The sequence below is a fragment of the Aegilops tauschii genome, chromosome 7, assembly GCF_002575655.3.
Source record: "Aegilops tauschii subsp. strangulata cultivar AL8/78 chromosome 7, Aet v6.0, whole genome shotgun sequence".
NCBI lineage: Eukaryota > Viridiplantae > Streptophyta > Magnoliopsida > Poales > Poaceae > Aegilops > Aegilops tauschii.
Window position 1 is genome coordinate 400676620 of NC_053041.3, and position 72089 is coordinate 400748708.

A 72089-nucleotide genomic window follows, 5' to 3' on the forward strand; every position below is an offset into this window, starting at 1 on the left:
TTCCAGTGACCAGTCTGCTTGCAGTAGAAGCACTCAGTCTCAGGCTTAGGTCCAGACTTGGGTTTCTTCTCCTGAGCAGCAACTTGTCTGCTGTTCTTCTTGAAGTTCCCCTTCTTATTCCCTTTACCCTTTTTCTTGAAACTAGTGGTCTTATTGACCATCAACACTTGATGCTCCTTTTTGATTTCTACCTCCGCAGCCTTTAGCATTGTGAAGAGCTCGGGAATCGTCTTATTCATCCCTTGAATATTATAGTTCATCACGAAGCTCTTGTAGCTTGGTGGCAGTGATTGAAGAATTCTGTCAATGACGCTATCATCCGGAAGATTAACTCCCAGTTGAATCAAGTGATTGTTATACCCAGACATTTTGAGTATATGCTCACTGACAGAACTATTCTCTTCCATCTTGCAGCTGTAGAATTTATTGGAGACTTCATATCTCTCGATCCGGGCATTTGCTTGAAATATTAACTTCAACTCCTGGAACATCTCATATGCTCCATGACGTTCAAAACGTCGTTGAAGACCCGGTTCTAAGCCGTAAAGCATGGCACACTGAACTATCGAGTAGTCATCAGCTTTGCTCTGCCAGACGTTCATAACATCTGGTGTTGCTCCTGCAGCAGGCCTGGCACCCAGCGGTGCTTCCAGGACGTAATTCTTCTGTGCAGCAATGAGGATAATCCTCAAGTTACGGACCCAGTCCGTGTAACTGCTACCATGGTCTTTCAACTTTGCTTTCTCAAGGAACGCATTAAAATTCAACGGAACAACAACACGGGCCATCTATCTACAATTAACATAGACAAGCAAAATACTATCAGGTACTAAGTTCATGATAAATTCAAGTTCAATTAATCATATTACTTAAGAACTCCCACTTAGATCGACATCCCTCTAATCCTCTAAGTGATCACGTGATCCATATCAACTAAACCATGTCCGATCATCACGTGAGATGGAGTAGTTTCAACGGTGAACATCACTATGTTGATCATATCTACTATATGATTCACGCTCGACCTTTCGGTCTCCGTGTTCCGAGGCCATATCTGTTATATGCTAGGCTCGTCAAGTTTAACCTGAGTATTCCGCGTGTGCAACTGTTTTGCACCCGTTGTATTTGAACGTAGAGCCTATCACACCCGATCATCACGTGGCGTCTAAGCACGAAGAACTTTCGCAACGGTGCATACTCAGGGAGAACACTTATACTTTGATAATTTAGTGAAGGATCATCTTATAATGCTACCGTCAATCAAAGCAAGATAAGATGCATAAAAGATAAACATCACATGCAATCAATATAAGTGATATGATATGGCCATCATCATCTTGTGCTTGTGATCTCCATCTCCGAAGCACCGTCATGATCACCATCGTCATCGGCGTGACACCTTGATCTCCATCGAAGCATCGTTGTCGTCTCACCAATCTTATGCTTCTACGACTATCGCTACCGCTTAGTGATAAAGTAAAGCATTACAGGGCGATTGCATTGCATACAATAAAGCGACAACCATATGGCTCCTGCCAGTTGCCGATAACTCGGTTACAAAACATGATCATCTCATACAATAAAATTCAGTATCATGTCTTGACCATATCACATCACAACATGCCCTGTAAAAACAAGTTAGACGTCCTCTACTTTGTTGTTGCAAGTTTTACGTGGCTGCTATGGGCTTAGCAAGAACCGTACTTACCTACGCATCAAAACCACAACGATAGTTTGTCAAGTTGGTGCTGTTTTAACCTTCGCAAGGACCGGGCGTAGCCACAATCGGTTCAACTAAAGTGAGAGAGACAGACACCCGCCGGTCACCTTTAAGCAACGAATGCTCGCAACGGTGAAACCAGTCTTGCGTAAGCGTACGCGTAATGTCGGTCCGGGCCGCTTCATCTCACAATACCGCCGAACCAAAGTATGACATGCTGGTAAGCAGTATGACTTATATCGCCCACAACTCACTTGTGTTCTACTCGTGCATAACATCAACGCATAAAACCTGGCTCTGATACCACTGTTGGGGAACGTAGTAATTTCAAAAAATATCCTACGCACACGCAAGATCATGGTGATGCATAGCAACGAGAGGGGAGAGTGTTGTCCACGTACCCTCGTAGACCGAAAGCGGAAGCATTAACACAACGCGATTGATGTAGTCGTACGTCTTCACGATCCGACCGATCAAGTACCGAACGTACGACACCTCCGAGTTCAGCACACGTTCAGCTCGATGACGTCCCTCGAACTCCGATCCAGCCGAGTGTTGAGGGAGAGTTTCGTCAGCACGACGGCGTGGTGACGATGATGATGTTCTACCGACGCAGGGCTTCGCCTAAGCACCGCTACGATATTATCGAGGTGTAATATGGTGGAGGGGGGCACCGCACACGGCTAAGAGATCAATAGATCAATTGTTGTGTCTATGGGGTGCCCCCTGCCCCCGTATATAAAGGAGCAAGGGGGAGGCCGGCCGGCCCTTGTTTGGCGCGCCAGGAGGAGGAGTCCTCCTCCTAGTAGGAGTAGGACTCCCCTCTTTCCCACTCCTACCAGGAGGGGGAAAGGAAGGGGGAGAGGGAGAAGGAAAGGGGGGCGCCGCCCCCCTCTCCTAGTACAATTCGGACCAGAGGGGGAGGGGGCGCACGGCCCCTCCTAGCTGCCCCTCTCTCTCTCCACTAAGGCCCATAAGGCCCATTACTTCTCCGAATATAGGGGGGTTCCGGTAACCCTCCGGCACTCCGGTTTTCTCCGAAATCACCCGGAACATTTCCGGTGTCCGAATATAGTTGTCCAATATATCAATCTTTATGTCTCGACCATTTCGAGACTCCTCGTCATGTCCGTGATCACATCTGGGACTCCGAACAACCTTCGGTACATCAAAACATATAAACTCATAATATAACTGTCATCGTAACGTTAAGCGTGCGGACCCTACGGGTTCGAGAACTATGTAGACATGACCGAGACACGTCTCCGGTCAACAACCAATAGCGGGACCTGGATGCCCATATTGGCTCCCACATATTCTACGAAGATCTTTATCGGTCAGACCGCATAACAACATACGTTGTTCCCTTTGTCATCGGTATGTTACTTGCCCGAGATTCGATCGTCGGTATCTCAATACCTAGTTCAATCTCGTTACCGGCAAGTCTCTTTACTCGTTCCGTAATACATCATCTTGCAACAAACTCTTTAGTTGCAATGCTTGCAAGGCTTTAAGTGATGTGCATTACCGAGAGGGCCCAGAGATACCTCTCCGACAATCGGAGTGACAAATCCTAATCTCGAAATACGCCAACCCAACAAGTACCTTCGGAGACACCTGTAGAGCACCTTTATAATCACCCAGTTACATTGTGACGTTTGGTAGCACACAAAGTGTTCCTCCGGTAAACGGGAGTTGCATAATCTCATAGTCATAGGAACATGTATAAGTCATGAAGAAAGCAATAGCAACATACTAAACGATCGAGTGCTAAGCTAACGGAATGCGTCAAGTCAATCACATCATTATCCTAATGATGTGATCCCGTTAATCAAATGACAACTCATGTCTATGGCTAGGAAACATAACCATCTTTGATTAACGAGCTAGTCAAGTAGAGGCATACTAGTGACACTCTGTTTGTCTATGTATTCACACATGTATCATGTTTCCTGTTAATACAATTCTAGCATGAATAACAAACATTTATCATGATATAAGGAAATAAATAATAACTTTATTATTGCCTCTAGGGCATATTTCCTTCAATTCATTAAGTTTAGTACTTAGAAAATTTCCTCAACATCTAGTAAAACAATTTTTTGGTTGCATTGCTAAGCATACTAAACTTAATGGCTATAAAGTTGTCATGATGAAGGGGCAGCTACACTACTAGGAATAAGCATAGCATAAAGACTTAGAAAAATATCCCTATCATGCATACTACTCAAAATATATCTAATGCACTTAGAAAAATAGTGGGAGATTCATGGACGTCACTTGCCTTGGTAGCACGACGAACAAGCACAACAGCAATCACAGGAGTATTCTTGTTCTTCTACACAATCTATTCAAACAAAACAAGCCATATATAAGCATACTTCACAAATAAAAGCATTACATAGACATGTATGCATGATATGCAAGATGAAGACTTAATGAACATGCACAAGTTAAAATTTTAAGTTGATATTGCTCTCTGGTGTATAGACATGAACATGATGCATGGAGAGCAAAAATATGCATAACACACAAATTAAAATATTAATATTGATTTAACCAAGGCCATAAGCTAAACATATATGGTTCGGCCACTAAAGTGCTATGCAAAATTAATCCATTACTTCTACTGTATAGAGGATGTCAAAACCAAGTCGGGGCAATTGGATTCACTCAAAAATACTTTGTAGAACTAAATATATTGACAAAAAAAGATTTGCAAATAACAAGTTTGTGCACGTATTAAAAGTTGAATTTTATTGTTCCACTGTATTATACTAGTTCTAAGGATTTCAGAAAGTACAAAAAAGTTGAAATTGTATTTACAGAACTAAAGTTATTGAATTTACAAGTTTTAAACAATTTCTGTTTTTAAATTTAACAGGTCAATTCGGGTGATATTAAACGGAGCAATCTGATTGGTTGGTACCGCTTCACGGCGGATCGCGAGCGATAGCCATCGGATCTAACTAAACGCGGACGGCTACGATCTAAAGATAACTCTTCGCGGCGATCTTCTGTCTGGGCCACCGGATGAAGATCTGACGGCTGAGATTGCTTCGTCCATCGGGGGGCGGCGCCGGTCTTCAGATTGTCGCCGGAGATGCTGTCGATGTCCCGGAACAAGGGGCCCTCGGAGAAGAGGTAATCGAAGGGGGCTGAAACACACGCCGCCGGTACCCTCGGGGACAAAGGCGGAGAGAGCAACGAACAGGATGTAGAGACACACGAGTTACACAGGTTCAGGCTACCGTGAGGTGTAACACCCTACTCCTGCTTGTCTGTGGTTGTATTGCTTGTGGAGGTTACACGTACAATGGTGATGGAGCTCTAGCTCTATGCTTGTTGCTCGATGAAGATGATGCCTTAACCGATGGAGCGCCTCTCCTTTTATAGTGGCCGTGGTCCTCTACCCACCATCATGGTGGCGGCTAGGGTTTCCACAATGCGCCAAAGAGAAGGACGCTCCCAGAACCCCACGGTGTCCTTGCTTGTCTCCTTGTGTGGCCGACCGTCCACCATCCACTGCAGCGCCGCAGCGACCGTGGATGACGCTTGCCGTGGAGCGTAGCGACGCTTTAGTCTTCTTTCACCAAAATGGCAAGTCTTGAGACTTGCTTTGTTAGCCGCAGGGAGGCAACCACTCTTTAATCGCTAAAGAGGAAACCCCGCGTCACGCCTGACGTGAGGCGCTGCTACGCGCGCTGTCCCGAGGAACGCACAGGTGCACATGGCGGGCCGTGGTGGTCACGGGTGCCACAGTGCGCTGTCTCCCTCGCGAAGGCCTTTGCGTGGCTCCAAGAGATCGTCCTTCAGGAGGTTACCTTCTCTCTTCTCCTTGCGTAGAAAAGCTTCCAGTCCATCTTGGCGAGGTCCTTGTCGTGGACTGGCTTCTGGGCCCTCGAGGCAGCAGGCCCGAGGTACCCTGGTTATTGATCGGCCGACAGTAGCCCCAGGCCCGCGTCGCGAACGCCAACCCAGGAGGCGGAAAGGCGTGGGCCTTAAACGCTGCCAGCCCAGGAGCCGACACGTCACGAGCGGTTTCACTGCGGTGATTCCACGTGCCCCGAGGCTCGCTGGTGTGGAAAATTCTCGAATAAGAGGGGGAGAGGAGTTACTGCCGAGGCAACTTCTCCTCTTTTTTCCCCTTCTCCGCCGTTCCAAATTTCTTCTCCTTCCCCTTCTTTTCACAACAAGCGTGATGGTTTCGGTAGGGAATGTGCCATCTTTGGGGATGAAACAATATCTGTTGCCTCTTATTGCTTTCAAAATTTTTCCAGTGTCAACGTAGAACAACAGGAGTGTTGTGTTTAATTTTGGAATTTTTTGGGGTTCATTTGGACATTTTTATACATTAACTGGGTTTTCCAGGCATTTTATGTGCATAATTCAAATTTGAACTACATGCACATGCTCTGGTGCATATAAACCGGTTGAAAACTCAAATCTGTGTCCTTGGTTGCATGCATAGGTCCCATGCAAGAAATGGGAATGAATTTCAAACAGCATGCCACCCTCACTCGGCCGCAAACATTGAGATACCTGGTTTTTAAATCCTAGTAAATCCAAAACTCGTCTGAAATTCATGAAACTTGACATGCTATCATGGAGCAGCATCAACATGCTGTGGTAAAACAATTGTCCCCTTTGGGGCAGGTTTGGGTATAAGCTTCTCACAAACCAGAGCTTCTCACAACAAGCGTGATGGTTTCGGTAGGGAACGTGCCACCTTTGGGGACGAAACGATATCCGTTGCCTCTTATTGCTTTCAAAATTTTTCCAGTGTCAACATACAAAAACAGGAGTGCTGTGTTTAATTTTGGAATTTTTCGGGGTTCGTTTGGACATTTTTATACATTAACTGGGTTTTCCAAGCATTTTATGTGCATAATTCAAATTTGAACTACATGCACATGCTCCAGTGCATATAAATTGGTTGAAAATCAAATCTGTGTCCTTGGTTGCATGCTTAGGTCCCATGCAAGAAATGGGAATGAATTTCAAACACCCTGCCACCGTCACTCGGCCGCAAACATTGAGATACCTCGTTTTTAAATTCTAGTAAATCCAAAACTCGTCTGAAATTCATGAAACTTGGCATGCTATCATGGAGCGGCATCAACATGCCGTGGTAAATTTTTTGTCCCATTTGGGGCAGGTTTGGGTATAAGCTTCTCACAAACTAGAGCTTCTCACAACAAGAGTGATTGTTTCGGTAGGGAACGTGCCACCTTTGGGGACGAAACGATATCCGTTGCCTCTTATTGGTTTCAAAAAATTTCTAGTGGCAACATAGAACAACAGGAGTGTTGTGTTTTATTTTGGAATTTTTTGGGGTTCGTTTGGACATTTTTATACATTAACTGGGTTTTCTAGGCATTTTATGTGCATAATTCAAATCTGAACTACATGCACATGCTCCAGCGCATATAAATCAGTTGAAAAATCAAATCTGTGTACTTTGGTGCATGCTTAGGTCCCATGCAAGAAATGAGAATGAATTTCAAACTCCAGGGCACTGTTGATTGCCGGCAAAACGTTGAGATACTTTGTTTTTAAATTCTAGTAAATCCAAAACTCGTCTGAAATTCATGAAACTTGGCATGCTATAATCGAATGGCACCCGACATGCTGTGGTATTTTTCGTGTCCATTTTGAGAGAAGGCGCACTCGAATAACAGCCAACAAAGGCATTTTGAAACAAATAGCTGCCACTGTAACATCTCAAACGTTTCATATAATTTAAATTGTGTGCGTTCTGTTAACCATTCATGTGACACCACGCCTCACTCTTTTAATGGCTAGGAGGTGCCGTGCGGACAGGTGCTTGAGTGCTTGACTAAACGGGAGGCGTGTGAGCTATACTCCAATGCGGAGGCTCACCGGGAAGCGTGCAAGTTGTACGCCGTGTAGGCTCACCGGGAAGCGAGCCCTTTGACTTCCATGGCCGCCCGCCTTGCTCGCATCCTCTACATTAATGGCGCCCCAGCCGCAGTTTTATATGGTTTTTAAATATAAAACACTCATTGCAAATGTTTTAGTTAGAACACCCGTATGGAAAACCGACAACTTCCCTAGGAAGCCAAGGGAAAATGTGCCTAGCAGGATTTGTGCAGCTCTTGATCGCAAACATTTTAGTTAGAACACTCGTATGCAAACCGACAGCTTCCCCAGGAAGCCAAGAGAAAATGTACCGAGCAGGATTTCTGCAGCTCTTGATCGCAAACGTTTTAGATAGAACACATGTATGCAAAGTGAGAGCTATGGTCTTCCCCCTTAAGTCGAGGGAAAATTCGCAGCGCAGGATTTGTGCATCCCTTCAACGCAAACGGTTGTTTTGGATGACCCGTGTGCAACCACGTACAAACAATTTGGTAAGATTTGCATCTGTCATATTGGGTATGTTGCCATTTGTCAAACTGGAAAGATTGACATTTGTTGATCTAGTAACATTGCCATTTGTCAATCCTTGTAACACTGCGATTTGTCAAAATATGCAGCTAAAAATCACTAGCACTATCTAATTTTTGCAACTAAAATTCAGTAATTAAGCATAGATTTCATTCATAGATTAAGCAGTCATTCTTAATTTATACAAACAGTTCAACTCGACAGCTGAACCGACCAAACTTTTCCCCAATTGTTGCCAACCACATACTGAAATAGCTAGTTCAACTATATATACTAGCTAATTTTATGTACGTTGTACAGTTCCACCACACATCTATAGTCAGATGAACTGAACAAAATAGCCCCTAAATACTACTACTACTATGGAGGGGCTTTGTGCTACTTCTGGCAGCCTCTCCTCTGCCGAGCGCGCTCAGTAAGAGGCAGAGGAGGAGGAGCCTACCGACGAGCTGGACAAATTCAATACGGTGCCTGCCGCTGTTGCATGTTCAGCGACGCTCGCCAGGTCGAATGCCCACTGCCGCTCCAGATGATCCCTGTCGAAGCGGCCGGACTGCTCATAGATCTCCTGATTCCTCGCCTCTGCGTCGGCGTGTGCTGCGGCCACGATTGCGATAAGGCTCTTTGTGTGCTCGATGAGGCGCTCCTCCTCCTCCCACAGGAACTCGATGTAGCGTGCAAGGTCATTGACGCACGTGCCGGCCTCCACCTCCGCCTCCCTCCTTCGGGCGGTGGTGGCGGAGCAGGTGATGATCCCGGCGGTCAACGATGGGCCAACGGCCACGGCGGCCAATGATGGGGTGGCGGCCACGACCACCACCTTCCTCCTTCGGGCCGCGGTGGCGGAGCGGGTGATGGCCGCGGTGGCCGGCAGTGATTGGCGGCCACGACGGCCACCTCCCGCCTTTGGGCCGCAGCGGCGTAGCGGGAGATGGCCCTGGCTTTCGATGTTGGTGTGGCAGCAACGACGGCCGGAAACAGCTGCCGATGGGCAGCGACGGCGGAGTGTGTGGTGGGTGTTCCGTGCACATCCAACAGGGACGCCACGCACACTACACTACGCCGGGGACTGCGCCACCACCGCGGTGTAGCCTCCCAGCTGGAGCTGTCCTCTAATGATGGCGGAGTGGCTGAGCGACGACGATGAACCGGTGCCATTGGCGATTGTGGGAGAAGCAGACGAGATAAGCTATAGGGAGGGAGGGGAAAATGCGATGCAGGACTCGCCGGCCATGAGGGTTTATATAGGAGGCCGGCAAGCATTGGGATTTTGGGGGATTTCACCGAGTCAGGCGGGAAGCTTGCGCGGGAACCTGCGAGGTTGCACGGGAACGAGCTCACCGACGATTCATTGGCGCCACTTCGAGCCACCGTTTGGCCAAAAGAACGCCCCCGCGCGCTGCGCAAGCTTGCACTGTAAGCCATCTATGGCAGCGGGGTGACAAGACGTGCGAGAGGAGGACGAAAGGACACGTACACATATGGTTAATACAAAAAAATGTTTGCGATTTAATTACCTTCTATACCCCCGTCCTGTTTTATAAGTAGGATTTAACTAATAAAATACGAATGCATGTTGCCAAAGATTATATCGTTGGAGTCGTATTTGAACATAGTTTCCAGCTATACAATTTTTGTAACATGCATTAACACTTTTTGGGTTAAATTTAAGGTTATATACCAGCAAGTGTTTGCCTGCAACACACACGGCTTATTCCATCACAAACAACTCGGATGGATCAACTGTATGCCACGTATCGCACACGCAACTCTAATCTGATTCGTGCTTGATGTCTCCGACATCGCTCGCATAGTTCATCTTATTTGCCACCTATCACTGTGCCGGCCTCTGCTCGTGTCCCTCAGCAAGCTCTGCTCGCCGTTAGGTGCCGCAGCGCGCTGCGCTTGCCGTTAGGCGCCGCGACGCGCTCTGCTCGCGTTCGTCGGCGTGCTGGGCTTGTGGACACCTTTTCCTTGCGTGTTCAACTGCTATATGCATATATATAGTTGCTCGCCGTTGAGGCGACCGCAGAGCGCTCTGCTCACGTCCCTCCGCGCACGCTCTGCCAGCGGTTGGGCGTGCGGACGATCACGTCGGGGGCCCATATGCATGCGGTTGCGCCGCGCGCGTTGCCACGCGATGCAGTTACGTGTGGCATGATGGAGTTACGCGCTGCAAATTAGAACTACCATCAGGGCCTGCCGATATTCCTGGCCATCCGGCTTCCCCTTTAATTCCCGCGGCCATTATAACCTTAGTCTCTTCAACCTTTCGATCGCGCCCCACAACACAACAAGCACACCCACGACGACACATAGAGAGGGGATGTCTAGCGGCGCTCCAATGGAGTTCGGCGAGCATAGAGTGGAGACCCACGCGAGGGAGATGGATCTCTCGGTGGTGTACACCATCGGCCCGGCCGTGGTGGATGACTACGTCAACAGTGTTGAGCAGTTGCTTGCTCGAGACAAGTACAAGGTGGTCGGCATCGACCTCCAGTACACCGTCGGTCGTCCCGGCATAGATCAGAAGGTTGCCGTCGCCCAGTTGTGTGTGCGCCATCATGTCCTCATCTACCACTACTGCATGGCCACAGAGCCTTATGACCGTTTCAATAGGTTTGTCAACAGCACCGACTACAAGTTTGCCACGGTGGAAACCAAAGATGATGTAAAAGCGCTTAGTGTTATGGACTTGGCCTGCAAGAACCTAGCTTGTCGAAATCCATGCCCACTACAGGGTCTACGGCAGCATGAAGAAGGACTCCCTGATCGAACTCGCCTCGGCCATCATCGACCCCTACTATGAAAAGATGAAGCAGGATGACCAGAGAACAAGTCCCGTATCCTGGCACAGGGTCTGGATGCGGCAACTGGATGAACCTCACCTTAGGTTCGCGGCCAAGGGCGTTCACACATGCTACAAGATGCACAGGCGAATCGTTGACATGAGGAAGTGCCTCGTTACCCAAATCGACGAGCCCGGATCGAGCCACAAGCAGAGCAAGCGTCACAAGAAGTACATGATGATCAGATGATCGTTTATGCTAGTTAATCATGCATGTAATATATATTTTACTTTATTGGTGTGTGGAAATGCCATGTGTGTAGTAGCCACCTATGTAATTATGCATGTAATAGTTTACTTTGGTGTGTGCAAGTGCCATGGTTGTAGTAGCCACCTATGTAAGTGGATGTTTAATTTGGTTATGCAACCATCTCCTTATAAGTGTGTATATAATGTTGTTGTTCTGTATGCAATCCCATCCCACAACACACATGGCTTGTTAGCAGCAATCGTCTGTGTTGTTATCGGTCTTTGCACATGTTTCCGATTACAGACCTGTTTGCCATATCACACACATCTTGTTAAGTTGAACCGTTTCTGTTCTCATGTCTGAACGCAAACAGTTCATCCGAGTGAACTGCATGCCGTATATCGCACACACCTTGATCTGGCTGACCGTTTCTTTTGTGTTGCCTAATCACAAACAATTCATCCGAGTGAACCGTATGCTGTATATCACACACACCTTCATCTGGTTGCCCGTTTCTTTTGTTCCTCCTCATCGCAAACAGTTAATTGAGCTGAACCGTATGCCCTGCATCGCACATGCAACTAAAATCTGAACCGTGTTTGATGCATCCTCCATCGCAAAAGTTTTGCACCTTTTTGACGGTTTTTACACCACCGTTTGCGATTATGACATCGCACATAGTTTCGTCGATGGGTCTCTGATCATAGTTTCGCGTTATCAGCATCCTGCAGTAGTGAATACTCCTCTGATTATGAATATGAATATGCTTTGTGAGTAGTTACGTTTGTTCCTGAGGACATGGGAGAAGTCTTGTTATAAGTAATCATGTGAATTTGGTATTCGTTCGATATTTTGATGAGATGTATGTTGTTTTTCCTCTAGTGGTGTTATGTGAATGTCGAGTACATGACACTTCACCATGATTTGGGACTAGGGGAAGGCATTGGGAAGTAATAAGTAGATCATGGGTTGCTAGAGTGACAGAAGTTTAAACCCTAGTTTATGCGTTGCTTCGTAAGGGGCTGATTTGGATCCATATGTTTCATGCTATGGTTAGATTTATCTTAATTCTTCTTTCGTAGTTGCGGATGCTTGTGAGAGGGGTTAATCATAAGTGGGAGGCTTGTCCAAGGAAGGGAAGCACATATCAAATTATCAAAGTAACGAATGCGAATCATATGAGCATGATGAAAACTAACTTGACAACAATGCCCATGTGTCCTCAGGAGCGCATTGCTTTATATAAGAGTTTGTCCAGGCCTGTCCTTTGCTACAAAAAGGATCGGTCCACCTTCCTGCACCTTAGTTACTTTTTTTACTTGTTACTCATTACGAATTATCTTATCACACAACTATCTGTTACCGATAATTTCAGTGCTTGCACAGAATACCTTGCTGAAAACCGCTTGTCATTTCCTTCTGCTCCTCGTTTGGTTCGGCACTCTTACTTATTGAAAGGACTACGATAGATCCCCTATACTTATGGGTCATCACCATCCCTCAACGTGCGATGAAGAATCACTCCAAAGTTCTTATCTAGCAGAGAACATAAGAAGAAATTGTTTGTAAGGTACGAAACCACCTCAACACTATCCTTTCCGATCGATCTATCCAAAAGTTCGTACTAAAATAACACCAACTTATCCTTTTCGATCGATGTATCGAAGATTTCATACTAAAATAACACCATATGATACGCATCAACCAACTCTAATGTCACCTAGATACTCCAATGTTACCACAAGTATCCATGAGTTAATTATACGATATGCATAAAAAAATTCAGATTCATAATACTCAATCCAACACAAAGAACCTCAAAGAGTGCCTCAAGATTTCTACCAGAGAAACAAGGATGGAAACATGCATCAACCCCCTGTGCATAGATTACCCCAATGTCACCTCGGGAATCCGCGAGTTGAGTGCCAAAACATATATCAAGTGAATCAATAAGATACCCCATTTTCACCATGGGTATTCATAGCAAGACATACATCAAGTGCTCTCAAATCCATAAAAGTATTCAATCCGATAAAAACGAAATCTCAAAGGGAAAAATCAATTCATCACAACAAGATAGAGAGGGGAAAACACCATATGATCCAACTATATTAACAAAGCTCGCGATACATCAAGATCGTGCCAAATCAAGAACACGAGAGAGAGAGAGATTAAACACATAGGTACTGGTACAAACTCTCAGCCCCAAGGGGAGACTACTGATACGTCCATTTTGCATCATGCTTTTATATTGATATTTATTGCATTATGGGCTGTTATTACACATTATATCACAATACTTATGCCTTTTCTCTCCTATTTTATAAGGTTTACATGAAGAGGGAGAATGTCGGCAGCTGGAATTCTAGACTAGAAAAGGAGCAAATATTAGAGACCTATTCTGCACAACTCCAAAAGTCCTGAAACTTCACGGAGAATATTTTTGGAATATAAAAAAAATATTGGGCGAAGAAAGTACCAGAGGGGGGCCACCTACCATCCACAAGGGTGGAGGGCGCGTCCCCCCGTCCTTGTGGGCCCCCTGGCAGGCCCGCCCAACGCCCATCTTCTGCTATATGGTGTGTTTTGACCTAGAAAAAATTAGAGAGAAGCTCTCGGGACGAAGCGCCGCTGTCTAGAGGCGGAACCTGGCCAGAATCAATCTAGGGCTCCGGCGGAGCTGTTCTGCCGGGGAAACAACCCTCCGGGAGGGGGAAATCGAAGCCATCGTCATCACCAACTATCCTCTCATTGAGAGGGGGTCAATCTCCATCAACATATTCACCAGCACCATCTCTTCTCAAACCCTAGTTCATCACTTGTATCCGATCTTTGTCTCAAAACCTTAGATTGGTGCCTGTGGGTTGCTAGTAGTGTTGATTACTCCTTGTAGTTGATGCTAGTTGGTTTATTCGGTGGAAGATCATATGTTCAGATCCTTAATGATAATTAATACTCCTCTGATAAAGAACAACAATATGCTTTGTGAGTAGTTATACATTTGTTCCAGAGGACATGGGAGAAGTCTTGTTATAAGTAATCATGTGAATTTGGTATTCGTTCGATATTTTGATGAGATGTATGTTGTCTTTCCTCTAGTGGTGTTATGTGAACGTCGACTACATGACACTTCACCATTATTTGGGCCTACGGGAAGGCATTGGGAAGTAATAAGTAGATGATGGGTTGCTAGAGTGACAAAAGCTTAAACCCTAGTTTATGAGTTGCTTTGTAATGGGCTGATTTGGATCCATGTGTTTCATGCAATGGTTAGATTTATCTCAATTCTTCTTTCGTAGTTGCGGATGCTTGCGAGAGGGGTTAATCATAAGTGGGAGGCTTGTCCAAGGAAGGACAACACCCAAGCACCGGTCCACCCACATATCAAATTATCGGAGTAACGAACGTGAATCATGTGAGCATGATGAAAACTAACTTGACAACAATTCCCATGTGTCCTCGGGAGCGCTTTGCTTTATATAAGCGTTCGTCTAGGCTTGTCCTTTGCTACAAAAAGGATTGGGCCACCTTGCTGCACCTTAGTTACTTTTGTTACTTGTTACCTGTTATGAATTATATTATCACACAACTATCTGTTACCGATAATTTCAGTGCTTGCAGAGAAAACCTTGCTGAAAACCGCTTGTCATTTCCTTCAGCTCCTCATTGGGTTCGAGACTCTTACTTATCGAAAGGACTACGATAGATCCCCTATAATTTTGGGTCATCAAGACTCTTTTTCGGCGCCGTTGCCGGGAGTGAAGTGCCTTTGGTAAGTGGAATTTGGTAAGGAAACTGCTAGCTAATCCTTAAGCAGGAGATGGAACATTACATTCCTGATATGCACCTAATCTATGTGGATGAAGTTTGTGGATTATTTAAGCTTGCAGGTATGCCCGAGGATGTTGTCAAGAAGAAGGTCTTCCCTTTATCTTTGAAGGGAAAGGCATTGACATGGTATAGGCTATGTGATGATATTGGATCTTGGAACTACAACCGATTGAAATTGGAATTTCATCAGAAGTTTTATCCTATGCATCTGGTTCATCGTGATCAGAATTATATATATATAATTTTTGGCCTCGTAAAGGAGAAAGTATCGCTCAGGCTTGGGGGAGGCTTAAGTCAATGTTATATTCATGCCCCAATCATGAGCTCTCAAGAGAAATTATTATTCAAATTTTTTATGGTCGGCTTTCTCATAATGATCGATCCATGCTTGATACTTCTTGTAGTGGTTCTTTTATGAAGAAGGATATTGAATTCAAATGGGATTTATTGGAAAGAATTAAACACAACTCTGAAGATTAGGAACTCGACGAAGGTAAGGAGTCAGGTATAAACCTCTAGTTTGATCGTGTTAAATCTTTTATGGATACCGATACTTTTCGTGATTTTAGCACTAAATATGGACTTGACTCAGAGATAGTAGCTTCTTTCTGTGAATATTTTGCAACTCATGTTGATCTCCCTAAGGATAAGTGGTATAAATGTCATTCTCCCATTGAAGTGAAAGTAGTAGAACCTATTAAAGTTGAAGAAGAAACTATTAATTATAATGTTGATCCTATTGTTCCTACTGCTTATATTGAGAAACCACTTTTTCTTGTTGGAATAAAGGATCATGCTAAAGCTTCAACTGTGGTTCGTAAGAGTTATACAAGAACACCTACACCCTCTGAGCAAATTAAAGTTGAACCTAGTATTGCTATGGTTAAAGATCTCTTGGTTGATAATATTGAAGGGCATGTTATTTATTTCTGCGATGAAGCTACTAGAATTGCTAAACCCGATACTCAAGATAAACATAGACCTGTTGTTGGCATGCCTGTTGTTTTTGTTAAAACTGAGATCATTGTTATCATGGCTTATTTGATGTGGGTGCTAGTGTGAGTGCAATTCATTATACTCTATATGAAGAAATTATGAATGATATTGCACCTGCTGATATAGAAGATATTGTTGTTACTATTAAGCTTGCCAATAGAGATAATATATCACCAGTTGGGATTGTTAGAGATGTTGAAGTCTTGTGTGGGAAAACTAAATACCCTACAAATTTTCTTGTTCTTTGTTCCCCCACAAGATGATTTTTGTCCCATTATATTTGGTAGACCTTTCTTGAATACTGTTAATGCTAAGATAGACTGTGAGAAAGATATTGTTACTGTTGGTTTAGGGGATATGTCTCATGATTTTAATTTTTCTAAATTTCGTAGACAACCCCATGATAAAGAATTGCCTAGTAAGGATGAAATTATTGGTCTTGCTTCTATTGCCGTGCCTCCTACTGATCCTTTAGAACAATATTTGCTAGACCATGAAAATGATATGTTTATGAATAAAAGAAGGCAAATAGATGAAATATTCTTTAATCAGGGGCCTATTTTGAAACACAATTTGCCTGTTGAAATCCTTGGGGATCCTCCTCCACCCAAGGGTGATCCCATGTTTGAGCTTAAATAATTACCTGATACTTTGAAATATGCTTATCTCGATGAAAAGAAGATATATCCTGTTATTATTAGTGCTAACCTTTCAGAGCATGAAGAAAAGAAATTACTGAAAACTCTGAAGAAGCACCGTGCTGCTATTGGATATACTCTTGATGATCTTAAGGGCATTAGGTTCACTCCATGTCATCACAAAATTAATTTGGAGCATGATGCTAAACCAGTTGTTGATCACCAACGACGGTTAAATCCTAAGATGAAAGAAGTGGTAAGAAATAAAATACTAAACACTATAGGAATCAGGCACTTTGTCGTCTGCTATGGCTGACGACAAAGGCATGCCTGGCGGACGACAAAGGCCTTTGCCGTCAACCAGCAGACGACAACAGGTCCAGCTGAACAAGGTAGGACAAAGGGCATTTTGCTGTCTGCTGGTGGACGACAAAGATGTAATGGTCTTTCTCGTCCGCCAGCAGACGGCAAAGGACCTAGACGACACACGTGGGAGCTTAGGGCCGTTAAGGGGTTAACAGCGTGGTTTGCCGTCTGCTGGCGGATGACATTGACCTTTGCATCTTTGCCGTCTACCAGCAGACGGCAAAGTACCCAAATATGCCAGCCCAGATGCCCCCTAGGTAGCTGCCACGTGGCACGCTATGCCGTCTGCTGGCAGACGAGAAAGATGCAAAGGTCTTTGCCGTCTGCCAGCAAACGGCAAAGCTGCCAAATAGGCCAGTCCAGTGCACCCCAGGTTGCACAGGTAGCTGCCATGTGGCAGCTTTGCCGTACGTTGGCTGATGGCAAAGCTCTTTGTCGTCTGCCAGCAGACGACAAAGAGCCTGTACAACCCCTGTTTTTCTTAAATTCATTCAATTTCACAGATATATATATATATATATTTATATACACACATTTGAAAATACTTTCAACAACCATAACAACACATATACATACCAAATCATATCCCTGCCATATGGATATGATCATCCAACACATATACATACCAAATCAAAAGTCCATATGCAACATATATAGCTAGCGAACATATCCAACAACAAGCATACAATGGTTTCATCCATACATACATATATAGGTAGCAAGTTTCACATTGTTCATCCTACAAAATCAAAACAAAAAGGAAGCACAAGGAGAAGAGTAGACTCCCACTACTGCAGGATACTGCTAAGACGACACTACGATCAGAGACCCTTTGCCAAAACTGTGTGCGATGCAATAATCACAAACGGTGGTGTAAAAAACCCGTCAAAAAAGGTGCAAAACATTTGCGATGGCGGAACCATCAAACACGGTTCAGATTTTAGTTGCGTGTTCAATGCATGGCACACGGTTAATCCATTCAAACTGTCTGCGATGAGGCAGAACAACAGAAACGGGCAGCCATAACAATGTGTGTGCAATGCAGGACACACGGTTAATCCATTCGAACTGTTTGCGATGAGTAGAACAACAGAAACGAGCAGCCATATCAATGTGTGTGCGATATACGGCATACGGTTCACTCAGACGAACTGTTTTCGATTAGGGAACACAACAGAAATGGTTCAACTTAACCAGATGTGTGTGATATGCGGCATACAGTTCACATGGATGAACTGTTTGCGATGAGCCAAAAGAACACAAACGAGTCGTGTAAACAAGATGTGTGTGACACGTGGCAAACAGCTGACTCAGATGAACTGTTTGCGATGAGAATTACAACACAGACGGTCAATACAGTTACTTCGTGTGTGATTCTGTGTGTACAAAAAACTTTGAAAAATGCAAACTAGTTGCTTGTGGTGGCTAGGAGTATCGCACATGATGCGTCTGCGAGTGATGATTAGTATGTTACACATACGTTTCCTTATGTTAACATGTGTGTGAATTTGCAGTATGGGCAGTTAATATGCAAATGCCTTCTGGACATCGGGCACACGCTTAAACTCAATGAACTGTGTACGATAGTAATACTTTCCATGAAAATTTCTGAACTTGGGTAACAACATTTGAGTAACATATATATAGTGGTTACACTATCCGACAAAAGGAGGATCTTCGTAACACGGTTTTCACAACCATATGGTCCATATCTACATACTTAACATAGTAACAACTATCACATTTTAAGAGGCTAAGGGCCAACAACCATATGGTCCATATCTACATACTTAACATATATAGTAACAGCTAGCACATTTTAAGAAGCTGAGGCCAACAACCACAACTATCCACCGGAAGTAGCTTGATCACGGTGACTCGACATCTCAACAATGAAAAGGAAGAGCCCTCCTGTGCCTTGGTAGAGCATGATTAGAGCAGTGTCTCCAATTTTCCAATATGGATGCATTGCCACGAGAAGCGAGAACTTATTAATTTGAATGGTTCCATTTCTGCAGGAAATCAGTACCTTGCAATTACTTTGGCATTATTAGCAGGCACAAGTGTAATTTGACCACGCCGGGAAATCGATCGAGGAACTCCTACAAGGGGCAATTTCTGTTGACATGTAGAATAAAAAGCAATTGTAACATATCATTGAAGATATATATAGTTTATGTGCATCAACATTAAAATAAGACTTTTTACCAGCGTTTTGTGCACACAATTGGTCTTGTTCAGTGTGTGCACCATAGGTCTAATTAATCCCATCCAAAATCCAACGTTCATACGCTGTGCTATCTTTGTCAGATTATCAACAAAGTTTATGACATGCTTCAAGTCCTTCCAGTGAAATTTGGTACGCTTAGTAACATAGAGATCGTTCACTATGCACTACTGCAGGATGGTCCAAATGCAACACTACGATCAGAGACCCTTCGACGAAACTGTGTGCGATGCCATAATCGCAAACGGTGGTGTAAAAAATGTCATAAAAGGTGCGAAACGTTTGCGATGACAGATGCATGAAACACGGTTCAGAATTTAGTTGCGTGTGCGATGCAGGGCATACGGTTCAGCTCAGTTAACTGTTTGGGATGAGGAGGCACAAAAGAAACGGGCAGCCAGATGAAGGCGTGTGGGATATACAGCATACGGTTCACTGGGATGAACTGTGTGTGATTAGGCAACACAATGGAAACGGTTCAACTGAACAAGATGTGTGTGATATGCGGCAAACAGGTCCGTAATCTGAAATGTGTGCGAAGACCAATAATAATACATACGATTGCTGCTAATAAGCCGTGTGAATTGCTCTGTCTACATTAGAATAACATGTATATATATAACTGAAATAAACATCCAATTACATAAGTGACTATACAGATCATTCGCACACACCTCAATAAACAATTGCATGCATTCTAAAGTAGGAGAAACGATCGTCTAGTCATCTACTTCTTGTGACGCTCCCGCCACTGCTATGTGGCTCGATCCCTCGTCTTTGTCAGGAAGAAGACAGTTCCTCATGTCAACGATCCGCCTGTACATCTCATAGCTTGTGTACGCGTACATGGCCACGTAATTGACATGTTGTTCATCCAGTCTCTTATGCCACACACTGTGACAGGCGTTCTTGTCCTTATTGCTCTCTTCCTTCATCTTCGCATAGTAGGGGTCGATGATGGCCGAGGCAAGGTTAACCAGGGAGTTCAGTTTGTTTTTGTCCCTGCCCCAGACCTTGTAGTGGTGCTGGATATTGACAAGATTCGGGCATTTCAAGTCTGAAACCTTGAGCGCTTTTGGATCGTTGGTGGTGTCCACCGTAGCAAAATTGTAGTCCGAGCTCTTGATAAACCTGGAGAAACGCTCGCAAGGCCTTGTGGCAAGGTGGAAGTGGTAGATGAGGACGTCATGTCGCACGCACAACTAGGCGAGGGCAACCTTCTGATCGTGCCCGACATGACCGATGGTGTACTCGAGGTCGAAGCCGACCACTCGGTACTTGTCCTCGGCAAGGAACTGCTCCATCATTTGGATGGAGCTCTCCACCTAGACCGGATCATTCGTGTACACCACCGAGAGGGCCTCCCCCCTCACGTGGGTGTCCACTACGTGATGCGTGGTGAACTGCCCGCCGTTGTCGTCGTCGGCTGCTGGGAGCGCCATTGGAGCTACGGGGAGCGCCATTGGAACCGCTGGATGTCCTCTCTGTATGTGTCCTCGTGGGTGTGCTTATTGTGTCATGTGAGATGAAGGTAAATGGCCGCAGGAATAAAAGGGGGCTGGGCGGCGGGGATTGTCAGCGCGTCCGCATGGCAGTTTTTGCAACGGGTAACTGCATCGTCGCGCCGCGCTCGGCGCAACCGCTTGCACACGAACGTGCATGATCATGCGCCGACCACAAACACTGGCAGCGCGCGTGGAGGGACGAGGGCAGAGTACCCGGAGGGACGCTAGAGCAGAGCGTGCCGCGGCCGCCTGAACCGCAAGCAACAACACGCATAGAGCAGTTGAACACGCAGGAAATGGACGCCTACAAGCTGGCCGACAGTTGCGTCGCTGCGTAGAGAGCGGCCGTGTGGTACCACCTCCGTCTAGTCTATAGTCTCCTTTATATTCCATGCCATACTTTGCCCTCAAATTTAACCAACAAAATGTTAATGCATGTTTTAAAAATTATATAATTGGAAACTATGTTCAAATACAAATCCAACTATATAATCTTTGGCGACATGCATTCGTATTTTATTAGTTAAATTATACTTATAAACTAGGACGGTGGTATAGTAGGTAATTAAATCGCAAATGTTTTTTTATTAACCGTATGTGTACGTGGCCTTTCGTCCTCCTCTCGCACGTCTTGTCACTCCCCTGCCGCAGACGGCTTACAGCGCAAGCTTGCGCAGCGCGCGGGGGCGTTCTTTTTGCCAAACGGTGGCGCCAATGAATCGTCGGTGAGCCCATTCCCGAGCAACCTCGCAGGTTCCCAAGCAAGCTTCCCGCCCGACTAGGTGAAATCCCCCAAAATCCCAATGCTTACCGGCCTGCTATAAAAACCCTCACTGCCGGCGAGTCGTGCGTCGCATTTTCCCCTCCATCCCTGTCGGTTTGCATATGGGTGTTCTAACTAAAATGTTTGCGATGAGTGTTTTATATTTAAAAGCGAATTAAACTGTGGCTTGGGCGCCATTAATGGAGAGGATGCGAGCAAGGCGGGCAGCCATGGAAGTCAAAGGGCTCGCTTCCCAGTGAGCCTGCGCAGCGTACAACCCGCACGCTTCCTGGTGAGCCTACGCACTCGAGGACAGCTTGCACGCCTCTCGGTCAGCCTGCACACCGGACGGCGCTCGCACGCCTACCGTTCAGTCAAGGTCAAGCAGCTGTCCGCACGGCACCTCCTACAACCACTAAAACCAAGACACGTGGCGTCACGTGAATGGTTAACAAAATTTTGGATTTACTAGAATTTAAAAACCAGGCATCTCAATGTTTTGCCGGCAATCAACGGTGCCCTGGTGTTTGAAATTCATTCCCATTTCTTGCATGGGACCTAAGCATGCACCCAACGACACAGATTTGATTTTTCAACCAATTTGTATGCACTGGAGCATGTGCATGTAGTTCAAATTTGAATTATGCACATAAATGCATTGAAAACTGAGTTAATGCATAAAAATGTCCAAACGAACCCCAAAAAATCACAAAAATTCACACAACACTCCTGTTGTTCTATGTTGACACGAGAAAAAAAATTGAAAGCAATAAGAGGCAATGGATATCGTTTCGTCCCCAAAGGTGGGACGTTCCCTACCGAAAACCATCATGCTTGTTGTGAGAAGCTCCGGTTTGTGAAAAGCATATACCCAAACCTGCCCCAAATGGGACAAAATTTGTACCACGGCATGTTGATGCTGCTCCATGATAGCATGCCAAGTTTCATGAATTTCAGACGAGTTTTGGATTTACTAGAATTTAAAAACCAGGCATCTCAATGTTTTGCCGGCAATCAACGGTGCCCTGGTGTTTGAAATTCATTCCCACTTCTTGCATGGGACCTAAGCATGCACCCAAAGACACATGTTTGATTTTTCTACCAATTTATATGGAATGGAGCATGTGCATGTAGTTCAAAATTGAATTATGCACATAAATGCATTGAAAACTCAGTTAATGCATAAAAATGTCCAAACGAACCCCAATAAATCACAAAAATTCACACAACACTCCTGTTGTTCTATGTTGACACGAGAAAAAAATTGAAAGCAATAAGAGGCAATGGATATCGTTTCGTCCCCAAAGGTGGGACGTTCCCTACCGAAAACCATCATGCTTGTTGTGAGAAGCTCCGATTTGTGAGAAGCATATACCCAAACCTGCCCCAAATGGGACAAAATTTGTACCACGGCATATTGATGCCGCTCCATGATAGCATGCCAAGATTCATGAATTTCAGACGAGTTTTTGATTTACTAGAATTTAAAAACCAGACATCTCAATGTTTTGCAGGCAATCAACGGTGCCCTGGTGTTTGAAATTCATTCCCATTTCTTGCATGGGACCTAAGCATGCACCCAAGGCCACAGATTTGATTTTTCAACCAATTTATATGCACTGGAGCATGTGCATGTAGTCCAAATTTGAGTTATGCACATAAATGCATTGAAAACTCAGTTAATGCATAAAAATGTCCAAACGAACCCCGAAAAATCACAAAAATTCGCACAACAGTCCTGTTGTTCTATGATGACACGAGAAAAAATTTGACAGCGATAAGAGGCAATGGATATCGTTTCGTCCCCAAAGGTGGGACGTTCCCTACCGAAAACCATCATGCTTGTTGTGAGAAGCTGCGGTTTGTGAGAAGCATATACCCAGACCTGCCCCAAATGGGACAAAATTTGTACCACGGCATGTTGATGCTGCTCCATGATAGCATGCCAAGTTTCATGAATTTCCAGCGAGTTTTTGATTTACTAGAATTTAAAAACCAGGCATCTCAATGTTTTGCCGGCAATCAACGGTGCCCCGATGTTTGAAATTCATTCCCATTTATTGCATGGGACCTAAGCATGTACCCAAGGACACAGATTTGATTTTTCAACCAATTTATATGCACTGGATCATGTGCATGTAGTTCAAATTTGAATTATGCACATAAATGTATTGAAAACACAGTTAATGCATAAAAATGTCCAAACGAACCCCGCAAAATCACAAAAATTCGCACAACACTCCTGTTGTTCTGTATTGACACGAGGAAAAAATTTGAAAGCAATAAGAGGCAATGGATATCGTTTCGTCCCCAAAGGTGGGACGTTCCCTACCGAAAACCATCATGCTTGTTGTGAGAAGCTCTGGTTTGTGAGAAGCATATACCCAAATCTGCCCCAAATGGGACAAAATTTGTACCACGGCATGTTGATGCCGCTCCATGATAGCACGCCAAGTTTCATGAATTTCAGACGAGTTTTTGATTCACTAGAATTTAAAAACCAGGCATCTCAATTTTTTGTCGGCAATCAACGGTGCCCTGGTGTTTGAAATTCATTCCCATTTCTTGCATGGGACCTAAGCATGCACCAAGGACACAGATTTGATTTTTCAACCAATTTATAGGCACTGGAGCATGTGCATGTAGTTCAAAATTGAATTATGCACATAAATGCATTGAAAACTCAGTTAATGCATAAAAATGTCCAAACGAACCCCGAAAAATCACAAAAATTCACACAACACTCCTGTTGTTCTATGTTGACACGAGAAAAAATTTGAAAGCAATAAGAGGCAATGGATATCGTTTCGTCCCCAAAGGTGGGACGTTCCCTACCGAAAACCATCATGCTTGCTGTGAGAAGCTCCGGTTTGTGTGAAGCATATACCCAAACCTGCCCCAAATGGGACAAATTTTTTACCATGGCATGGTGATGCCGCTCCATGATAGCATGCCAAGGTTCATGAATTTCAGACGAGTTTTTGATTTACTAGAATATAAAAACCAGGCATCTCAATGTTTTGCCGGCAATCAACGGTGCCCTGGTGTTTGAAATTCATTCCCATTTCTTGCATGGGACCTAAGCATACACCCAAGGACACAAATTTGAATTTTTTGACCAATTTATATGCACTGGAGCATGTGCATGTAGTTCAAATTTGAATTGTTCACCTGAAATGGCTAGAAATCCAATTTAATATATTAAATGTTCAAACGAACCATGAATAATTCCAATTCTTTTACGACACACATATAGTTGCATGTTCATTCCAGATAAAAGGTCTAGCAATTCAAACACCGTCCATTTCCGCTGTGACCCCATTATGTAATTCAAATCAAGATGAAAAATCAAGTAGATCGCACATAGTTTATTATCAGCAACCGTGTGAGATGCAACACAAAATATCCTGGAGCACCGTCGGTGTATAGTATGCCTATGGTTTACGCGAGAAGGTGCATCGGCTACAGTCCACAGCCGGCGTCTCAAGCACACTAGCTCGCTCCCCAAATATCATTTCACTGTTCAATCGTCGCCGGTGAAAGATGGGCACGTGGACCCGCGTCGTGAGGGCAACTTCGGTGGCCCACTCCGGCGAGAGCGCGGCCGCAGCCGCCATGCGCGTGCTAACAAGGTGCATGAGCGCGGCCGCAATCTGCGACCGGGCGGCAAAGGCAGCCCAAACGTCCGTTGTTGGTTCTCAGGTGGCGGCAGCAACATCTGCCTCGGGGATAGCAACTAGCGAGAGCGGCACAGCAGCTGTCCGTTCCGCAGCGGCGGCCTTAGCCCTGATGGAGGCCGCCCACGACCATGTCGAGGCCGCCCACGCCCAGCTCTTGGCGGTCACCGCACAAATCGAACGAAGGTTCTCCGACAACGGTCGGCAAGCCATGGCCGAAGAGCTGGCAATCGCCGAGAGCGTTCGAGCAGCCGCCCGTTCCTCCGTCGCATACCTTGCGATGATGGAGCCCGTCCAAGCCCAGATCACGTCCGCCCACGCCCAGCTCATGACGGCCTTTTCCAAAGAGATGGCGGATGCGGATGGCGAGATGCTTGCCGAGTATGGTGCGATGGATGCCATGGAGCCCCTTCCCCAGGAGACCGTCGGGCGCGAGCTGGACATGGAGGCGGCGGCGGATCGACGAGCACCAGCCGTAGTAGTACTCTTTGTTTTGTTTAATTAAGAGCGCCGGTCTTTAATTTGTTAGAGTAATGTTTATGTCAGCGAGCTCTGTTTAATTGCTGAACTTGCTCGATTAAGAAGTGTGGGTGTGCTGTAGTCTATTTTGTGTACCCAAATTATGCAATGACGTGGATGACCACTGTAACCATGGAAATCCGAACCAAAACTTTTGACGTTCAAACTCATCACACACGGGTTAAGCTATCTGAATCGTTTGTGATGTCCACATATCGTACACAGTTCCGAATAAGGGACCGTGTCTGATGACACTTTGCGCGCCAGTTTTTTCGCTGAGTGCGATTCCAAATTTTCAGCTTCCGCGGAAACATCTAACTCCCCGCCCCCTCCCCCTACCAAAAGCCACATTTCCCCTCTTTCTGCCTTCCTTCCCAAGTTGAAACTTTCACTCCTTGCTTGCAGCGCCGCCTCCTCGTCGGCGACCCTCCTTCACGTTGCTTAGCCTCCTCTATCAAGGCAGGTAATCCACACCCGACCCCCATCCTCCTCCTCCTTCCACATCCCACATGCCCCGACCGCCGGCGTGAGCGCGACACCTTCCACCCAAATCACCGACTCCTCCACCAAATAAGCGCCGGCCTAAGCCATGGTGCACGCAGTATAACCAGGACCTCAAGGAGCATTTGGCAGCGGAGAAGAAAATCGCGGCCGCACGCGCGGATGAGGTCGTGATGGCTGCCATTCGTGCCGACCTCCAGATCTTGAAGGAGCACCTTGCCATTTGCTAGCTACGCCGGTTAAGCATGCTCGGTTTACCCGTTGCGTGTGCTGCTCCTGCCTTTCCTTCACAAATTCTAGTGAAGTGTGCTATCTAATTTTACCATGCAATCTGTTGCTCTAGTGTATATGTTCTATATGTCGTGCAGTGTGGTGCTCACTTATTAATTGTTTTGTTAATTAGTTTTCGTCTTTAGTTAACTGTTTGGGTCAATTCTGCAAATGTGATGTTCAATTCTTCAGGCTGCAATTTTGTATTGTCTTTCGTGTGAGAAATAAATCGAATTTATCTTTACAAAATTGTGGGTGGATTCTGTTATTGTATACCATGTGAGGAATAAATTGAATTTGGCTGTAGTAAATACATGAGAAACAAATACAATTGCTGCAATTGGATGTAGTTAACTATTTGGTTAACTGTCTGATCTTCTATTAGGAGGATGTTATATTGTGCAATGTGGTGCTCAGTTAATGTTTGGTTCATTTGTTGTGGTGTTTAGTTAACTGCTTGGTTCAATTCTGCAATGCAATGTCCAATTGTCGTGGGTAGAATTTTGTATTGTTGTGCATGTGAGGAATAAATTGAATTTGGCTGCACTTAGTACATGAGAAACATATAGAAGTGCTATATTTCCTAGTTCTTAATCATGCTTGGTTTGGGTAAATGGGTTTTCCGTGTGGCTTGAATTAATCTGATGAATCTGCAATGTGCTTATTTTTCATCAACATATTTTACTGATAGCATGCGAACCCTTACTTAACCCGATGACTAACTACCTTATATGTGTTGCAGGGAAACAATGGGAAGCACTGAGGTTTACAATCGTGGTTAGCATGTGCATGGTCCGTTGTCTAATAGCACATTATTGTGCAATTGCAGGAACCATTCTAATATTTAGGTTTTTAACAATTTGGTCTTGCACATGTAGGTCCTGCTGTCAGAGGTTTTGACCCACTGTTCAACCCTTTTTGCATATGGGGAAATGAGTTGTCCATGAATATCAATCAATCCAAGAAACTCAGAAAGATGTTAGGATAAAGAAATTAGCAACAAAAAACAACAAGATCTTTGTCTGCACAATGAAGAAGACATCGGTTCACTACAAGATGGTACTAACTATTATACCTTGCCTTTTTTTATTCTTTTGTCCCATTTTCAATATAGAGAAGATATTTATGCACATCCTTGTTTTCAGGCCTTTCCAAAGCAGTCCACTAATGATTACCTCTCAAACCACCTCTATGGTTAGGAGGCAAGGAAGGTTTTCATACAACACCCACGGTTCAATATTGAAGTGTTCCTGAAGAGGACGAAGGACGGACGGTCAATCATCCACAGGCACTGGCCTAAAGTTGCAAAGACCTTCAACATGAATGAAGGCTCAATATTCGCCTTCCGCTTCAGCAGTTTTCCAGATGAGATGCATCTGTCTATATACCGTCTATGATGCTAATTTCGAAAGGTTCTACATGTTGCATGTGGAACTTGCTGCTGGTGCAGTTGCGTAATGGGGTAGCTGAGTGCTGAAGCTATATCATGTTGTACTCTGATGTATTTCAATTATGAAATTCTTCTTCCTTAATATGGAAATGAAATATATTGTGTGCTTAATATGAAATGTCAATTAGATTAATACATGGATTATGAATAATCGGATAATTAGCCTGCTAATGGCGAATTTGCCTGCTAATTGGGTTTTGCTATTGCAAACGGTTGTTGAAATAATACCGTGGGCGATGACCTCAGACAAGGCACACAGTTTCTAGGAATAAACCGTGTTGGATCAATGAACAATCACACACGACTTTCTCTTGAAAACTGTTTGCGTTAGGCCACCTTGCGCAAATGTTTACCACATAAAAACTGTGTGTGATGGACAACCTTTGACACACAGTTTCTTCTACAGACCGTGTGTGATACATTCAATAACACAAACGATTTAACGAGAAAAATTGTGTGTGATGTACCTGTGAACGGAAACGTTTTCCTTGGAGCGACTGTGTGGGATGTGCATATGAACGGAAACGTTTAGCGGGGACTGACTGTGTGGGATGTACTTGCGACCGAAAACAATTTCGCCGTATAATTGTATTTTTAGCTCTATTGTATGTATTTCCGTATTTGAGAGCTCGCCGGTCGCAAACGACCTGATTTTGCCAAACGTGTGTGCCAGGAGGGCATATCCCCGACGGTTTCTGGGTCATGTGGGAAGGACCCCCCTATCACCTACACTCACTTGGAGACGGTTCCAAATGCCGTCGCGGAAAGGGGTTATAAACCGTTTGTTTAGGACCGACGTGCACCAGTGATGCATCCAACATATCCTGCTTAAAAGGTGGAAAGGTATTATTTATTCAGAACATGGCAGAAGAATATATAGTGCGCATAAATTGGTAAATAGAATTTGTTACTGCCTAGGAATGGAGTCAAAATATGATATCACAATTGGTTGCTTAAATAGTGATCAATGGTTGCTTAAATAGTAATATGATAGCATGGAGAAAGTTAAAAGGACACTATCCTCGATCAGACTTTGATCGGCCAATGACGTTGGGGAAGTAAACATCCATGTTAATTCGACCAGGCTGTGGTGCACGTATGTAACACCCACGATGCGGCTATATCTTCCACGTGTCGAGGCACGACTTAGAGGCATAACCGCATTGTGGTTTTGTCGCAAGAAGGGTCATCTTCACACAATCCCATGTAATGAACAAGAATGGGATAAAGAGTTGGCTTACAATCGCCACTTCACACAATACATAAATAAATCATACATCAATCAGAGTACACACATAGGTCCGACTACGGAACCAAAATAAAAGAAGACAACCCCAAATGCTAGATCCCTGATCGTCCCAACTGGGCTCCACTACTGATCATCAGGAAACGAAACATAGTAACGACCAAGTTCTTCATCGAGCTCCCCACTTGAGCTCGGTTGCATCACCTGCATTGGTATCGTCGGCACCTGCAACCGTTTGGAAGTATCTGGTGAGTCACGAGGACTCAGCAATCTCACACCCGCGAGATCAAGACTATTTAAGCTTATGGGTAGGAAAGAGTAAGGTGGTGAGGTTGCAGCAGCGACTAAGCATATATGGTGGCTAACATACGCAAATAAGAGCGAGAAGAGAAGCAACGGAACGGTCGTGAAGCTAGCAATGATCAAGAAGTGATCCTGAACTCCTACTTACGTCAAACATAACCCAAAAACTGTGTTCACTTCCTGGACTCCGCCGAAAAGAGACCATCACGGCTACACACGCGGTTGATGCGTTTTATTTAAGTCAAGTGTCAAGTTCTCTACAACCGGATATTAACAAATTCCCATCTACCACATAACCGCGGGCATGGCTCTCGAAAGTTTATACCCTGCAGGGGTGTCCCAACTTAGCCCATTATAAGTTCTCACGGTCAACGAAGGATATTCCTTCTCCCGGGAAGACCCGATCAGTCTCAGAATCCCGGTTACAAGACATTTCGACAATGGTAAAACAAGACCAGCAAAGCCGCCCGATGTGTCGACAATCCCGATAGGAGTCGCACATACCTCGTTCTCAGGACACACCGGATGAACACTACGTAGAACTAAAACCAGCCCTCAAGTTTCCCCGAGGTGGCGCTGCAAGTGGCTCTAGTTTGGACCAACACTCCGAGGAGCACTGGCCCGGGGGGGTAAAATAAGATGACCCTCGGGAGCGCGACTCCCAAGGGAAAAAGGCTAGGTGAGGCAAATGTAAAACCAAGGTTGGGCCTTGCTGGAGGAGTTTTATTCAAAGCGAACTGTCAAGGGGGTCCCATAAATCACCCAACCGCGTAAGGGACGCAAAATCAAGGAACATAACACCGGTATGACGGAAACTAGGGCGGCAAGAGTGGAACAAAACACCAGGCATAAGGCCGAGCCTTCCACCCTTTACCAGGTATATAGATGCATTAATTAAATAAGAGATATTGTGATATCCCAACATATCCATGATCCAACATGGAACAAACTTCATCTTCACCTGCAACTAGCAACGCTATAAGAGGGGCTGAGCAATAGCGGTAACATAGCCAAACAATGGTTTGCTAGGAAGGTGGGTTAGAGGCTTGACATGGCAATATGGGAGGCATGATATAGCAAGCGGTAGGTAGCGCGGCAAAGCAATAGAGCGAACAACTAGCAAGCAAAGATAGAAGTGATTTCGAGGGTATGATCATCTTGCCTGAGATCCCGCTAGGAAGAAGATCGAATCCATGAAGAAGACAAACGGATGTAGTCGAACGAATCCTCACAACTCCGAAACGAAACCGAAGCTAACGAGAGAAGCAAACCGGAAAGAAGCAAACAACATGGTAAAACAACCATCACAGAAACATGGCATGATGCACAATCAAGTATGATGCATGTCCGGTTTAATGAGGCACGGCATGGCAAGGTGCACAAACAATACTACAAATTAAGTGGAGCTCAATATGCAACGACTTGCGTATTGACGAAACACCACATTCAATTATTTAGTTCTCTCTCATTTATGTACCCAACAATATTAAATGTTATTAAACATGGCAAGGGGTGAAGCATAACAAAACTACCTATCTAGGCAATTTAAATGAGGCCGGAAACAACAAACAACAATTCCGGAAAATCCCCACATGCATATTTTGAATTTACTACTGTTCTGCCCTAAACACAATTTTAATGTTGTTAAACATCAAAATAAAGTACACCATGTTAATCTATGCATTTTTCCACCCCATTTACATATTAAGTTTATTAAATTCGGAGCTACGGTTATTTAGTTATGAAATAAATCATTTTAACATGGCATTCGAGCAAATTTAAACAAACAACATTTTAAACATTTCAAACATGGATGGGAGTGGCATATTATGAAACTAGATGAAATTCTAAGCATTTTACATATATAAATCATTTTAATCCGATGCACGGTTGATGAGTTATTATATGCATGAAGACTGGGGACTTTTGTGCAAATCAGTAAATCCTGGATAATTACTAAATTCGCGGAGACAAGAAAAAAAACATCCACGGGCCGAATCTGCTGGGCTGAACAGAGAGGAGGGGCTGGAGGGCTGCTAACCCATGGGCTCGGCCCAGCTAGAGAGGAGGAGGAGGCAGGCCGCGGGGCGCAGGCTGGGCCTTGGCGCACAACAGGGACTTGGCGGTCCAGTGTGCGAAGCAGAGGGGCGAGCAGATCGAGTTGCTGCTGCTCGTTTCTGAAGAACAGAAACAACAGCAGGGGAACAGCGGCGCGATGCAGGGGCTTGGCGAGGCGGGACTTGGCAGCAGGGCGGCGGCGCTCCTCGAGGAAGGGTCTTGCGGCGAAGAACTCCGGTGAAGAAGGGGAGCAGGGCGGCTGCGCCGTTGCGGGCGACGAACTGAGCAGGGCGGCGACGATGGCTGCTGTTACAGACAGAGATCGAGAGTGAGCGGGGGCAGGAGGAAGAAAATAAGGAGAAGGGAGGAGCAGGGGAACGGCGGCCTGGACCTGGATGGAGACGCGAGGACTTGCCGGGGGAAGCCGGTCTGACGAGGAGGCCGGGGACGGCTCGTTCTGGCCGGAGCCGAGGCAATGAGAGGAGGCAGCAGGCGACATGGCGCGATGCAGGAGGCAGCAGGCGACAGGGCGCGATGCACGAGGCAGGGGAACAAGCGGGTGACGCGGTGCTCCGGCGAGGTAGAGGCCTCGGACGTGACAAAGCAGGGGAACGTCACCACGGCGCGACGGCGGAAACTCCTGTAGGCACAGAGACAGGGAGGCTCGGGGTGAGGGAAGAGAGATGAGAGAGGGAGAAAGAAACAGGAGGAAGAGGTGAGACCTTGGTGCTCATCCGGTGATAGCGGGCGAGGAACTCGGGCGCCTCGAGCACAAGATCGAGCAGGGAGGTGCTGCGGCTGGCTGATGCGGCTTGGGCTGCTCGTGGATGGGCGCGCAGGACGAGGGAGGTGGTCGGAGGCTACATGGTGGAGGCCAAGAGGAATTTGGATTGGGGGCTCGGGCATCTGGAACGAGGAGGAGGGAGAGCGCTGGTTGGGTGAATCGGGCAGGGGAGATCCCGAGGGGGATTCGGTGGAGTGGCGGCGGCGGCGTGGGGATGGATGGGACATTGCTCCTAAAATTTAGGGTTAGGGGTCTATTTATAGGAAGGGTTAGCTTGGCTACCTAGTCCCTCCGATTGAAATCGGACGGTCAAGAAAAAGAAGCTAGGAGAGTCCAACAAAGAAAACGGTGATGTTTTATAGATGTTGGGGGATGATCCGGACCCATCGGTAACGACTGCCCGGTTCGGATTCGGAGCAGTTTTCGGACGCGCGCGAGGGGTCTGAGGAATGACGAGAGAGGATAGTTGGTTTGACAAGAGGGAACCGAAAACACGGTTGGTCTCGGAACGGTCACCAAAGACAAGGGGGGAACGCGACAACTACGAACGAATGCAAGTTTTAAAAACAAAGACGGTAACGAATGCCGATGCAATGCGGATGATGCCATGATGAAATGCAACAAACAAAAATAAAACACACGACAACAACAAGGTAGCTGGAAGACTTCTGGAGCATCGGTCTTGGGGCGTTACAACGTACTAGAATTTTATTGCCAGCTTTCAGTTCATAACACTTAGACATTTTTCTCCAAAGGTCCGCATCAAAATAGGAGTGACCATCTTTATCAAGTTTTACGCTAACCATCATTGTAAATCCATGCTGCGTTGTCAATATGACATCCTGGGAGTCATCAGCAAAGTAAAGCCCAAGATGTCCTTCTACTCATGTTCTTGCAAATCAAGGGATGTACTGCTTGAAATGAAAATTAAGATCGTAAATTAGATATATTGAAATAATAGAGCAATATGCAAATATGGGAGTAGCTGATAGAATAGATCAATATATAGATGAAAGCAAAGTACAAAAATATAGAATTAAAAATAGATAATGTAACAAACATTTGATGCACATATATAGATAATGTAGCAATAGACGGTGTATGTTCACAAATTTAGGCCATGCCGACCGTGGTAGGTTGAGATTGAACATACCGAGCGCTCCCTGAAGTCATCCGGAATGGTGAGATAGAACTTCATTTTCGACTAGCGACGACCACAGTTGCCCGATTTGTGCTCGCACTGTGGACACATGAATGAACACCCACGAATCAGCTAGAACAAAAATGATTCCACAGAAATTTCCGCCGGTTGATTAACAGCAACGGACGGACTACGATAAGAGATGAGTGAATATTTTGCTAATTAAGTTGATTAACTTCTCCATGAGAAAAATCCCCGGCCCAATCCCCCAGAGAACCCCAGTCGACCAGAGTCTAGAATGTAGGTGCAGATAGGCGGCGGAAAGCGGTAGGGGCGAAATCCCGTGCCATTTGGAGCGCGACCTACGCCCGCCGCCAACATCCGTCGAGCTTAGGGTGGAGAGTTGCGGAGGAGTCCGCGGCGAGTGAGTGGGGACAAAGTGGGCGAGGGTTTTCTTTTTTCCTTTTGCATGTGTGAGTGAACACACACGGTTCGCAGAGGCGACGGAGATGAATCGTGTGCGATAGTAAATCACCGAGATTGAATGAGAATTCAAATTTCCTTTGTCCTTCATCCATGAGTTTTTTTCAACGATGAACATAAACCCTGCTAATCACCGTGTTCAAATTTGACACTTTTCCGGGTTCATTTACAATATTTAGGGGATTATGTGCATTTTGTAGGCATTAATGCACATAATTCAAATTCAAACAATTGGTTCTTGAAAAGGTGCACAAGAACGGTCTGGAAAAACGATACTCGTGGTATTTAGTAATTTCTCAAGCCTTTTACAATGAATGGGCAGAGATTTCAATGGAATGCGTGGCAATAGTCAACCACAAATGCATCATTTACTGGGTTATCAACTATAGAACAATGAAATATGTGCTTGAAAAACATGACGCTTGGCATGGTGCCATGGTATGGCCTCTCTGTGCCCTGGTTAAAAGCTGAGAAGGTTTGATTTATGTCTTCATGCACGCCCTTCATAAATCGAACCATCACCGAGGAAGTTCAATGCCTTCGAGAGGGAAATCACCAAGATTGAAGGGGAATCCAAATTCGCGTCCTAGTTTGTCATTCAGTTTTTTCCAACGATCAACATACCGCCTCAAATGCAACGTGTTCAAATTTGACATTTTTTCGAACTAATTTACCATATTTAGGGGATTATGTGCATTTTAGGCATTAATTATGCACATAATTCAAATTCGAACAATCGGTGCATTAAAAGGTGCACAAGAACGGTCTGGAAAACCATGCTCGTGCTATTTAGTACATTCTCATGCCTTTTACAAGGAATGGGCAGATATTTCAAGGAAATGTGTGGCAATAGTCAACCATAAACTCGTCGTTTACTGGGTTAACAACTATACAAAAATGAAACACATGCTTGGAAAACATGATGCCTGGTATGACCTCACCGTGCCCTAGTAAAAATGTCGTCATGCACGCCTTTCATAAAACGAACCATCACTGAGGAAGTTTCATGGTTTCGAGGGGGAAATCACCAAGATTGAAGGGGGGGGGGGTCCAAATTTCCTTTGTCCTTTGTCCACGAGTTTTTTTTCTATGATGAACATACAACCTGCAAATCACCGTGTTCAAATTTGGCACTTTTCCGGGTTCATTTGCCATATTTAGGGGATTATGTGCATTTCCTAGGCATTAATGCACATAATTCAAGTTCAAACAATCGGTGCATGAAAGGGTCCACAAGAACAGCCTGGAAAACCATGCTCGTGCCATTTAGTAAATTCTCATGCCTTCTACAAGGAATGGACAGATATTTCGATGAAATGTGTGGCAATAGTCAACCACAAATGTTTGTTTGTTGGGTTTTCAACTATAGAAAAAAATGAAATAAATGCTTAAAAAACATGTGGTGCCATGGTATGAACTCACCATGGCCTGGCAAAATTTGAGAAGGTTTGCCTTATGTCGTCATGCACGCCTTTCATAAATCGAACCATCACCGAGGAAGTTCCATGCTTTTGAGAGGGAAATCCCCAAGATTGATGGGGAATCCAAATTTTCGTCCTAGTTTGTCATTCAGTTTTTTTTCCAATGCCTCACATGCAACGTGTTCAAATTTGACATTTTTTCGGGCTCATTTACCATATTTAGGGGATTATGTGCATTTTCTAGGCATTAATGGACATAATTCAAATTCGAACAATCGGTGCATGAAAAGGTGCACACAAACGGTCTGGAAAACCACGCTCGTGTTATTTAGTACATTCTCATGCCTTTTACAAGGAATGGGCAGATATTTCAAGGAAATGTGTGGCAATAGTCAACCATAAACGCGTCATTTACTGGGTTAACAACTATACAAAAAATGAAACACATAGTTGGAAAACATGACGCCTGGCGTGGTGCCATGGTATGGCCTCACCATGACCTGGTAAACATTGGAGAACATTTTCCTTATGTTGTGATACACGCCTTTCATAAATCAAACCATCATCGAGGAAGTTTCATGGTTTCGAGGGGGAAATCACCAAGATTGTAGGGGGATCCAAATTTCCTTTGTCCTTTATCCACGAGTTTTTTTTCTACGATGAACATACAACCCGCAAATCACCGTGTTCAAATTTGGCACTTTTCCGGGTTCATTTGCCATATTTAGGGGATTATGTGCATTTCCTAGGCATTAATGCATATAATTAAAGTTCAAACAATCGGTGCATGAAAGGGTGCACAAGAATGGCCTGGAAAACCATGCTCGTGCCATTTAGTAAATTCTCATGCCTTTTACAAGGAAGGGACAGATATTTCGATGAAATGTGTGGCAATAGTCAACCACAAACGTTTGTTTATTGGGTTTTCAACTATAGAAAAAATGAAATAAATGCTTGAAAAATGTGACACCTCCCATGGTGTGCCATGGTACGACCTCACCATGCACTGGTAAAAATTAGAGAAGGTTTGGCTTATCTCGTCATGCACAGCCTTCATAAATCGAACCATCACCAAAGAAGGTCCACGCTTTTGAGAGGGAAATCACCAAGATTGAAGGGGAATCCAAATTTTTTCGTTCATTTCCCTGGAGTTTTTTCTACGATGAACATACACCCTGCAAATCACCGTGTTCAAATTTGGCATTTTTCCAGGCTCATTTACCATATTTAAGGGATTATGTGCATTTTCTATGCATTTAGCGCATATAAATCCAATCCAGCAATAGGTGCACGGGTGTGATGTGAGGGACATGGATTGCCGTTTGATCGCGGTGCATCCTACGGTGCACACGCATGATCCGCGTGGCTGGGGTTCCGGCCAATCATAACGCAACACACAATAGGCTCAGCGCACACTGTTTCCGGAAGCGATGGAGATGAACCGTGTGCGATAATGAACGAGCAAAATTGTATGGGAAGCCAGATTTCTGTTGTCGTTTGTCGTTGAGCTCTTGAATACCACCGCACTGTACGGCTGCTCAGCCTCTCTGTCCCAGAGCTCTCTCCAAGCGTCGTCCATGGCACCCCGGCGCACAGTAACTACTAAGGAAGCGATGGCATCCCGCCGCGCCGCGTTCCTTGCCGCCCGCGACCGCACACATGGTAAGGAAGCGATGGCATCTCGCCGTGCCGAGTTCATCGCCGCCGGCGGCCAGACAGTTACATGGGCGGACTTTGAGGCTGCCATGGTCGAATGGGTGGTGGATCTAGAGGCAGCCAAAGCCGCACAGAAGGAGCGGAAAAGGCAGAAAGCAGTCAAGAAAAGAGAGTCCCGCCGTCGCAAGAATAAAGAGGCTGCACGCCGTGGTGAGGAGAGCTTGGCAGAGATCGAAGCACGGTGGGCTGCCGCCTACAAGGCCGGCAAGGAGAATGCCGGCATCTGGCTAGCATGCTCCGATGGCAGCATGTGAGAAGTAGTTTAAGTTTGTAGTATTAGAGCAAATTACGAGTAGTACTTTAAGTTTGTAGTATTAACGTACAATGTCGGTAAGAGCATCCTTTGAGGGCTTTGAGTGTTGATTAGCATGTGTGCCCGTGTGCGTTTTTTTGCGTTAATCATTAGAAGATCACAAAACACACGGTTTCTATGCCGTACCTGTCTGCATTTTTTTGCGTTAATGACGCATAAGTTAGTTACCTGTGCGATGTTTCCTAATAAACCAGGCGTACCATTGACCAAAAAAAATCAAGTACACGTGTACATTTTTTTTGGAGACGGGATCTGCCAACTTTGTTTTTTCTCGCACACGAGTATTTTACGCACTTCATCTGTGTTTACCCCGCCCAAGTTTCAAGTTTCGCATCGAATTTTTCATTAGGCGCACGATTTCAGAATTTATTCCTCCAACCACACCCCCACCCTCAGTATCCCCCCTCGCGCCTCCCCCTACCAGCATCTCAAATCGCCGCCGTCACAACCACAACTTCAACCACATCTACGTTCTGCTCGGATCCAGTCAGGTAACCCACTGATCTCTATCATGCCCCCGACCTGATTGCTTAAATGGCGCCTGCGAAACATCCTCATGCCTCCAAATCCCCACCGCCAGGAGCTGATGGCGATCAATGGCGCGATTGCCGCTGTGCGTCTTGACCCGGAGGAACACCTCGCCTCCGTCGCCGCCGCTGACATGGTGCAGGCTCTGGCCCAGATGAAGTCCCCAGCGACTACCCCCCCAGGACTTAAGAGGTAAGATCTGACCAACTAAATCTTACCAATACCACTTGCAGCGGCTATGATTTGTACGTTTGATGTATTAAGCATGTTCGTGCCTTGTTTATTTCAGTACTGCACACTGTGTGATGTTGAAATATTACCGTGTCCAGCTCAATTTTACCAATACCAGTAACAAACTTACAATACATTACTCAGGATATCACTAGAGATGCTGTCCATTTGCTATTTTTAGTGGATGCTAACCCTATTGTACTTAACATGCCTATCCATGTACTTACGTAGGGTCATAACGACCGATGCTGTTGTTTGCCGTCGAGGTTAGTTGCATCCCATGTCTTACAGTATTTCACATAATTTGTGCAATTGTAGTTTAACTTCTACCATTTACTGGTTGCCTGTAGGTACACATGTCAGTGGCACTGATCCATGCTTCGACCCGGAGGAACAGCTCGCCTCCGCCGTCGCTGACTTTGGGCGGGCTCTGGCCAAGATGAAGTGCCCCAGCAACTACCTCTCAAGACTTACCAAGTATGTACTCACCAATTCAATCTTACCAATACCAGTTGCAATTAATGGCTATGTTCTATACGGTCAACGTATTAAGCATGTTCTAGTAAACATGCCTAAGACGTTTTTGCTACTTTCCTTACCTTTTTATAGACATCTGGGCCATTCTCTGCTCTGGCAGCACCTGCCTTGTGATGTTTAACTATGCCAATTGCATTTTTATCAGTACCAGTTTCAATGTTTATTAAGCCTGTTGCAATTAACAGTTGAATCCATTTTTAAATAGTTGTATTTCAATGGCTACAAACTTACAAAACATGACTTAGGATGCTGTTAAGCCTGTTGCAATTAACAGTTGTATCCATTTTCTAATTTGTCCATTTGCTACCATGCTGCTCTCCGCAATGAAGATATACTAGAGATGCTGCCCATTTGCTATTTTTGGTGGATGCTAACCCTGTTCTACTTAACATGTCTATCCATGTACTTACGCGGGGTCATAACGGCCGATGCTGTTGTTTGCCGTCGAGGTTAGCTGCATCCCATGTCTTATAGTATTTCACATCATTTGTGCAATTGCAGTTTAACTTCTACCAGTTACTGGTTGCCTGTAGGTACACATGTCAGTGGCACTGATCCATGCTTCGACCCGGAGGAATAGCTCGCCTCCGCCGCCGCTGACTTTGGGCGGGCTCTGGCCAAGATGAAGTGCCCCAGCAACTACCTCTCAGGACTTACCAAATATGTACTCACTAGTTCAATCTTACTAATGCCAGTTGCAATTAATGGCTATGTTTTGTACGGTTGATGTATTAAGCATGTTGTAGTAAACATGCCTAACATGTTTTAGCCATTTTCCCTACCTTTTTATAGACAACTGGGCCATTATCTGCTCTGGCAGCACCTGCCCTGTGATGTTTAACTCTGCCAATTTCATTTTTATCAGTACTGGTTTCAATGGCCATTAAGCCTGTTGCAATTAACAGTTGTATCCATTTTTAAAGAGTTGTATTTCAATGGCTACAAACTTACAAAACATGAATTAGGATGTTGTTAAGCCTGTTGCAATTAACAGTTGTATCCATTTTTTAATCCGTCCCCTTTGATACCGTGCTACTCTTTCGAAATGAAGATATCACTACAGATGCTGCCGTTTTATTACCATTTGCTATTTTTGGTGGATGTTAACCCTGTTGTAGTTAACATTGTCTTTCCATGTACTTACACAGGGCTACAATGAGCGATGCTGTTGTTTGCCGTCGAGGTTAGCCGCATCCCATGTCTTGTACCCCATCTATTCCTAAATATAAGTATTTTTAGAGATTCCAATATAGACTACATAAGGAGCAAAATGAGTGAATCTAGATTCTAATCTAAACTATATCTATAATTCTATATAAATCCGTATGTAGTTCATATTGAAATCTCAAAAAAAACTTGTACCTAGGAATAGGTAGTTGTATTTTACATCATTTGTGCAATCTCAGTTTAGCTTCTAACATTTACTGGTTGCTTGTAGGTACATATATGAGCGGTACTGATCCACGCTTCTATCCCTTTTGTGTATGGGGCAATGAGATATTCATGAACAAGCGTCAAGTGAGGAAACTAAGAAAGATTGTTAGGCGAAAGAAAACGGGAGATTGGAATTAAGCTCTTTATTTACACTTTGTCGAAGACAACAGTGAACTTTAGGATGGTAAGTAATGTGTTGACTTTTCCCCTGCCCACAACAAGTTACGCTATTAGACCTCAGTATCTGATATTTTTCTCTTTTCAGTGGTTTCCGAAGCTATTTACTGATGATTACCTTGCAAACTACAAGACCGGAGTGGAGGCAACTAAGGTTAAAGTATATAATTCATGCTACCATGATAATGCTCTAGAAGTCTTCCTGAAGGTGGTGAAGGATGGGCACGCGATCGTCACAAGGGTTGGACAAAAGTTGTTCGTGCCTATGGCATGCAAGAAGGCACATTATGGGCATTCCGCTTCTTCAACACCGTCGGCAGTCAAAATGATTTACACTTGTCTCTTCACCTTTACCGCCTTTAAATATTGTGGTTCATCATAGTTAATTGCTGCCTAATCCTGTAATTATTGAACATATTGTACTGGCAATTTTATTTATGGATTCGTTGTTGAACCATTGTGCTGAGAATTTGAATTGCATGTTTCATATTTCAAAATTTCCAATTCAAATAATAAATTATAGGCAAAAATAAAAAGAGAACAGACGGTCATGGAACTTTGCAAACGGTTCTGGCAGTAAAAGCGCTTGTGATGGATAGCCCAATGCCACATAGTTTTCTACATCAAATCGTGTGTGATGTAGTTCATGAAAGCAAACAGTTAACCAAGGCAGAATGTGTGTGATAGTTACACCTTTCACACACAAGCGTATACATAAAACTGTGTGGGATGTACATACGAACGGAAACGTTTTCCCTAGATTGACCATGTGGGATGTACATAAGAACGGAAACATATTGCTTGGATTGACTGTGTGTGATATACATATGAACAGAAATGTTTTTCTGGGATTCACCGTGAGGGATGTACATACCTACGGAAATGTTTTTCTGGGATTCACCGTGTGGGATGTACATACCTACGGAAATGATTGGGTTTCGATGCCTCGCCGAATCGCACACGACCCCAGCCTGTGTCCCAGGAGGGCCTATCCCCGATGATTTCTGGGTCGTGTGGGAAGGACCCCTTATCGCCCACACTCACTTGGCGACGGTTCCAAATGCCCTCGCGGAAAGGGGTTAAAAACCGTTTGTATAGCACCGACGCGTACCAGTGTCCATCAACGCAAGCTTCCTCATCGAAAGTGTAGCGATCCGACCTCAAACGGTCGAATCTCTGTGCATAAGTGTCATCCCTGGATCGGTAATGCTGACACACACAGTACTTGAAGGATTATAGCAGAGTGCAATCACACACTTATTACATCGAATGTCTCAAAAGAGAACTTATTACAATAATATGGCTTAAGGCCCTCTAAATAAGATAACTGCGGAAGCATCGAAGGTAAATGAGTCCATCAACTCTAACGGCATAGCTCAGTGCACGACAACGACCTAGCGCACCTTACACTTCATCTGAAAAGTCTGCAACATAACATGTTGCAGCCCGGAACGGGTCAGCACATGGAATATGCTAGCAAAATAACACAATAGAGCAATGAACTGGTAAATGCTATCACTACATGCATATATGGCTGGTGGAGGCTCTACGGTTAACATATTTTTGCGAAAAGCCAATTTTTCCCTACAACAAAAGAATACATTTTTGTTTAACTATCATGGTAGTTGATAAACATTGAGAAGGTTCCTCCCACTCAATCCCAATTAAGCAGTATTAATAACCCAACAAATTAATTTAGGGTGATGAGATCAACATGATAATTCAAGAACCAGATACTCAAGATGTCCATACCGGAGACACGGCTAACCATGATTAGTTTGTACACTCTGCAGAGGTTTGCGCACTTTTCCCCACAAGACTCGATCTCCTCCGTTGAATTTCTCGCACTACATGGTGTTTGAGAACGGATGACCGAGACACAGTCTTTCAGAAGCATTAACTCTTTACTCTAGGTAGACAGTTACACCTACTTTCATCTACATCTGCTAGCCTACCACTGAAAGAGGTCACACAACATACTCAACTATGCTAGAGTCCATAATGGCTTGTGGCTGCACACGGAAGTTTCTAGCATGAATAATCTTATGATCCCTTTGAGCCTGGGTGGCGAACCGTAGGATGATCACACGGGTACTCCGGGATATCCTAGGACAACACTGGATTCTCCAGGTTCCCGCAACCAATCCACCCAGATGTGTATTTAAGTAGCCACCTTAAATTAACCATTAATTAACAATCTCACATCTGTCATGGATACAGTCAACCAATCCACGTCTACTAGCATAGCATAGCAGTATAAGCATAACGTAGAAGTAACTCCCAAGGGTTTGATAATAAAAGGGCAATAGGTTCTACCTCATCATCTACTTCGCAAACCCACATGTTAAGAGATCCTACTCATGCAATGTTTGAGGGTTGAAACTATGCATAAAAACTAGGTAGGAAAGAAGTATGATCAATGTGTCTTGCCTTGCTGATGATCCGCAAACCCTAGAGACTCGTAGTAGCACGCTTCGCACTCCGAGAATTCTATCACAAACAAACAATAGCATACATAAGCACTCAAGATAGATGGAAGGGTAAAACTCAGATGAGAAAGATCAAATCTGAAAGTTCAACTGAAGAGCTTCGATTTGCAAAAAGAATCAATCAAATCGGAGCTACGAAACTCAAACTACGATCAAAAGAAATTCGAATTCAAATCTGCTTGAAACCAAATTTTAAATTGTCAAAATCATGTTTAGGTCGACTAACTGGATAGAGGAGGTCGAGATGAAGATCTTGGCGTTGGTTTCACTGGATTTGGACGAACGGTTAAAAAGTTACGAAGGTTTGAAGATCAAGGGCTAATCTGCGATAAAAATAATCACGGATAGGTCCCTGGAAAAAATAATACAGAAAAAAGAAAAATCTATCGGACGAAAGTCCGCTAACAGAGACAAATGAACGAATTCGTTCGTTAAAACGAACTAACGAGTGAACATTCGCAGAATAGATCTAACCGAAGAAAACCGAACTAAATAAAAAAACGAACTAGATCTAAACCGGAAAAAACCGGCGGCGGTTTTCTTTACCGAATCGCGGCGGCGGTCGACGGCGGCGAGCGGCGGCTCCGGCGAGGCTGCGGCGGGGCGGGGTGAGACGAGGCGAGGCGGCGCGGGCGGCGGCGGCTGCTGCTGCGCTGCTGCGGCGGGCGGCGGCGGTGGTGGTGAGAGGCGGGCGGCGGCGGCGGCGCGCCGTACTCCTCGAAGTCCGTGCTAACCACGGCGACGGAGGCGGTTGGCGGCGCTGGGCTTCGGCCCAGTCGGGCGAAACGTTTTTTAAGTAAATTCCGCCAAAAAGGAAAAATCCTAAATAAATATGAAAAATTTCTAAAAATGCCAAAAACAATTTTCACCATCTAAATAAAATATTTAGAACAAGGTGAACATTTTTCTGGCCAAAAAATGCAATTTTGAAAAAATGCATATTTTTCTAATTCAAATAAAATCTCGAATAAAATCCAAACAGAATATTTATTTGATTTTAATATTTTTCCTCCAATATTTCTTTTATTTTGGAGAAGTCATTTTATCTCCTCTCTTTTATTTTTATTTTGGAAATATTTTAGAGAGAAAAATATTAAAACCATAATGATCCTCTTTTCAAATTTGAGAAAAATTCAAATATGAAAATAATGAAATCCCCAACTCTCTCCGTGGGTCCTTGAGTTGCTTAGGATTTCTAGGATCGCAAACAAGATGCAAATAAAATATGATAGCCATATGATTACCTATGTATAACATTCCAAATTGAAAATTTGGGATGTTACAGAAAGCAAATCTGCAAATTGGGAAAGAAGAAAGTTAGAAGAAGAAGAATTTTTCTTCTCTTTCTTTTTCTCCTCCCCTCTTCTTTATCTTCTTCTTCTTCTAACTAAGGTAGGTAAAAGGCCATTTTTTAGCTAAGCTAGGTAAAAATGCTAAGTGCAGGTCATTTTAGAGCTAAGCCAGGTAAATAGGTCATTTTGGAGCTTAGTAATGTTATTATGTCATTTTCGAGGAAAATAAGCTAAGTCTATGTCATTTTGGTGGTAACAAAGATAATCATGCCATTTTTACCTAAGTATGCTAAGTATGTCATAAATGAACTGAAAAAGCTAAGTATATGTCATTTTTAGCTAACCTAGGTAGTTATGCCATTTTTGACCTAGGTAAACTAATTATGTCATAAATGAACTAGGTAAGCTAAGTATAGATCATTATTGAGCTATCCTAGGTAGTTATTCCATTTTTTAGCTAACTAAGCATATTAAGTCATTTAGGAGGAAAATATGCTAAGTATAGGTCACTTTATAGCTATCCTAGGTAAAGCATATGTCAACTAAGCTTATTATGTCAATTTGGAGAAAAAGAAGGTAAGTATATGTCAATTTTGTGCTAACCTAGGTGATGATGCCATTTTTGAGCCAACTTACGTAAGTATAGCTCATTTTTTATCTAACTTAGGTAATTATGCCATTTAGGAGGAAAATAAGCTAAGTATGCATTTCTGAAGCAAAACACTAGAGAAAACTTACCCTCATCACAACAAATGCGATGAAGATCGCAACTAAGGTAACAATTGATCCAACGGCATAATGATACCAAGCCTCATTATCAATGGCATATTTTCTAATCTTCTTAAGCTTCAGGCGCATTGCGTCCATCTTCAAGCGTATTGCATTCATCTTCATCTTGTGATCATCGACGACATCGACAACATACAACTCCAATATCATCTTCTTCTTCAATTCTTTTAAGTTTTTCTTTCAAATACTCATTTTCTTTTTCAACTAAATTTAACTTCTCGACAAGAGGGTCAGTTTCAAATTCCGGTTCACATACCTCCTAGATTAAAATATCTCTATTTCAACTTGATGGCCATAATTGTCATAAATGCGAAATGCAACAAATAGTTATAAAAGAGAATTTACCACATCAGAATCATAAAGCGGGCGAGGGCCGACGGGGACGGACATCAAGACCATGGCACTATGTACAAGAAACAATCATACAAAGTAAGAAAATTATACAGCTAACTATATAAATCATACAATCATACAAGTAACTATATAAATCAAGTACAACATAAAAAAATTGAATACCTAATAATAATTTGGATCATCGGGTTCAATAAATGCTCCAGGATCAATAAATGCACCATCATCATCACTATCAGTAATGACGTGCTCATCATCATCATTAATAAATGCATCATCATGTGGAGGGCCACCTTTACGTAATCAATCAAGCATTGACAGGTCATCCGCAATAGTAACCTCTTCTAGTTCAGGCTCTTCTTGTTTCGGCCCAGGGGTGAAGTTGGGTTCACTGTCGCTGTCTAATTCAATGTTCTGGGGGTGAAGTAGAGTGGTTCTTGAAATGTTTTTCTGGAAAGATGTGTTTCTTGGAAGAATTCTCCTGCATATGTGTCTGGATTAATGTGAGGTTCATAATCCTCTTCATTGGGGGGAGGTGGTCTAACACGTGGCGGCACTTCATAAACGACATTCCAACCATTGAAATTTGGATCACTTTGACAGGCCCACGGTAGATAGAAAACTTGGGTTGCCTATTGAGCCATAATATAGACATCGGGAACATCCAAATGGGTGCTTTGTTTGATTTCCACTAGCCCTATATGTTCACGAGTCCTTCTAGTCTCCTTCGGTTGGAACCAATAACATTTGAAGACTATGATGTTTGGTGGGTTTGCACCATAGAATTGAAGTTCATAAATTGCTTCAACTCTTCCATAATACTTGGTATCTCCTTTGCCGATAGCAGAGACACAACAATTTGTAGACTTTCCGTCGGCCATAGGTAGCTCTTGGCCATAGGTACGAAAGCGATACCCTTTGATGTCGTATTTGTCAAATGAACGGACCTTAAAGTCAAAACCATTAGCGACTTGTCTCTATTCGGTGTCCATAAACTCTGAATTAGCCTACAAGTTTAATACAAAAGGGATTGTTGCATTAGCCACAAATTAGACGAAGAAATGAAATGGTCTAATGGAAATTACCGTTTGTTTGAACCAAGAGATGAAACCGGGATAGCGACCTCCATGCTTTGCCAGAAGCTCATACTCTTCGACAGAATCCTTTTGGATCACCGCTCCATACGAGAATTTAGTGACGTATCGACTGTATCAAATTTATCCGGGAATAAGAGCAGTTCAAAGGAATTAGAAGTTGCGAAACAATGTACCGAGAACTTACTCGATGTACGGCCGCACTTCTGTTAGGTTCGTGAAGATATACAACGAAATGATCTGCCATTCTTTGAAATCCAACGTTAAGGAATTATAATCACCGGCTGGTGCGGGATCCCTTTGAATAGGCTGAGGTTGGATCCACCTTTTTTAGGGTCGTCAACATTGTACCGAGGCTTCGGATTACACAAATGACGATTTTTGGCTTTGTAGTGTGTTGTCACGAAGTTTGCCGCCTCCTTAGTAATGAATGCCTCATCCATCGATGCTTCAATTCTACGTTTATTTTTACATTTTGCTCATAGCGTCTTCTGCATCCTCTTAGTTGCGTAGCACCAACGATTTTGCACGCCCCCCAATCTTGCCTCGGTTGGGAGATGCGAAATCAAGTGGTGCATTGGATTAAAGAAGCCCGGCAGAAAGATCTTCTCTAGCTTGCAGATCAACTCCGACGCCAACTCTTCCATTTCTTCTAGCAGGTCAGGCGATAGTTCTTTCGCATAAAGAACACAGAAGAAATATCTCAGCTCTGCCAGCACTAGCCATTCATCCTTAGGGATGAAGCCACGCAAAATCACCAGCATTACCCGCTCAATCCATATGTGCCAATCATGACTCTTGAGACCAAATATCTTCAATTTATCAAGACTCACCCCCCTCTTTAGATTCGCTGCATACCCATCGGGGAACATCAACTGCTTTTACACCCACAAGATAATTTCCCTCATAGCTGGCCTCCCAAGATTTAACCATGCCTTTGGCTTCGTCTAGTTCTGCTTTCGTTTCGGTTCTTTCATGTTTTGTAACGGTCTATCACATAGCACCTCCAGAGCGACTCTAGCCTTAGTATTATCCTTTTACTTCCCCTCTATGACAAACAATGTACCAAAACATGCCTCGGCGATATTCTTTTCATTGTGCATCATGTCAATGTTGTGTGGGCAAAGGAGGTCTTTGAAGTAAGGCAGATCCCACAAGCATGTCTTGTGAGTCCAGATGTGTTTCGAATTATACCCCTTGAAATATCCTGGACGCTCTGGATCTGGCTCGAGAGCGTTTAACTGATCCAGGGTCTCTTGGCCTGTCAACACAGGTGGTGCAGAGTTTTTGACAACTCTACCTTTGATGAAGTTCTTCTTGTCTTTCCTGAACTTATGGCCAGGATACAGGAACTGTCTATGCATGTCGAAGCAAGAAAACTTGCGACCGGCCTAAAGCCAACGAAACTCAAGAGCTCCCTTGCATGTGGGGCACGGGAACCTTCCATGCACACACCAGCCAACGAATAGCGCATACGCCGGCAAGTCATGCGTCAAGTACATGTACCAGACACGTATTATGAAGTTCTGTTTGCTAAAGGCATTGTATGTCTTGAACCCATTATCCCAGGTGTCTTGCAATTCGTCCTTCAGCGGCTGCATGTACACATTCATATTCTTCCCCGAATAGTTGGGCCCTGGAATTATCAACGTCAGGAAAATGTTCTTTCTTTGCATAATCTATCCGGGGGGGGGGGAGATTGAGTGGAATGACAAATATGGGCCAACAACTATATTGGGCTGCCGTCAGACCAAACACACTGAACCTATCCGTGCTGATGGCGACTCGAGGATGCCTCAGATCTGTCGCTTTGTCATCATGTAATGCATCTAAGCGCTTCCATGCTTCACCGTCCGATGTGTGCACCATCATCAGCTTCCCATCTGCATCTAGTTGGGTTCTTTTTCCCGTTTTGTGACATGTCATCTGCCTGGCCGTCTGTTCGACCATGAAAAGAGGTTGAAGTCTTGGTACGATTGGCATATACCGAAGAACATTAACGGGGATTTTGGTCTGCATCTTCTCACCCATACCGTTGTCTACCACAACATACCTGGATGACTTGCAAATGGGACAATAGTTCAAGTCCGCATACTGGAGCCTAAATAAGGCACATCCTTTCTGACAGGCATGTATTTCTCATGGGGCATCTTAAGAGCACGGAGGATTTTGTCTGACTGGTACAGGTTTGCAGGTAGTACACGGCCTTTGGGTAGAAAACGTCCAAATACTGTCATCATCGTGTTGTAGTATTCTCTGCCCAAGTCGAATTGAGCCTTCAGAGCCATTATTTGTGAGATGGCATCCAGCTGACAAAGCTCAGTGTACTCGTGGAGAGGACATTTTGAAGACTCCAACATTTCATTGAAGGCCTTTGCAGATTCCTCCATCTCATCGTCCGTGTCCTGAGCATCATCAAAGTCTTGCACCATGTCTTCCATCCCGGTACCATGCTCGTCGGTGCGTTGACGAAGCACCTGAGCTCTGGCACGTTGGGCAGACTCGGCATGAAATGTCCACACCGTATAACCTGGCGTAAACGCCCTCTTCTGTAGGTGTTTGCCCATTTCATCCTCTGTCCTCTTGTGCCAATTGTTGCACTTGGTACATGGGCACCAGGTTGTCCTCTGGCCATTTGCAAATGCGGCTCTCAGAAACCACTTGGGTTTTGTTAACCATTCAATGGTCATGTCTTTCTAACTAGTGTGACCGATGTACATCCACGCACGATCACTCATCTTGCCTAGCTACTGGACACTACAAAAGAAATATATATAAAAAACAACATGTATATATTCATCAGTTAATGGAGTTTGTCACTTTGATTACGTCCATGCAACCTAGACGCTAATAGGTAAAGATAGGTCCTAATCCCACCCAAGTATGTGTAGATTAGGTTCGTTTTCCCATGCTCTACCCCGGATCCAACGCAAAATTTCGGCAGCACCTCCCCGTTGTTCTCCTGATACACATCTCGGCAATAAGCAGAGATGATGTGTACGCGGAGAACAATAGAACCCAATCTACACATACTCGGGCTGTCCATGGATAACCTTGGACAATTCAAAAGAATTACGGTTATAAATATGCAATTGCATGCATATTTATAGATGTTACCCTTTCGAACGGGAGACGCATAGTGGTCACGCATACTGATGATTGAAGACACCTATAGCTAGCAAGTTTCAACGGCACGAAGACCAGAACAAAGCAAATAAAGGGGGGAGGAGGAGATGTCATTTGTGCTCACCCACGAACGCAGGGGCGGAGCTCATCGAACACTAGACCCTCGCAGTGACGAAAAAACTGCACATTTAAATTGAAAGATGAGTAACATAGCAATTTTGTTTTTTCCTCAACCTAACTAAATATTCACAACAAGACGAGCGGGTTAGGGGGTTCCTCATCGTTGATGGAACCCTAAATAGCAAGTATCATCGGTGCGAGATACATGTGGCGCTCGGCGTTGAACACTAGATCCACATCCCACAAGTGACGCTGGTGCCCGGTGTCCCGCGCGCAACAATAGTTTTGGGGGCCGTTGACGGTCGAACACCTTGGTGAATTTATCTGGCAGCCTCTGCAATGAGAATTAAAGCCAAGTTTTGAAACTCCAAACAACCAAACCGACTTGAGTCAGTTTGGGTGTTTCAAGTTTCAACACTTGGCTTGTAATCATCATCGTAGAGGCTGCAAGACAAATTTGCAAAGGTGTTTGACCGCCATCGACCCCGAGAACTGTTGCTGCGGGACGCCGGACGCCGGGTCACTTGTGGGACGTGGATGTAGTGTTCGACACCGACGACCACATGTATCTCGCACCAACGATACTTGCTATTTAGGGTTCCATCGACGTCGAGGAACCCTCTAACCCGCTCGTCCCCGGGAGCCCTCTGTTATGGCGACGCACGCGGTCGACGGGTCAACACTCGGACTGGGGAATTCTCGGCATGGGCGACGGCATCGGGACCAGCGGGACCCACTGGCTCCACCATCTATCCCCTCGGCGACCGGCGATCCACGACCCTCTTCCTTTTTTCCTTTTTCCTCTTCTTCTTCTACTTCTTCTTCTTTTTTTAACTTTCTTCTTCTTCTAATTATCTAAACCTAAACCTAGCACTAATCTAACCCTACCACTAACCTAAACCTATTAATAACACCTAAACCTAAATAGCAAATAACAGTAGAAGAAACAAAAAAATCACCTTGGCTCCGGCGGTGGTGGAGGAGGCGGCGGGGCGCGGGGCGGCGGGGGCGGGGCGCCTCCAGGGCGGTGGGGCGGCGAGCCTCGGCGAGGCGGGGCGCCGGGGCGGTGGGGCAGGGTGGCGGGGGCGGTCGGGGGCGGGGGCGGCTCGGGCCCAGGGGCGGTGGCGCGGGTGAGATGAGGGCTGGGAGAGAGAGAGAGAGGGGTGGGGCGCGGGCGCGGCCCCTTTTCTGTTAGGTCACAGCTCTTTGCCGTCTGCTAGCAGGCGGCAAAGAGCCTACCTAGTGGGGTGGGGCCGGGGGGAAACGACCGTTAAAATGGCCACTTTCTTTGCCGTCTACTGGCGGACGGCAAAGAAGCTTTCCATTCCGCTAGCAGACGGCAAAGAAAGTGACCGTTAGGTCATTCTTTTTAGTCCGCCACCCACTGTCAGTGGAAACAACACCTATGGGATCACGGGGAATCCCTTCTATGGTTGGCGGGCACGGGCCTGTGGAAAGAGCGGGTTTAGGAGATCAACTTGGGGAATTTTTCCAGGTTCGGGCCGCAAGTGATGCGTAATACCCTACTCCTTCTGGCTTGTGCTTATCTGGTGTTCTTGGACTAGCTACAGAGCACGCGGGGTCCAAAAAGTCTGAATCCTCCTCTAGTATGCCTCGGGCCTCCTTTTATAGCCAAAGGGGTCGCCACAGTGGCACACAGGAGGTGGAAAGTTGGCACTGTATACAAGTTTATCACTGGCACCATAGGACAAATGCATTTAATGCGCTGTCAACGTGCCCTCTCCCTTTACCAGGGACGGTAAGGAAGCTCGTCCCGTCCGTCGCCACCTCGTCTCACTCTGACGCGCGTCCAAGTTGACTAGGCGTCCAGCGCCACGCTGGCTGGCTAGCTATTGAGTTGGTGCTGTGGCAGAGTCTTCACGAAGATCTGCATTCCACCACGAAGGTCCTTGCTGAGTTGGCCTGGAAGCTGCACGTCGCCACACAGGTGTCTGCCTTGTTGGCGGCCTGACTACTGTGTTGGAACGGCGATGGAGCCTTGGTAGGTGGGGGCCTGGCTACGACCCCGCAGATGTCCCCGGCAAGGGTCTTGTCGGGGCCCCGGGAAGGGCCTTGCCGGGGTCTCGCAGGTGTCCCCGGCAAGAGTCTTGCCGGGGGTCTTGTGAGCGTCCCCGGCAAGGATCTTGTCGGGGTTTCCGTCTTCTGGTTTTCATCTAGTATTGTGTGTCCTTGGTCTTCACAAAGATCTGCATGCCACCATGCAGGCGCCTCCCGAGCCTTGGTTCCAATGTTGTCGATGGTGTCGGAACTCTTAGGCTCAAGGGTGGCGGCTCTGCTGGTGTTGGGCAAGTTGCCCCGGCAAGGCTCTTGCCGAGGCTAAGTAGGCTGCCCTGGCAAGGCTCTTGCCGGGGGGGGGGGGGAAGCCCACCTTGTCCCTTCGCTCCTTGCGCCTCTGTCTTGGCGCTGCTCTGGTTGTCTTGTGTCTTCGCTTCCTCTACCCCACCAAGCGTGGCCGCATGCGTGGCTACAACTGCCCACGCACAAGTAAAGGGGTACAGAAGGCCCCTACTTTTGTACACCGACAGGAGCCACCGGGCCTGGGCCACACATAAGCGCAGAGCGTTGTTGGGCCAGGCCCAGAACGGTGCGCGGGCATGTGTGGCCGAGTCTTTACCGCAGTAACTCCCTCGCCAGTTGCGCTTCCCCACGACCTGTGTTGAATGTGTGACGTGGGGGTCGTGCGTGGGGCAGTTGCTGCACGCTTGCGTCACATCATGGTAAATGGTAAAGAGGCGGCCCGCGCCTTCCCCATAAAAAGGAGAACTGCAGGGGCGCTGCTCCTTTACCCTCGGTGCCTTTTCCAATCTCAGAACCGCCATTCCCCTCTTCTTCTTCAAGCTCTTGCCTCTGCTCGCCGCCGCCGGGCCCCCATTGCCCTTGGCTTTCATTCCCTCTGAGCCGCTATGGAGCCCAAGACAGGCAAGGGCAAGGGAGCGGCCAAGGACGCCTGGGAGAAGGAGGCGCCGGAGAGCGAGTTGGCGGTGCTTCGGATGCAGCATGCCTACTTCACTTCGACGGTCGATGCGGTCCACCTCAGGGACTACTTCAAGCCCCTGTGGGGGAGGGAGATGACGGGGCACCCTGCCACGCGCATCGTCCTTGCCGATTTCGCCAAGGCCGGCCCAAATCGGTACCCCTTCTTCATCGACTACTTCTCTTGCAGGCTCTGTCCCCCTTTCTCTGATTTCTTCAACGATGTCATGCATACCTACGGCTTCCATCTTCTGAACCTCATGCCGAATGCTGTGGCGTGCATGGCCTTCTTCGCCCATCTCTGCGAGGGCTTCGCCGGAGTGCTCCCCAGCACGGCACTCTTACGCCACTACTTCTACCCTCGCATCTAGCCAGGGGGCGCCATCTCCGGCTACATCACCTGGATCCCGAGGTCTCAGGAGAAGGGAACGTACCCGGAGGGCGTCCATACGGAGAGGTGAGAGGAGTGGCGGAGCCGGTGGTGCTGGATCGAGGAGAAAGATCCACGGGAGTTCTGCCGGGTCCGCCGGAGTCCACCGGTCCGTGCAAGGACTGGAGCGACCTCGATGCCAATGACAAGAAGCTCGCGGTCACCACCGCCAGGATCCATCGCCTCACCGTGGCCGGGCTCACTCTTCAAATGATTGGGGCCGATTTCATCCGCCGCCGAATTGCCCCACTACACAATAAGGGAAGGCCGACCTGGGACTAAAGGAATGCATATGACATCATGAGGGTCCGCCCCGGATTGAAGCACAACTTCACGATGATGGGGCATGCTCATTTTTGCCAGAGGCTCTTTCAACTCAAGGTGGGTGATGACGGCAGGGCTGAGAGGACCGGCAGGTCCGAGAAGGCCGGTAAGGCCGTCAAGGCATCTCTGTTTGGGTTGCCGGCGGGAGTGGTCCCGCTGAGCAACAATTCTTGCCAGAGCGACATTATCGTCATGATGCCGGACTTCAATGTGCACGGCCTTGACCCAAGCTGGGCCGAGCCGGAAGCGGAGCAGGTGCAGGAGTTCTTCGACAATCTGTCGGAGAGCGCGACGAGCCACTTCGCATCAACGACACCACCAAGGAGGAGCTGGACTACATCGCCACCAGGGTGGCGGAAGCGGCGCTCGCCAAGGAGGCTGGCAGTGCCGGCACTTTGGAGGATGAGGCTGACGCGGCCGCGGAGGAGAGAGAGCTCACTGGATGGGCGGAGTCTGCTGGGGAGGCCAGCAGTGCCGGTGCCCCCCTCGTCGAAGACGTGGTCGAGGAGTCGGCCGAAGAAGAGGCAGAGGCTGATGACCCCTCGGCCACGGGGAAGAGACGCGTCCTGCGGCGGGCTAGCTCTGGAGAGCCGGTCCGGCCCGGTGGGACCGTGCAACGGCAACAGGCTCAGGAGCAGCCCGTGCACCAGACGAGGGCGATGAAGGCCGCGACAGCGATGAAGACGGTGAAGGCCGTGACAACGAAGAAGATGGCGGCTGCCTCTTCTTCATCCAAGTGGCGTAGGACCCCATCCCCTTCTCCTCCTCCTTCGGACAGCACCCTGGAGGCTGAGTTCGACCTCGGGTCCTTTAGCCCGAAGAGGAAGAGGAAGCCAGTGAAGGAGGAGGTGGAGGACGAGTAAGTACTTCGCCCCCCATCATCTCCTGACCCCACACATGTGTTATCCTCCTCTGACTTGATGTTATCTTCACAGGGACATGGAGATGCTGGCCCAGAGGGTAGTGAAGAGGGCCAGGGCCTCGACGAGCGACAAGCCCCCGACCGGCACTCCGCACACGCCGGTGGTGGTGGAGATCAGCCCGGACAACAGCCCCCGACGCAGCCCCCGCTTTAGTCCCCAGCGTGAGTTCATTACTCACTCTCCGTTGACGGGCATCGGGACACGAATCCTTGGTGTTGACTTTGCCGGGTTTGGAGGAGGAGAGCGGCGGCAGGAGGAGCCACTGAGGGCCACCCCCAACACGCTGCCCCCATCGACCACGCCGCCCACAGGGGCATCCCCGGCAAGGGCACCTACCACTGAGCGCATGCGCACGGAGGAGGAGGAGGCGAACTTGGGTGTCGGTAGCTCCGTCCCGGCGACGAACGTTGGCGGGGAGGGAAACACTTCTTCCCAGCTCGACACTGGTAAGTGGCCTACCCCTCGTCCCCTTTTTTTTCTTCTTCTTCTTTTCTGAACCCTGATTTTGGCCTCGTCTCATTCTCCTTCTTGGTATCCAGACCCTCCCTCGGCGGACCAGGAGGATATTGATACCGTCATCGAGGAGGTCGCCAAGGACGCTGAGGCCGAGGCCGACAAGATTGCTGCCGAAAAGGCCGCCAAGACCGCCACTGAGGAGGCCGCCAAGGGGCCAGCCAGGGAGGCCGGCAAGGCAGCTGCCGAAGAGGCCGGCAAGGCCGCTGCCGAGGAGGCCGGCAAGGGTCTTGCCAGGGAGGAGGTGGCTGACGACCAACCTTCCTCCCCTATAGCCCCTGGCCCGGGCAAGTACTTGAAGGTGGGCGATGACCTGTTCGTCCATCTCCCAGGGACGGCGAGCACCAGGGCGCCAACCGAGGGGGAGGTGTTCAACGACGAGGCGCTCGCCACCACCGAGCTCCAGGTTGTTGATGAACCGAGTGCCGGTGGTGGCGGTTCCCAAGAGGAGCAGCTTCTCCGGGCCATGAGCGTCAACTTCCAGAAGTTCCAGGCGCTCCACCGTGCCCGCCTAGACAAGGCGAAACCCAGGATGGCGGCAACGGACAAGACGGAGGCGGATCTTGCGGAGCGTGCCGCTCAAACACAGGCCTGGTTTTGCGAGGCTCAGGAAGGACTGAAGGCTGCCCAAGACGAGTTGGCTGAGTGCAAACGGGAGCTCATCCTGAAGCAGGCTGACATCGAGAAGGACCAGGAGGTGGCGAAGGAACAAACCGCCAAGGACGAAGCCACTCGGCAACAGCACCAGGCTCTGCTGAACTCCCAGGAGGACGAGCTTGCCGCCAGTGAGGAGGCGCTTGCCGCCACAGTCCGTGGCAAGGATGCGGAGGTCGAGAAGCTCGTCGCGCAACGAACCCAGGAGCTGGAGCAGAGGCACAAGTAGTGTAACACCCCGGACGCAACTTTTCATATTTGTAACTCCAACTCTTGCCATTTTCGGCTATGTGCTATGATATTCCCTTCGTGGTCGGGTTTTGTCCTTCGTTTTGCATTTTGTTCATGTCATGCATTTCATACCATGTCATCATGTGCATTGCATTTGCATACGTGTTCGTCTCATGCACTCGAGCATTTTCCCCATTGTCCATTTTGCAATCCGGCGCTCCCACCTCCTCCGGTGCACCCCTCTTGTTTTCTTTCGTGAGCGGGTGTCGTACGTTCTCGGAATGGACCGAGGCTTGTCAAGTGGCCTTGGTATACCACCGGTCAAGTTTCGTTCCATTTGGAGGTCGTTTGGTACTCCAACGGTTAACCGGGTAACCGCAGATGCCTTCTGTGTGTTCCAGCAAAACCCCCCTCAAAACCAGCCCAAAACCCACCAAACTCTCTTCCATGCTCTAGGACGTTCGATCACGATCGTGTGGGCGAAAATCGCACCTCATTTGGACTCTCCTAGCTCCCTCTACCTATATATTTGCATCCCTTCCCGAAAACATCTGCAGTCCAAACCCTAACCTCGCCCTCCGGCGCCGCCGGACGTGTCCGTCCGCGCCGGACAAATCTCCACCGACGGCCGCAGCGAACCACGGGCTGCCACGTGGCCCCGCGCCGCCCGCGGCCCGCCGGGCCCGTACGCCGCCCGCGCCGGCCCGCGACGCCCCGCCGCCCGCGCCTGCGCCGCCGCCCGGCCGCCGGCGCCCCTCGTCGCCTCCGGCCGCCGCCCGCGCCATCGCCACTGCTCGCCGCCGCCGCGCCCCACGGCGCCGCCCGCGCCCGACGCCGCCCGCGCCCGACGCCGCCTCCCTCCGGCGCCGCCCCCTCTTCCCCGCCGGCCACCGCGCCTCCCCGGTGCCTCCTCCTTCTCCGCGCCACTGTCGGCAACCGCCCCGTCGAGCTCGAACTTCCTTGATCCGATCTGGACGAAGCACCAGTGCATTGACTTTCTCTCCCCCCCGAAACTTCCAAGTCATTTTCTGTCACAGCATGTGCCCATGTTCATAGCATCGTAACTCTCTGCATGTAGCTCCGTTTCGCGCGTGTAATATGTCAAATTGTTCGTCTCGTGATGCTCTACATTTTGTTCAATTGCACCATGTTCATTAGAGTCTATATTGATGCCCAAATCTCTGGTGCAAGAGTGCTAGTTGCTGTTATCTGCTGGTTCTTAGCAGAACTTGGAGATTTGTTATTTTCGTATCATTTAATCTGTGCATCTTATGGGCATGAGCTCTACATGTGTTTTGTTGTATGCCATGCCATATTTCCAGTGATGTATGCCATGTGTTTTTGTGATCTCTGTGGTGACTAGCAAAAGCATGCAAACTAGGCTCCGTAATGTTTCTGATTTCAGGGACTTAGGTTTTCTAAGTCTTTGTCTGCTGTTATTTTGTCGCCATGTAAACTTGAAGCTACAGAGAGATCCATGCATATTTTGAATATGTTCAGTAAGGATGTTTTGTAGATATTGTTGTAATTGATCCATTCATGCCTTTGTTTGCAATTATGGAGTGCGATAGCATGACTCAATCTTGCTCTACTTTTGCTATAAAATATTTCTGGCAGATTCTTAACATGATATTCATTTTTGCCAAGCTTGTTGTAGTTGATCCATACATGCTATGCTTTTGCTCTTGCCATGGATAGCTTCATAAACATGCCATCTTGCTGTAGGTATGCTTGTTTTGTCATGCATTGCTTTGTGGTGAGTGCATCAAGCTCACCAAGATGCCCTCATATTATTGTTTCTGCCATGCTCTGTTTTCTGCCAAGTCTGAAACCTGTTAACAAAACTTGCTATGTTTGCATGGTTGCCATCATATCTTCTTGTCCTTTTTAGCTTATGGTCAGTAAGGGACTTTTGTGATATGCATTTAGTAGAATACTGCCATGCCTTGTTGTGCCATGTAAGTTCCTGTAGCATGTTGATTCCATGCTCTGAACATTGCTACCTGATGCTGTTTCTGCCATGTCCAGTAATTTCACCAAGTCTGTGAACCTGTTATCTTTTGCACTTTTGCCATACTTGTTTGAGCTTGTTATGTTGTGAACTAGCCGTAGCTCAGTGTTCATCTTTTGTCGAGCTTCTCCTGTAGATTACTGTCATATGCTTTGTTGCTATGTGGGAGTGATTTAGCATTGCTATTTGTTGCATTCTAAGTGCTATCTTGCTGTTAATCGCAGATTCGTGTCATTCTTGTTTTGCTTGCCATTTGCAAACCGTGCATCCGTTTCCGGTGATCTTTATATCGATTTCGACTGAAATCATCTCATATTTCCAGTGGCATGCTTGGTTTGTCATGTTACTGCCTTGTTCATCATTTTCCTTCCGGAGCACGCATATGCATCGCATATCATATCTCGCATATCATACATGTTTTGCATCATGTTGCTTGTGCATTTCCCGTGATTGATTGTGGTTCCATTGCTTGTGTTCTTGTCTTGGGTAGAGCCGGGAGACGAGTTCGTGAACGAGGAACCTGTTGAGTACGCTTACGAGGATCAAGCTCTCGACAACTCTGAGAACCTTGCACGCAAGATGACCACCCATCGAAATCACTTCTATCTTTGCTTTGCTAGTTGTTCGCTCTATTTTGCCATGCTGCGCTACCTACCACTTGCTATATCATGCCTCCCATATTGCCATGTCAGCCTCTAACCATCCTTTCCTAGCAAACCGTTGTTTGGCTAAGTTACCGCTTTTGCTCAGCCCCTCTTATAGCGTTGCTAGTTGCAAGTGAAGTTGAAGTTGGTTCCATGTTGGAACATGGATATGTTGGGATATCACAATATCTCTTATTATATTAATGCATTTATATATTTGGTAAAGGGTGGAAGGCTCGACCTTATGCCTGGTGTTTTGTTCCACTCTTGCCGCCCTAGTTTCTGTCATACCGGGATTATGTTCCTTGAGTTTGCGTTCCTTACGCGGTTGGGTGATTTATGGGACCCCCTTGACAGTTCGCCTTGAATAAAACTCCTCCAGCAAGGCCCAACCTTGGTTTTACCATTTTCCACCTAAGCCTTTCCCCCGGGTTTTCGCGAGCCCGAGGGTCATCTTATTTTAACCCCCGGGCTAGTGTTCCTCTGAGTGCTGGTCCAAACTAGAGCACCGTGCGGGACCGTCCCTTGGCAACTTGGGTTATGTTGGTACCTGTACGCTTCGCTTATCCGGTGTGCCCTGAGAACGAGATATGTGCAGCTCCTATCGGGATTTGTCGGCACATTCGGGTGGCTTTGCTGATCTTGTTTTACCGTTGTCGAAATGTCTTGTAAACCGGGATTCCGAGACTGATCGGGTCTTTCCGGGAGAAGGTTTATGCTTCGTTGACCGTGAGAGCTTATGATGGGCTAAGTTGGGACACCCCTGCAGGGTATTATCTTTCGAAAGCCGTGCCCGCGGTTATGAGGCAGATGGGAATTTGTTAATGTCCGGTTGTAGAGAACTTGTCACTTGACCCAATTAAAATACATCAACTGTGTGTGTAGCCGTGATGGTCTTTTCTCGGCGGAGTCCGGGAAGTGAACACGGTTTGAGTTATGAATGACGTAAGTAGGAGTTCAGGATCACTTCTTGGTCATTGCTAGATGACAACCGTTCCGTTGCTTCTCTTCTCGCTCTCTTTTGCGTATGTTAGCCACCATATATGCTTTTTGCCTGCTGCAGCTCCACCTCATTACACCATCCTTTCCTATAAGCTTAAATAGTCTTGATCTCGCGGGTGTGAGATTGCTGAGTCCTCGTGACTCACAGATTCTACCAAAACAGTTGCAGGTGCCGACGATGCCAGTGCAGATGATGGGATCGACCTCAAGTGGAAGTTCGACGAGGAACGTGGTCGTTACTATGTGTCTTTTCCTGATGATCAGTAGTGGAGCCCAGTTGGGACGATCGGGGATCTAGCATTTGGGGTTATCTTATTTTCATTTGGATCTTGACCGTAGTCGGTCTATGTGTGTATTTTGGATGATGTATGAATTATATTTATGTATTGTGTGAAGTGGCGATTGTAAGCCAACTCTTTATCCCATTCTTGTTCATTACATGGGATTGTGTGAAGATGACCCTTCTTGCGACAAAACCACAATGCGGTTATGCCTCTAAGTCGTGCCTCGACACGTGGGAGATATAGCCGCATCATGGGCGTTACAAGTTGGTAATCAGAGCCATCCCCAACTTAGGAGCCCCCTGCTTGATCGAATCGCTGGCGTTGTTGAGTCTAGAACAAAAATGTTTTGAGTCTTAGGATTATATATATCGGAGAGTAGGATTCTTTTTACTCCTCAGTCCTTTCGTCGCTCTGGTGAGGTCTCGTGACGTAGAAGTTTTGACTCTTCTCTCCTCAAATTTCACTAAATTTTTTTTAGGATCACGCGGGTATCTTGGAATCGTTCCGATGGTTTTGTGACGAGAACATTGTTCTTGGTGCCTCCTGACATTTAGGGGTTGTGGCAGTGTCCCGGGGAGTTGAGCTCCGAGGTGTTGTCGTCACAATTTTATCGTTGCAGTTCTGGAATACCTGAGTTTCACCGACATCGAAATCTCTTTTATGCAGTTGTTGGTGAGATCACCTCGACGCCACCCAGTACTAGGGCGGGAGTTCGGGAGTATTTCCATAACTCGTATAACGGATGCTTTTCGAAGGTTGAGGTAAACGATTTCTGAAGGTTTCTTGGTTATGTGTTGACGGATGGATACAGCTGGATCTAGGGATTGTTAGTTTGGGTGATATATTTTGTGTCCCCTGTATCCCCAACACCAGATTGCATAACCAGAAAGTTTCGGGAGTTTATAAGTGGGAATTCAAGTAGCCTTAGGATATCTTTCCGACAGACGCATGATATGAGATTGGGGTTCGACGTCTAGTGGTCCGCCTGTACACGGTTGGTTTTACAGTGGTCTCGTAGTGTCTTAAAGAGTCCTTGGCTATGCCGACTCAGGGACGCTTCGTATGTCATGTGCATAGCCTTGTACATGATGGTGCTGTACGATTGAGCCCGTGTGGGCCCCACCACGAAAACTTCGGACGAAATCTCTATCATATGTTTGTTCCGGCTTATTCTGCAAGCCAATACTTTGTTTTGTTTTGAATTATGGTATTCGAGTTGCTTCGAAGTCATATGTTGATTCCATATCTTTTTCAAGTGGCTTCTCAACTTATGGAAGTGTGATGATTTACTATGGAATTCATTCGTTCATCTTCGTTCGAATGTTTATTGTGAAGACTATATGTTGCAATTTCTCTCCGTTGATTCTACTTATCTGTTTGTCTATCAAGATGCTAACGGATGTCACCCTCTTCAGGATGGCTCCGCCAACGCGTCAGAATCCGGATCGCAATGAAGGGAGTCAGGCAAACCCTCCGCCACCACCTCCGCCTCCGGAGGCATGGCAAGCTATCATGGCAGCCACCAACGCCAATGCTCAGATGATTCTGCAACTCTTGCAAGAACGCACCCAAGGGCAAGGCAATCAAGGCAATCAAGGTCAAGGCAACAATCAGCCTCACTTCTCTACACTCAACCAGTTTCTCGCAAATCAGCCCAAGTCTTTCAGCTACTGTGCCGAGGCCACGAATGCGGATGATTGGCTCGTGGACATCAACAAGCATTTTGAATGTAGCAATGTCAGGCCTGAGGACTATGTCAAGTTCGCTTCTTTTCAGCTCAAGGACCAAGCTGCTGATTGGTTTCAGCAATACAAAGATTCCAGAGGAGGTCGTGCGATCACTTGGACTGACTTCTGTCGGGACTTCAAAGCGCACCACATTCCACAAAGTGTTGTTGAGAGCAAGCGTGAGGAGTTCCGCAATCTCAAGCAAGGCAACATGTATGTGTATCAATTCAACATCCAGTTTCAGAAACTTGCTCGCTTCGCTAAACAAGACGTTCCTGATGAAAAGAGCATGATCTATCACTTCAGAGGTGGCCTTAGAGAGGATCTGCAGTTAGCTCTCGTTCTTGTTGAGCCTACTCAGTTTGATCAATTCTATAACATGGCACTGAAGCAAGAGGCTGCTCAGCTCAAGTGTGAGGCTTCTAAGAAGAGAGTCAGAGACGCAGTTCAGTCTTCTTCTTCCTCACTTGTTGCAGCTAAGCAATAGAAGTTCTGGTTGCCTCCTCCTCCTCCGTTTCGTCAGCCTTACCAGCAGAAGAACAAAGGTGGCCATGGTTCTTCCAACTCCGGCTATCAGAACAAGTCTCAGAATCAAGCTCCAAAGTCCAATGCTCCTTATCATCGTCCACTCTCAGAGGTGACTTGCAACAAGTGTCAGCAGAAAGGTCACTATGCTAACAAATGCTTCAACCAAAGGCGTCTTCCGCCTCCTCCTCCTGTCAGATCTTCCAGCAATGCAGTGGTCAAGCATAAACCAAAGTCTGCAAAGGTGAACATGATGAATGCAGCTCAAGCGGAGGAATCTACTGATGTGATAATGGGTAATCTTCCTGTTAATGATATTCCTGCAAAAGTTCTTTTTGATACTGGTGCATCGCTTTGTTTCATGTTAAGACCGTTTTTTGCCAAGCATGAATTCACTTGGTCTTATCTGGATAAACCTTTGGGTGTTGTTTCTCCGGGGAAGTCAATGAGAGCCAAATCGATAGTTCCGGATGTTTCCATCAAGATGGGAAACTATAAATTTCTATCTTCTCCAGTTGTTCTTGGTGACTCGGATATTGATCTTATTCTCGGGATGGACTGGCTTTCTAAGCACAAGGCTCAACTTGATTGTGCTGCCAGGGAAATTCAATTGACACACTCTTCTGAGGATGTTATCATTTATGCCGCTCGTGATGAAACCATGCGGTTATTTTCTCTCAATGAGAAGGGCGAATTAAATGCCATCTCTCAGATTCCAGTCGTTTGTGAGTATCAAGATGTCTTTCTAGAAGAGCTTCCGGGTATGCCTCCTCACCGGCCAGTTGAGTTTGTTATCGATCTTGAGCCTGGCACTGAACCCGTTTGCAAGCGTCCATACAAGCTTGGACCCAACGAGCTGAAGGAATTGATGAAACAGCTCGATGAACAAGAGCGTCTGGGTTTGATCAGACCGAGTTCATCTCCATGGGGTTGTGGTGTTCTTTTTGTAAAGAAGAAGGATGGCACGGACCGACTTTGTGTCGACTACCGTCCATTGAACAAGAAGACAATCAAGAACAAGTATCCACTTCCCAACATCAATGAGCTATTTGAGCAACTCAAAGGTGCTAAAGTATTCTCCAAGCTTGACCTTCGTACGGGTTATCATCAGATTCGCATTCGTGAAGAAGATATTCCCAAGACAGCATTCAGAATAAGCTTTGGTTCTTATGAATATACTGTCGTGTCTTTCGGTCTTGTCAATGCTCCTCCAGTATTCTCTCGGATGATGAATTTCATCTTCAACCCCTATACCAATGAATTCGTCCTGGTGTATCTCGATGATATCTTGGTCTTCTCCAAGAATAAGAAGGATCATACCAAACATTTGCGATTGGTGCTCGACAAGCTCAGAGAGTATCAATTCTATGCGAAGTTCTCCAAATGTGAGTTTTGGCTTGATGAAGTTCTTTTCCTGGGTCACATCATCTCTGCCAAGGGCATCGCTGTTAACCCCGAGAAGGTGTCCTCAATTGTGAATTGGGAACCTCCTCAGAATGTCAAGCAGCTCCGTAGTTTTCTTGGTCTTGCAAGCTATTGCCGAAGATTCGTTGAGAATTTCTCTAAGATTGCAAAGCCTCTTTCCAACCTCCTCTAGAAGCATGTGAAGTATGTCTGGTCTCCTGAGTGTGACGTTGCTTTCAACACTCTCAAAGAGAAACTAGTCACAGCTCCTGTCTTAACTCCTCCCGATGAATCCAAGCCATTTGAAGTTTTCTGTGATGCTTCTCTCCAAGGTCTCGGTGCCGTGTTAATGCAAGAGAAGAAAGTTGTGGCCTATACCTCTCGTCAGTTGAAGCCCAATGAGAAGAACTACCCCACTCACGATCTTGAGTTGGCGGCAGTTGTCCATGCATTAATAACATGGAGACATCTCTTGTTGGGAAGACAAGTGGACATATTCACCGATCACAAGAGTCTCAAGTACATCTTCACTCAGCCCAACCTCAATCTCAGGCAGACTCGATGGGTCGAAATGATTCAAGAGTACAATCCGAGTATTGAATATACTCCAGGCAAGGCAAATGTCATTGCAGATGCTTTAAGCAGGAAGGCTTATTGCAACAGCTTAATTCTCAAGCCATTCCAACCGGATCTTTGTGAAGCTTTCCGCAAGCTGAATCTCCAAGTTGTTCCTCAAGGCTTTCTTGCCAACCTCATAGTCTCTCCTACTTTGGAAGATCAAATTCGTGAGGCACAACTTCTTGATGCCATGGTGAAGAAGGTGAAACGTGGTATCGACAAGGGTCTTTCCAAATACAAGTGCTATCGCATTGATGACAGAGACACTTTATTCTTCGAGGACTGGATTGTGGTTCCTAAAGGTGATCTAAGGAAAGTCATAATGAATGAGGCGCACAATTCTCTTCTTTCCATTCATCCTGGAAGTACGAAGATGTATCATGACCTCAAGCAGTTGTATTGGTGGACTCGAATGAAGCGAGAAATTTCTCAATTCGTGAATGAATGTGATGTCTGTCGAAGAGTGAAAGCAGAACACCAACGACCAGCTGGTCTCCTCCAACCTCTCGCTATCCCAGAATGGAAGTTTGATCACATCGAAATGGACTTCGTGACTGGTTTTCCAAAGTCCAAGCGTGGAAATGATGCTATCTTCGTTGTCATCGACAAGCTTTCTAAAGTGGCTCATTTCCTTTCAATCAAAGAATCCATCACAACAGCTCAGTTGGCAGAGCTATACACCTCCAGAATTGTCTCCTTGCACGGCATTCCACAATTGATTTCTTTAGATCGTGGAAGCATCTTCACCTCTAAGTTCTGGGACTCCTTCCAGAAGGCCATGGGCACAAACATTCGCTTTAGCACAGCTTTCCATCCTCAAACTTGTGGCCAAGTCGAGCGAGTAAATCAAATTCTTGAAGATATGCTCAGGGCTTGTGTCATTTCCTTTGGCATGAAATGGGAAGATTGTCTCCCATATGCCGAATTCTCCTACAACAACAGCTTCCAAGCGAGTTCGGGCAAGGCCCCATTCGAGATTCTCTATGGCAGGAAGTGCCGTACTCCTCTCAATTGGTCAGAGACTGGTGAACGCCAACTTCTTGGCAATGACTTAATCACTGAAGCTGAAGAAATGTCTAAAGTCATCCGTGATAATCTCAAAGCCGCGCAATCGCGCCAGAAGAGTTACTATGATAGTAAGCACCGTGATGTGGCTTTCGAGATCGGAGACCATGTCTACCTCCGCGTCTCTCCCATGGAAGGCGCTCGTCGCTTCGGTATCAAAGGGAAGCTTGCCCCTAGATACGTGGGTCCTTTCAAGATCATTGGCAAAAGAGGCGACCTCGTCTATCAACTTGAGCTTCCTTCCAACTTCGCGAACGTGCACGATGTGTTCCACGTGTCACAGCTCCGCAAGTGCTTCAAGACTCTTGAGCGCACTATCAATTTCGAAGAGATTGACCTCCAAGAAGATCTGTCTTATCATGAGCACCCCGTTGCTATTCTTGAAGAAACTGAGCGCAAGACTCGCAACAGGTCAATCAAATTCCTGAAAGTGAAGTGGTCGCACCATTCCGACCGGGAAGCCACCTGGGAACGCGAGGACCATCTCCATTCCGAATATCCGGAGTTCTTTCAGTCCTAGATCTCGGGACGAGATCCTCTCGTAGTGGTGGAGTGTTGTAACACCCCAGACGTAACTTTCCATATTTGTAACTCCAACTCTTGCCATTTTCGGCTATGTGCTATGATATTCCCTTCGTGGTCGGGTTTTGTCTTTCGTTTTGCATTTTGTTCATGTCATGCATTTCATACCATGTCATCATGTGCATTGCATTTGCATACGTGTTTGTCTCATGCACTCGAGCATTTTCCCCGTTGTCCGTTTTGCAATCCGGCGCTCCCACCTCCTCCGGTGCACCCCTCTTGTTTTCTTTCGTGAGCGGGTGTCATACGTTCTCGGAATGGACCGAGGCTTGTCAAGTGGCCTTGGCATACCACCGGTCAAGTTTCGTTCCATTTGGAGGTTGTTTGGTACTCCAATGGTTAACCGGGTAACCGCAGATGCCTTCTGTGTGTTCCAGCAAAACCCCCCTCAAAACCAGCCCAAAACCTACCAAACTCTCTTCCATGCTCTAGGTCGTTCGATCACGATCGTGTGGGCGAAAACCGCACCCTATTTGGACTCTCCTAGCTCCCTCTACCTATATATTTGCATCCCTTCCCGAAAACATCTGCAGTCCAAACCCTAACCTTGCCCTCCGGCGCCGCCGCACGTGTCCGTCCGCGCCGGACAAATCTCCACCGACAGCCGCACCGAACCACGGGCTGCCACGTGGCCCCGCGCCGCCCGCGGCCCGCCGGGCCCGTACGCCGCCCCCGCCGGCCCGCGACGCCCCGCCGCCCGCGCCTGCCTCGTCGCCTCGCCGCGCCGCCGCCCGGCCGCCGGCGCCCCTCGTCGCCTCCGGCCGCCGCCCGCGCCATCGACACTGCTCGCCGCCGCCGCGCCCCACGGCGCCGCCCCCTCTTCCCCGCCGGCCACCACGCCTCCCCCTTCTCCGCGCCGCCGTCGGCAACCGCCCCGTCGAGCTCGAACTTCCTCGATCCGATCTAGACGAAGCACCAGTGCGTTGACTTTCTCTCCCCCCCGAAACTTCTAAGTCATTTTCTGTCACAGCATGTGCCCATGTTCATAGCATCGTAACTCTCTGCATGTAGCTCGGTTGCACGCGTGTAATATGTCAAATTGTTCGTCTCATGATGCTCTACATTTTGTTCAATTGCACCATGTTCATTAGAGTCTATCTTGATGCCCAAATCTCTGGTGCAAGAGTGCTAGTTGCTGTTATCTGCAGGTTCTTAGCAGAACTTGGAGATTTGTTATTTTCGTATCATTTAATCTGTGCATCTTATGGGCATGAGCTCTACATGTGTTTTGTTGTATGCCATGCCATATTTCCAGTGATGTATGCCATGTGTTTTTGTGATCTCTGTGGTGACTAGCAAAAGCATGCAAACTAGGCTCCGTAATGTTTCTGATTTCAGGGACTTAGGTTTTCTAAGTCTTTGTCTGCTGTTATTTTGTCGCCATGTAAACTTGAAGCTACAGAGAGATCCATGCATATTTTGAATATGTTCAGTAAGGATGTTTTGTAGATATTGTTGTAATTGATCCATTCCTGCCTTTGTTTGCAATTATGGAGTGCGATAGCATGACTCAATCTTGCTCTACTTTTGCTATAAAATATTTCTGGCAGATTCTTAACATGATATTCATTTTTGCCAAGCTTGTTGTAGTTGATCCATACATGCTATGCTTTTGCTCTTGCCATGGATAGCTTCATAAACATGCCATCTTGCTTTAGGTATGCTTGTTTTGTCATGCATTGCTTTGTGGTGAGTGCATCAAGCTCACCAAGATGCCCTCATATTATTATTTCTGCCATGCTCTGTTTTCTGCCAAGTCTGAAACCTGTTAACGAAACTTTCTATGTTTGCATGGTTGCCATCATATCTTCTGCTCATTTTTGGCTTATGGTCAGTAAGGGACTTTTGTGATATGCATTTAGTAGAATACTGCCATGCCTTGTTGTGCCATGTTAAGTTCCTGTAGCATGTTGATTTCATGCTCTGAACATTGCTACCTGATGCTGTTTCTGCCATGTCCAGTAATTTCACTAAGTCTGTGAACCTGTTATCTTTTGCACTTTTGCCATGCTTGTTTGAGCTTGTTATGTTGTGAACTAGCCGTAGCTCAGTGTTCATCTTTTGTCAAGCTTCTCCTGTAGATTACTTTCATATGCTTTGTTGCTATGTTGGAGTGCTTTAGCATTGTAATTTTTGCATTCTAAGTGCTATCTTGCTGTTAATCGCAGATTCGTGTCATTCTTGTTTTGCTTGCCGTTTGCAAACCGTGCATCCATTTCCGGTGATCTTTATATCGATTTCGACCGAAATCATCTCATATTTCCAGTGGCATGCTTGGTTTGTCAAGTTACTGCCTTGTTCATCATTTTCCTTCCGGAGCACGCATATGCATCGCCTATCATATCTTGCATATCATACATGTTTTGCATCATGTTGCTTGTGCATTTCCCGTGATTGATTGTGGTTCCATTGCTTGTGTTCTTGTCTTGGGTAGAGCCGGGAGACGAGTTCGTGAACGAGGAACCTGTTGAGTACGCTTACGAGGATCAAGCTCTCGACAACTCTGAGAACCTTGCACGCAAGATGACCACCCATCGAAATCACTTCTATCTTTGCTTTGCTAGTTGTTCGCTCTATTTTGCCATGCTGCGCTACCTACCACTTGCTATATCATGCCTCCCATATTGCCATGTCAGCCTCTAACCATCCTTTCCTAGCAAACCGTTGTTTGGCTAAGTTACCGCTTTTGCTCAGCCCCTCTTATAGCGTTGCTAGTTGCAAGTGAAGTTGAAGTTGGTTCCATGTTGGAACATGGATATGTTGGGATATCACAATATCTCTTATTATATTAATGCATCTATATATTTGGTAAAGGGTAGAAGGCTCGGCCTTATGCCTGGTGTTTTGTTCCACTCTTGCCGCCCTAGTTTCTGTCATACCGGGATTATGTTCCTTGAGTTTGCGTTCCTTACGCGGTTGGGTGATTTATGGGACCCCCTTGATAGTTCGCCTTGAATAAAACTCCTCCAGCAAGGCTCAACCTTGGTTTTACCATTTGCCACCTAAGCCTTTCCCCCGGGTTTCGCGGGCCTGAGGGTCATCTTATTTTAACCCCCGGGCCAGTGTTCCTCTGAGTGCTGGTCCAAACTAGAGCACCGTGCGGGACCGTCGCTTGGCAACTTGGGTTATGTTGGTACCTGTACGCTTCGCTTATCCGGTGTGCCCTGAGAATGAGATATGTGCAGCTCCTATCGGGATTTGTCGGCACATTCGGGTGGCTTTGCTGTTCTTGTTTTACCATTGTCGAAATGTCTTGTAAACCAGGATTCCGAGACTGATCGGGTCTTTCCGGGAGAAGGTTTATGCTTCGTTGACCGTGAGAACTTATGATGGGCTAAGTTGGGACACCCTGCAGGGTATTATCTTTCGAAAGCCGTGCCCGCGGTTATGAGGCAGATGGGAATTTGTTAATGTCCAGTTGTAGAGAACTTGTCACTTCACCCAATTAAAATACATCAACTATGTGTGTAGCCGTGATGGTCTCTTCTCGGCGGAGTCCGGGAAGTGAACACGGTTTGAGTTATGAATGACGTAAGTAGGAGTTCAGGATCACTTCTTGGTCATTGCTAGATGACGACCGTTCCGTTGCTTCTCTTCTCGCTCTCTTTTGCGTATGTTAGCCACCATATATGCTTTTTGCCTGCTGCAGCTCCACCTCATTACACCATCCTTTCCTATAAGCTTAAATAGTCTTGATCTCGCGGGTGTGAGATTGCTGAGTCCTCGTGACTCACAGATTCTACCAAAACAGTTGCAGGTGCCGACGATGCCAGTGCAGATGATGGGATCGACCTCAAGTGGGAGTTCGACGAGGAACGTGGTCGTTACTATGTGTCTTTTCCTGATGATCAGTAGTGGAGCCCAGTTGGGACGATCGGGGATCTAGCATTTGGGGTTATCTTATTTTCATTTGGATCTTGACCGTAGTCGGTCTATGTGTGTATTTTGGATGATGTATGAATTATATTTATGTATTGTGTGAGGTGGCGATTGTAAGCCAACTCTTTATCCCATTCTTGTTCATTACATGGGATTGTGTGAAGATGACCCTTCTTGCGACAAAACCACAATGCGGTTATGCCTCTAAGTCGTGCCTCGACACGTGGGAGATATAGCCGCATCATGGGCGTTACAAGTAGGCACTCGATGCTCAGGCCCTAGTCCATGCCGGCAAGGTGAAGGGACTGGAGCTGGAGTGGGAGGGCTGAAGAAGGTGGTCTCGGGGCTGACGAAGGAGAGGGACACGGCCAACCGTTCTTTGGCGGATGCCCAGGCCGCAGTCTCTGACAGGGCCAAGCTGCTCTCCGAGGCCAACGACTCCATCAACGACCTTAAGCTGAAGGTGGACGGCTTGGAGGGGAAGCTTTCGGAGGCCGGGGCTCGTGACGAGACCCTGAACAAGGCCCTGGAGGAGGAGAAGCGGCTGCGGAGGGATGGCGCCGCCGAATACGACATCGCAGGGAGGCTCACCGCGCAGCTAGCCGCCATGGTCCTGCTGGATGTCAGGTACTCCCAAGATCCGAACGTGAGCCCCAATGCCAGGCTGACCTTGTTCTTCAAGGGTGTCCTCGGAGCCCTGGAGCGTCTCCGCTCCAACTGAGCGACCTCTCTAGCCAATGAGGCCCGGAAGCTTTGCCGGGGCGCCCTGACCAAGGTCCTCACCAAGGTGAAGTACTGGAGCCCCAACGTCGACTTCGCCGACGCGCTAGAGAGCCTGCCGGAGGACATGGACCTCGTGGCGCTCGAGGAGCGTATCGAGCCCATCATTAGCTGCATCGACGGAGTCCAAAGGGTGGAGGGCCAGCGCCAGGACTAGGCACCCCGTTTCTCATCGCCGCTGCGGGTTCATGACCAAGACAATTTTATCTTAAGTTAGAACCGCAACAACAATTGATGTAATATAACTCTGCAGTACTTTAAGACGAAGCATGCTATCTTCCCGTGTTGATCTTTCTTTGTATGCATACACCCTACGCCCAGTGGGGTAGGTTTGCCGGCGCGTAAACCCATGCTATGGCGCTTTGAGGACGGATCCTTAGCAGCCTGCCGGGGGGCTCTTGCTGCCGGACAAACCACCTTGCTGCTCTCAGCGCGGCCGCTTGAACTGTTGAGCGGACTCGAAACAGAACAAGGACGTTGCTAATAGCGGGCAGGTCACCTTGCTGTTCTCAGCACGGCCGCTTGAACTGTTGAGCGGACTTGAAACAGAACAAGGGCGTTGCCAATAGCGGAAGGGCCCCATTGCGTACAGGTTTTCCATACAAAGAGCAAGATCTTTCGGGGAGAATAACCTTATATTAAAAGGATCTGTTAAAAGTTTTGCGTGACTTAGCTTTTCGGTCGCCATGCAGATGGTTGTTGCGGCTACGGATAGCACCGCTCCTCAGCCGATGACGCCAGAGCGTGGCTGATCGGAGTTGCCTTCCTCTCTCGAGCTATCGCGACGAGGAAATCGATGAGCTGACTCCAAAACCGGATTCTCACAGCTTGCGCCCCCTACCTGGCGTGCCAAAGATGTTGGTAGAAGCGACACCTATGGGATCACGGGGAATCCCTTCTACGGTTGGCGGGCGCGAGGCTGTGGAAAGAGCGGGTTTAGGAGATCAACATGGGGAATTTTTCCAGGTTCGGGCCGCAAGTGATGCGTAATACCCTACTCCTGCTGGTTTGTGCTTATCTGGTGTTCTTGGACTAGCTACAAAGTGTGCGGGGTCCAAAAAGTCCGAATCCTCCTCCAGTATGCCTCGGGCCTCCTTTTATAGCCAAAGGGGTCGGCATAGTGGCACACAGGAGGTGGAAAGTTGGTACTATATACAAGTTTATCCCTAGCACCGTAGGACAAACGCATTTAATGCGCTGCCGATGTGCCCTCTCCCTTTATCGGGGACGGTAAGGAAGCTCGTCCCGTCCGTCGCCGCCTCGTCTCGCTCCGACACGCGTCCAAGTTGACTAGGCGTGCAGCGCCACGCTGGCTGGCTGGCTGCTGAGTTGGTGTGGTGGCAGAGTCTTTACGAAGATCCGCATGCCACCATGTAGGTGCTTTCTGAGTTAGCCTGGAAGCTGCACGTCGCCATGCAGGTGTCTGCCTTGTTGGCGGCCTGACTACTATGTTGGAACGGCGGTGGAGCCTTGGCAGGTGGGGGCCTGGCTACGACCCCGCAGATGTTCACGGCAAGGGTCTTGCCGGGGTCTCGCAGGTGTCCCCGGCAAGAGTCTTGCCGGGGGTCTTGTGAGCGTCCCCGGCAAGGATCTTTCCGGGGTTTTCGTCTTCTGGTTCTCATCTAGTATTGTGTGTCCTTGGTCTTAACAAAGATCCGCATGCCACCATGTAGGCGCCTCCTGAGGCTTGGTTCCAATGTTGTCGATGGTGTCAGAACTCTTGGGCTCAAGGGTGGCGGCTCTGCTGGTGTTGGGCAAGTTTCCCCGCCAAGGCTCTCGCCGAGGCTACGTAGGCTACCCCAGCAAGGCTCTTGCCGGGGGGGGGGGGGGGGGGGGGAGCCCACCTTGTCCCTTCGCTCCTTGCGCCTCTGTCTTGGCGCTGCTCTGGTTGTCTTATGTCTTCGCTTCCTCTGCCCCGCCAAGCGTGGCCGCAGGCGTGGCTACAATTGCCTGC